Genomic DNA, 67,603 nt, shown 5'->3' with positions numbered 1-67,603 from the left:
GGTTCCAGGGTTGGCAAGAACAGGCTGTATGAATCATTGCTCGCTGCCACAAACCACTGGAGACAAGAAAACTTTCATAAGGTACATGGGGGGGGGGGAGGGGGGAGTCAAGAGAGACAAGGGGAGATGCCTGGTCGCTGTTTAGAGAGGAAACATGAGGAAGAGATACTGAACTATTTGTGAGGATGGGGGAGGAGAGAAGGTAAATGCTGGACTATTTTATTTGGAGGGGGAAAGAAGGGAAAATGCTGGACCATTTGTGGAGGTGTGCCTTGACAATTTTAGTGCCATGTAAGTGTGCCATAAGAAAAAAAACCTCTGGTCTATTTGGCTATAAATCTTTTTGTCTGGCCAGGTACGTTTTTCATCAGATTGAAAGGTAAGCTCTTTGAATTTTGACAAATATAGTTCCCTCTTAAACCTCTACAGGTTCGATATTCAAAGAGAGTTAAACAGCTCCTGACCATTCACAGAGCTGCCAAGGGGTCCCGATTTTTGAGAGGGAGATTTTAGTACATGCCCCAGCCACACCCACTCTGCCTTGGCTCCACCCACTCTGCCTTGGCTCTGCCCACTCTACCTCATGTCATCTTGAATTTCTTTTGATGTAGGCATAGGAAAAAAAAAATTTTATGCTCCCAGGTTTCAACCCAATTCATGTTTAATGTGGGATATAAATTATATAAATAAGTAAATAAATAAATAAATAGAAACTCTGAATGTTGAGCACCTGATTCTCATAACATGATGTCTGTTTTAGAGGCCGTTTACCTTGAGAAAAAAAAATCTCTGCACAAATATAACAGTGCTAGGATGTCGCTATAACCAGTCCCTTCAAATCATACACTGATTTCACTTTCTAACAAATGACTACTCTACCTATGAAAAGTTATTCCCTTATTATACTTCCTCTGTGTACATCTGTATTTTGCACAAGCCAGCAATGTTTGAAAATAAAAGTGAAATAAATGTTTTAAAAAATGATACCAACAATATAAAAATGACAACATGGATGTAGCAATTCAGAAGTTACCGTTTGCTTAGTTTGTGTTGAAGGAGAAACAGAGACTAACCATTGGCTTCAACTTTTCATCCCGTCTCCCTCCATGATGCAACCTCTTCAACAACCGTGACAAAAACAAAAGCAAACGCGGGGCTGCAGCAAACTTCAGGCATGCACTGTCGGCTCTGCTGGTCCTCGGCCCCCTGCTGACGTCAACTTCAAGTTCCGGGGGTGTCCAAGGACCGGCAGAACTGACAGCGTATGCCTGAGGGCAGTTCTGCCGTTCCGTGTTTGTTTGTTTTTTTTTTGTTTTTCTGCCGCTGCTGCATTGACAGACAGAGCAGCAGCAGTGGCAGCAGCAGCGGTAAGGAAAACCAATTCCATCTCAGCGGTACACTTTCCCGCTTTGGCGGGAGATGCACCAAAGCGCTGAATGCGGGAGACTTGGCAGGTCTGCATTTAAATCACTTGTCCAGGGCTGACTGGGCATATTCAATGGCATTAAATCAGATGGTGCTACTGAAAATAACTGGTTAGCACCTAAGCCAAAACCAGCTACTTTGTGAGCATTAAGGTGTTGGAGTTGGTACTTAGTTGGTAAGTGCCAATTTTCAGTATTTAACCAGCGAATATAACTACATAAATAGGACCGTATCAAGCACAGTCCTATCTTTATGCAGTTCATCGTAGCTGGTTAAGTGCTGAATATCACACTTAACCAACTATGTTTTAGCCAGTCACATATGCCCGGATATTGCCAACACCCGGCCATGGCCCAGCATTGAATATGGCCACCGGCTGCATATCAACCCTAGGATTTTTTTTCCTCATAATTTTCTTATTTCAAGTACTATTCTAAAGGAAGTGCAATGCTGTTAAAGGTTCAGGCTTCTGATTGTTTACAGCAAAAGTGAAAAATGCACTCCTTGTTGGAAAATATGAGAAATATGTTTCAAAGATGCTAATGAAGGGTAATGATCTCTTGATATGGAAAAATAAACAAGGCTCATAAAATAGTGTTTAGTTGCCAAGAAAAATAGTTTGAAGTGTGTGAAGTGAAAGAGAAGAGCACATGCTTCGAGCACAAAAACTTCCAGTGGGACTTGCTGCAGTAAGAACACAAGTGATGCAGATCAGTGTAAAGCTCAAATTAAGTTTAATTTAGTATTTTAATTTTTAAAGCTGATTTTAAAAGAATGGCTGACCTAGTTTGTAAAAAAAAAATCCATTAATCTTGTGGGAACCGTGCTGGCGAGTGATGAGAAAGGGGGGGTAGTTATCAACGTGGGCTACCATTAAGGAGCATAGGGCTCCTTTTACTAAGCGGCAGTAAGCCCAACGCGGGCTTACCGCTCACTATAAAGGAAGTACCGCTGGGCTACTGCAGCAGCCCAGCGGTCCTTCCCACCCCTAGCGTGCTGTAATTTCCAGGGCTACAAAAATGTATTTATTTTTGTAGCGCACGGAGTGTACCCGGTGCTAATCAGGCAGTGCTGCTCACTGCCCAGTTACTGCCGGGTTAACATGGAAGCCCTTACTGCCACTTCAATGGGTGGCAGTAAGGACTCCCCCTCCCCCCTGAAATGGATGCGCGGCAAGCGCTTTACTTGCCACATGGCCATTTCCTGCAGGAAGTCAAGACTTCCCTTTTACCAGCTATGGTAAAAGGGGGCCTTGGCATATGTATAAAACACTCACCGATGCCAGCACCGGCTCCCTGTTGCCGCAGCTTGGTAAAAGGGGCCCATAGTTATTAATGTGGGCTACCATTAAAACATGTTATTTTACCACTAACTGGTGCTATTTAGCACAGGTTCCAGTTTATACAATGAGACCTAGCTGCTAAAAACTAGGGTTAACAGTAAATTAACTCATGTTAATAACTTCCTCCCTAAATTAATATCAGAATTCAGAAAATATAGAGAACAAGAACAGAGGATCAGACAGAAGAAAAAGCATAGTAAATGCCTCTATTTAATACTATACTGCCTCTGTATCACTCCATGGTGCGACTGCACCTTGAGTATTGCGTTTAGTTCTGATTGCCGTATCTGAAAAAAGATATAGCAGAATTAGAAAAGGTTCAAACAAAAGCAACCAAAATGATAAAGGGGATGGAACTCCTCCCATATGAGGAAAGGCTAAAGAGATTAGGGCTCTTCAGCTTGGAAAAGAGAGGATGAGGGGAGATATGATTGATATCTACAAAATCCTGGGAATAGACTTATATCCCTCACTAGCTGACACCATTCAATTCAATGCAGATACAATTATCACCCATCTTAAATTAGTATTACATTCTTGGCAGCCTCTTTCATTATCCTGCTGGGGTCGTTTAGAAACCATCAAATTGATGAAATCTCCTAAGGTTAATTACATTCTCTCCATGATCCCCATTTTGTTCCCGCCATCTTTTTATATTCTGCTAGATAAGCTGTTAAACAGTTTTTTTTATGGAGAAACAAACCACCCAGAATAGCTATTAAAAAAACTTAAGAGTACGAAGGATTCTGGTGGTGTATTATTTCCTGACTTTCACAATTATCACAAATCCTTTATATCTCAACAAGGTTGCAACTGGATCTTTCAAAAATCTGATTATAAACCAATTTGGTTAACTTTAGAGGAAGCCTTAGTGCATCCATTTACTCCTTTACTGTTACTTTCCTCTACATCTTTCCCTTCACACAAGTTAAATCCCATTATCTCTGCCACCATCAAGACACTTCTTCTGATTGATAAGTTGCTCGTTACACCTCTTTCAACATCTTCTTACATGTCACTATGGTATAACCCTCATGTTCTAATAAATAAACTGCCAAGCATACAAAAAGAGAAGTCCAAATCTCCCATGAAGACAAAACAAAACACAAAAAAAGGCGGAAGACAACCCAAAACAGACCAAAAACAAGGGAGTTAGAGCGCCAGAAAAGTTTAATAGGTCCTATTAAACTTTTCTGGCGCTCTAACTCCCTTGTTTTTGGTCTGTTTTGGGTTGTCTTCCACCTTTTTTTGTGTTTTGTTCTAATAAATAAACTCCCTTTTTATTGGAAAGAATGGATTGATAAAGGAATATGGACTTTTTCAGATATACTTCAGGAAAATAAATCCTTTTGTTCTTTCTCCTTCTGCTTATTTCAAATGGTTACAACTGACTCGTTGTATTGCTTGTTTCTCCAATATTTGCTCAATTGACTTTTCAATTACCCTCTTTATATGATACTGCTCAATCTCTCCTGGTGGGAGGTCATACTGCATCAAAGATTTACAAAATGTTAACAAAATCATCTTATAACTTTAATGTATCACTTCAAAATATATGGCAAGCGGATGTTGGACAAGTACTTGTCGACGAACAATGGTCCTCTCTCTGGACAAAAACGTTAAGGCCGCTGTCTTCTGCATCAATTATCCAATCTATGTACTTTCTCTATCATCGAGTCACTTGGACACCTCGCAAATTAGCCAGAGCCTCTCTCATTCCTTCAGATAAATGCTGGCATTGCTCTCAAAAAACAGGAACTCTAATTCATATGCTATATGAGTGTGAACATGTGCTCAAGTTCTGGCAATCAATTTGGCCTATAATACAGAAAGTCCTTTCACTGGACTGTGAACTAACATCTTCGATAATATCGTTTAAATCATGTTCACAGCAATTAAATCTCTCCTCTTCTCAAGCAAAGTTATTGGACATCTTACTGACGGTAGCACAGAAGCATACTCTACTTAATCGGAAATCAGCTCACCTACTTAACCTCCATTTTTGGTGGAACTCAGTCTTACAGTATCAAAAACCAGAATTTTCTATAGCTGAAAAGCAGTATACAATTCTCTCTAAAAAGAAAATTTGGGAACCGTTGGAACACTATTTACAGACTCTTTAAAGAACTTTATTGTTCACTACTTTATGGCTGATTATTGATACTCTTCTTCTGATTCATTGTCTCTCTAACGCTGCACACTAACCATGCTTTTTCTTTTCTTTCTTGTTTTTTACGTTGTTATACGTTGAATATTTGACTGTGGAACTATTCTGTTAATGTTTCAAAACTCAATAAAATATTTTGGAAAAAAAAAAAGAGATCTACAAAATCCTGAGTGGTGTAGAACAAGTAGAACTAAATCAATTTTTTACTTGTTCCAAAAGTACAAAGACTAAGGGACACTCAAGGAAGTTACATGGAAATACTTTTAAAACAAATAGGAGGAAATATTTTTCATTCAACCAATAGTTAAGCTCTGGAACTCTTTGCCGGAGGATGTGGTAACAGCAGTTAGCATATCTCAGTTTTAAAAAGATTTGGACAAGTTCCTGGAGGAAAAGTCCATAGTCTGTTATTGAGACAGACATGGGGGAGCAACTGCTTGCCCTGGGATTTGTAGCATGGAGAGTTGCCACGATTTGGGTTTCTGCCAGGTACTTGTGACCTGGCTTGGCCACTGTTAGAAACAGGATACTGGGATAGATGGACCATTGTTCTGACCCATATGGCTACTCTTATATTCTTATGTAAGGAAGTAAGGCTGAAAAACTAGATGATTGTTATCTGCTATCATATTCTATGTTTCTATAAAGAAGCAAATAGATTAGTCTATATTTAAATCCCATAGTCGTATAGTCAGTGATTCTTTTCACATTGGGATCTCACCTCTGTGATTCACCGTAATCGTCACTGGCTCTTTACTATTGCTACTCATAATACTGTTTTTAACTTGAATTTTTAATCTTAAATAAATTTCAAATTTTTTATTTAATATAAGTAAAATCAACTTATCTCTAAGGACTGGTGACCACCAACATTTAGGCGCCTAGTTATAGAACATTTTATTTTATTTTATTTATTTATTGCATTTGTATCCCACATTCCCCCACCTATTTGCAGGCTCAATGTGGCTTACATAGATTTGTTAACATTGTCATTTCAGGATATCAGATACAGTTCGTAATGTGTAGCGATTAAGGAAGGGAAGAAAGAAGAAGGACGAGAGTGATTAGGGTAGTTATAAACATGGCCCAGTGTGCCTAAATCTACGTGCTGAGATTTATACCAGATATCAGCGCTGAAATATCAACTAAGCATATTCTATAATTGGCGCCTAAATCTAGTTGCCGATTATAGAATACGCTTAGTCGGCACTGATTTCAGCGCCAATTTTTTAGGCACCATATATAGAATCTCCTCCTGTGTGTAAATGTTGACCATACGCCAGGGTTCTTTTTGAGGGGGTACTTGGGGGTACTGAGTACCAGCACCTTTTCTATTATCTGCTAAAATTGACCCATGGTCCCCAAATTTTAATGAAAGAGCTCAGGCTCTACACACAAATTCTGCCTTGTCATAGATTCTGTGACTGGTTGCAGGGGGCCTGGCTATTGTGGGGTGGGTCCCTCAGTGATCACTCCATCCCTGAAGGACGGCCTGGCATTTGAGTACCAGCACCTTTTTCACTAGAAAAAACGTACTGGCCATACCTATGACCCCCCCCCCCCCCCCCAAAGCTCTTCTCCTGCAAACACCCCTCTAACAACTACGTGGTATGCAATTTAAGCATGTCTATATTCTCAGACAATTCTGTGCCATTCGCTCATTTCTGGATCGCTCAAGTTACAGTACTACTTGCTTTAGTACTTGACTACTGTAACATTGTCTATGCCAGACTATCTCAGTCACTTTTACTAAGACTTCAATCAGTACAGAATTTAGCAATTAGAATCCTATCCACCTTATAATCGAAAGAGAAAAACGCCTAGATTTTGACCCAAATCGGGAGATAGACGTTTATCTCACAAAAATGAATAAATCGGTATAATCGAAAGCCGATTTTGGACGTTTTCAACTGCACTCCGTCGCGGATGCGGACAAAGTTGATGGGGGCATGTCAGAGGTGTGGCGAAGGTGGAACTGGGGCATGGTTATTGGCCGAGGAGAGATGTACGCGTTAGGGCGATAATCGAAAAAATAAAGGCGTTTGTAGCGAACATTTAGGACACTTTTGTTGGACCCTTTTTTCACACGAACAGGTCCCAAAAAAGTGCTCTAAATGACCAGATGACCATCGGAGGGAATCGGGGATGACCTCTCCTGACTCCCCCAGTGGTCACTAACCCCCTCCCACCACAAAAAAATGATGTTTCACAACTTTTTATTTTCACCATCAAATGTCATACCCACCTCCCTGGCAGCAGTATGCAGGTCCCTGGAGCAGTTGTTAGGGGGTGCAGTGGACTTCAGGCAGGTGGACCCAGGCCCATCCCCCCTACCTGTTACAATTGTGCTGCTTAATGCTTATTAGTCGTCCAACCCCCCCCAAACCCACTGTACCCACATGTAGGTGCCCCCCTTCACCCCTTAGGGCTATAATAATGGTGTAGACTTGTGGGCAGTGGGTTTTGAGGGGGATTTGGGGAGCTCAACCCACAAGGGAAGGGTGCTATGCACCTGGGAGCTCTTTTACCTTTTTTTTTTGTTTTTGTAAAAGTGCCCCCTAGGGTGCCCGGTTGGTGTCCTGGCATGTGAGGGGGACCAGTGCACTACGAATCCTGGCCCCTCCCACGAACAAATGCCTTGGATTTATTCGTTTTTGAGCTGGGCACTTTCATTTTCCATTATCGCTGAAAAACAAAAACACCCAGCTCACAAATTGTCGAATAAAACATGGACGTCTATTTTTTGCGAAAATACAGTTCGGTCCGCCCCTTCACGGACCCATTCTTGGAGATAAACGCCCATGGAGGTAGACATTTTCGTTCAATTATGCCCCTCCACGTCAAGCCAGCCACTTTAATCACAGTTCCCCACTCCTGAAACAACAATATCATTGGTTGCCAGTCACTTATAAGATAAGGTTCAAAGTGCTTACTTTAGCTCATCAGACTCTGTACTCGAAACACTTCCTTATGTCTTTCCTCGCATATTTTCCTTATACTCCTTCTCGTGTTCTTTGCTTTTTAGATGATCACCACCTCTGTCTTCCTCCCCTGTCCTCTGCTCATTTGCAATCTACCCAGTCATCTGCATTTTTTCACCTTGCACCTTCTCTTTGGAATTCATTACCGAAACACCTCCATTTAGAAATGTCTTACCCAAAATTTTAACTTGGTTTATCAATAGAAATCAAACAAAATAAAACATGGAAAAGAAAATAAGATGATACCTTTTTTATTGGACATAACTTAATACATTTCTTGATTAGCTTTTGAAGGTTGCCCTTCTTCCTCAGATCGGAAATAAGCAAATGTGCTAGCTGACAGTGTATATAAGTGATAACCTTAAGAGTGGACTAACACGGCTACCACACTCCTCTACTTAAAACTTGGTTTAGAAACTCGCCTATTTTCAAACACTTTTGAATCTTAATTCCACTATCCATCTTACCTCGGTTATTATTTCTCTGAACTAGCAGTATCTTCACCCCCTTCTTTTCCTCTTATTTATATATTTATTATCTTTTACTGTCCTTATCTTTTCTAATTTAATTTGTAGTTCCTTTCTTGCTTTTCAATTCGCTTTTATTGTAAACTGCCCTGCCATAACCTACAAAAGATGGTACATTAAATTTAATAATTTATAAACCTTAATTAGAGAATGGTGCATAGACTCTCCACTGCCTTTATGCATGTAAGTATATTCTATAAATGTAAGCATGGAAAAGGTACTAAATTTAGAATGAGGAGTATAGCATGTAAATGCAAGAGAGGCATTCATATGGGTGTGTCTCCCACTTAAGCACATAACTTATAGAATACAAAAGGTTCTGCATGTTCCTGCTGCATTTACACGCCAGGTATATAGCTGGTGTACCCGGGGGCACATAAATCTAAGGCTTGCTGATACTGGGTTACATTTGCATTCTATAATGGAATCTGGGTGCCCAGTGTAACCAGGTCTCCCTTCCAGGTGGGAGCCGGGGTTGACCCTGCTTAGCTTTCACTGGCTTCCGTCTGCTTTCCTAGCCAGCCACCGCACTTTCACTTGCTCTCCCTCTCCACCTTGCCAGCTGCTGAGAAAATCAGTCCCACTCCAGCAGAAAGAGCAATCCACGTTCTTTATTGTTACAGATGTCAGCCTTGTCTAAACACCTCCAATTATCAGCAAACTTTAATCCATTTTCAATTACAGGCTTTTGTTTTAAATTCTCCCTCCCCAAACCTCCAGCCACACTATCTTCACCGCAGATAGTTTTGGAGATTTAGCTGGAACCACCTCCTCTCTCACCTCTTACAGTTTAAGTTCCCCCAAAATGCACATGCCTTTCTGTCTTAAAGCCCTTCCCCCCCTTCCACAGCACTACCTCTTGGGAACAGCCAATATGGTAGCAAGTTGTGCTTTCCAGTTGCTCCCCCACTGCTTTGCTCCCAGCTTCCCCCAACTCCACAACCGGGGCAATGCTGAGGCCACAAAAGCTCTCACCCTGTCTGCACGGGTTAGAGCCAAACCACCCACCTCCATACATTCCCCCTTACCTTCTCCTTCTACCTCTGCTTTATTCCACTCCATCTCCTCCTCCTCCCCAAGCTCCACCAGCTGTTCCCCATCTCCAGGATCAGACCTCATCTCCCAATCAGTCATTCCACCCTCCCCCTCCTGAGAGTTCAGCTGACCCTGCACTGGCTTCTGGGGAGTGTAGTTTTTCTCCTGCATTACAGCTTTCCCTGGCAGTTTGATCCCTAGAGGGCGCCCTGCTCTCCTAGCTGGGCTGAATGACCGGGGATGATGCCGGCTGAAAGAACCACTATCCCCTCTCCCTCGTACCAGCCCTCCAGAGTGCTCACACACCCCCCGGCTCAAACGATTGCCAGTCTTCTCCTGTCCTGTACTAGCAATTCGAGAAAGAACATCCGCGTTTGTCAGAAATTTGCCTGATCTATGCTCCACCTTGAATTGATAGGGCTGTAAAGCCAGATACCACCTTGTGAGACGACCATTACTATTTTTCATCTGGCCTAACCACCTCAAAGGCGCATGATCAGTAACCAGAGTAAATTTACGCCCATCTAAATAGTAATGGCACATCTGCACTGCCCATTTTATCGCTAAACATTCTCTCTCTATGGTCGAGTACCGGACCTCATGGGGGAGCAGTTTCCGGCTCAGATACATCAGGGGATGTTCCTGTCCCTCGTGTACCTGAGACAACACAGCCCCCAAACCTACCCCCGAGGCATCAGCTTGCAGTACAAAGGGCTTATCAAAATCCACGGCTCTCAGCAGGGGTTCCTGACACAGGGCCAATCTCAATTCATTGAACCCCCGAAGCCCTCCCTCCTCCCATCGTAGACTGTTGGGAGACCCCTTCTGAAGTTTATTAGTGAGGGGTGTAGCAATGGAGGCAAAGTGGGGTATGAACCTCCTATAGTACCCCACTAGGCCCAAAAAGCTCCTTAACTGTTTCTTATTTTGGGGGCAGGGAAAGTCCCGGATACTCGCTACCTTATCCCAGAGCGGAGTTATCTGACCATTCCCCACCCGGTATCCCAGATATTTAACCTTCTCCTGCCCAAAGCAACACTTTTGAGGGTTCAAAGTCAAACCTGCTTGACGGAAAGCCTCTAATACCGCCCTCACTCTTATCATATGAGAGGGCCAATCCTCACTCTGAATGATAACATCGTCCAGGTAAGCCGCCGCATATTGCTGATGTGGTCTTAAAACCTGATCTAACAACCGCTGGCAGGAAGCTGCTGCGGAATTAAGACCAAACGGCATGCGTTTAAATTGATAGAGCCCCATGGGTGTAGAAAAGGCTGTCTTAGGCTTGGCCTCCTGAGTCAGAGGGATCTGCCAATACCCTTTGGTCAAGTCCAGGGTGGACAGATATCGGGCAGTACCCAACCGATCCAATAGTTCATCGATACGTGGCATCGGATAGGCATCAGAATCTGACAGCGCATTAACTTGTCTAAAGTCGATGCAAAACCGCCACGTACCATCGGACTTGGGCACTAACACCACTGGACTCGACCATGGACTGACAGATTCCTCAATGACCCCAAAATCCAGCATCTCCTGTACCTGTCGGACCACCTCTTGTTTCTTTGGGGGTGAGAGACGGTAAGGTCTCTGTCTGACCACCCGGCCCGGCTCCGAGATGATATCATGCATGATAAGGTGGGTTTCCCCTGGGCAAGGAGTCAGGACATCCCGAAACTCCTCCACAAGTGCCTGAACCTCTTTCTGCTGACTCCCTGGCAATGTAGTCGCAATCTGCGGTTCTCCTGCCTTAAATATCTCCGTGATCTGTGGTCCTAATTCTTCCTCAGCTTCTATCCTAGACTGACCAAATAGTCCCCTTCTCTCCTGCCAAGGTTTAAGCACATTAATATGATAGGTCTGCCCCCGGCCTTGCTCATTCCTTACTAAGTAGGTGACTGGACCTAACTTCTTTTCTATGACAGCAGGTCCCCTCCAGCGTCCCGTGAACTTATGAGGTGAGTCTGAAACCATGATCAAGACTTTGTCCCCCACCTCCAATGCCCTCTCCTCCCCTTTCCGGTCATAATAGGCTTTCTGATAATCCTGACTCCTCTCCCAGTGTTGCTGAGCCCCGCGGCTCAATTTATGCAACCGTTCCTTCAGCTTCACTAGATAGTTCACTATATCCCGATCCTCCTCTTCCGGAGGAACCCACTGCTCCCTTAACACATCCAACACTCCCCAGGGTGATCTCCCATACATCAATTCAAATGGTGATACGCCCAGAGAGGCCTGAACATTCTCCCTACACACATACAAACAAATGGTAACAATAGATCCCATTCCTCATGGGAGGAACCTAACCCTTTCCTCAACAACATTTTCAAGGTTTTATTGAATCTCTCCACCAGGCCATTAGTCTGAGGATGGTAAGCTGCGGTCCGAATATGCTGTATCCCGAAAGCCTCCCACACCTGGGCCAGGGTTCGTGACATGAAATTGGTCCCCCGGTCGGTAATCATTTCCCTAGGAAACCCCACCTCACAAAAGATCCGAATTAGCTGGGCCGCAATAACTTTCGCTGAGGTGGTACGAAGCGGCACGGCCCAGGGATACCTTGTGGCCATATCCATGATCACTAGAATATAGGAATACCCCCTTCGGGACTTATCAATGGGCCCGATCATATCCATTGCCATACGGGTAATAGGAGTCCCTATACGGGGAAGGGGTCGTAGGGGCACTCTGTTCGGTGTTTGCTCTGATACCCTCTGACACTGACTACAGGAGCTGCAAAATTGTTCCACCTCTTTATACACCCCGGGCCAGTAAAATCTGTTTAATACCTGCCGGAGAGTATTCTGAGCCCCCTTGTGACCCCCTAGGATATGATCATGAGATACCCGTAACACCAGGTCCCTAAACCCCCTCGGTACTACTAACTGTTTCTGAGGTTCCTTCCCCCCTGCTAAACAGGACAGCCGATATAGCAACCCCTTGTCACTAACAAACCGAGGGAAGCTGGTTTCTCCCTCTTGATCTACCCGCTCCCACGCATACTGCAATGTCTGGTCATCTTTTTGCTCTTTGGAAAAATCAGGGAATCTCTCTAACACCTGTTCCGTATCCCCTGGGAACCTCCCCTGATGAAGGAGCTCTTGACAATGCTGCCGCCTTTGCTCCTGACCTCGTTTCTTTTGCTGAGAGCCTTTCCTGGTCTTCCCCGGCCGCCCCATAACCTCTCCCTGGAATGGAAATACTTGTGCCAGGGACAGTTCCTGCTCCTTCTCCTGCCTCTCCTGGGCCCGGGTAGATACCAAGGCTTGCTTACCACCAAGGCAGTATGTGAATGGAGCCCAATCCCGTCCTAAAATGAGATCCTGAGGTAGCCTAGGAAGTACAGCCACCCACACCCACTGAAGGCCCTCCTGGTCCTGTATGTCTACTAGCCGGACCGGATACCTTGAGGAGGCCCCGTGTATGCACTGAATAGCCACGGACCGGTCTCTCTTCCTACCCTGCTGACCCCCTTTCCGGGCAATCTGCCCCCACAACTTCTGGGAGCACATTGTCTGGTCCGCTCCTGAGTCTAAAAGTCCTTCCACCGGGACCCCTCCTATCTTAACCCAATGCGTAAACTGGGGTTCCTTAGAGGGGGTTACCTGAGATATGAGCCCCAACTTGGCCCTACAATCCCTCCTCACATGTCCCGACTTCCCACATCGGTAGCACATTCTATCATCCTCCTTAGGACCGTCCTCCCTCCACCCAGATCCTTTGAACATTTTACCCTGACCACCCCGCCAGACCCCCTCTCCCCCCCTGAGTATTGTGACTCCAGGAAGTATTCAAAGCCTTTGATAGCTTCTTCCAGAGTCTCACATCCCTTCCTGATCAAATTAACCCTGATACTGTCCGGTAGAGCCTCTAAAAACTGCTCCAGCACCAGATCCTGCATCAACTGAGTCACTGCCCTCTTATCAGGCTCTAGCCATTTGGTAGCCAAGTCCATCAGCTTCTGAGCCAAGGCCTTCGGAGTCTCCCCCTCCCTCCACCTCCAACTCCGAAAGTGCCTGCGATAAGTTTGTCTGCTTACCCCATACCGGTCCAAAATAGCCGTTTTCAGCTTCTGATAATCCACCACGTCCCCTGGCAACAGGCTCCGAAAAGCTGCCAGGGCTTCCCCCGACAGGGCAGGAGCCAGTCTAATGGTCCATTGCTCTTGAGGCCAGGCAGCCGCCAGTGCTACCCTCTCAAAAGTCCCCAGATAATCCTCAATGTCGTCCTGCTCTGTTAATTTGCCCAAAGGCAACCAATTAACTCGTCCAGGCTCCATGCTTCCAGGCACAGCTCCAGTAGCTGTAGACTCCAATGAAGTACTCTCCTTCCTCGGTAGGGGTACTGCCCGTAACAATTCCTGCACCACCTCCAGCACCGGTTGTATCTGTGCTCGAGAAGCAGCCAAGGAATCCTCTAGAAGTCTCTGAGCCATTTCCTGCTGCTTTTGGAACTGGTGGGCCATAAAAGACAGCAGCTCCTTCGACTCCATGTCGGCTTAGCCACTGGTACCTGTGAGAAAGGGAAAGACAAAGAACACTCTCCAAGTGCGGTATTACCACCACTCTGGCCCTCTATATCCCCCTCCTCCTGGTTACCCGAGTCCCGTTTATGCTTACCAGAACTCGGAGTAATGCACGCTTCTTTATCCGGCGGGTTGTTCAGATGATCCCACCACTGCCACCACTTTGTAACCAGGTCCCCCTTCCAGGTGGGAGCCGGGGTTGACCCTGCTTAGCTTTCACTGGCTTCCGTCTGCTTTCCTAGCCAGCCACCGCACTTTCACTTGCTCTCCCTCTCCACCTTGCCAGCTGCTGAGAAAATCAGTCCCACTCCAGCAGAAAGAGCAATCCAAGTTCTTTATTGTTACAGATGTCAGCCTTGTCTAAACACCTCCAATTATCAGCAAACTTTAATCCATTTTCAATTACAGGCTTTTGTTTTAAATTCTCCCTCCCCAAACCTCCAGCCACACTATCTTCACCGCAGATAGTTTTGGAGATTTAGCTGGAACCACCTCCTCTCTCACCTCTTACAGTTTAAGTTCCCCCAAAATGCACATGCCTTTCTGTCTTAAAGCCCTTCCCCCCCTTCCACAGCACTACCTCTTGGGAACAGCCAATATGGTAGCAAGTTGTGCTTTCCAGTTGCTCCCCCACTGCTTTGCTCCCAGCTTCCCCCAACTCCACAACCGGGGCAATGCTGAGGCCACAAAAGCTCTCACCCTGTCTGCACGGGTTAGAGCCAAACCACCCACCTCCATACATCCCCCCTTACCTTCTCCTTCTACCTCTGCTTTATTCCACTCCATCTCCTCCTCCTCCCCAAGCTCCACCAGCTGTTCCCCATCTCCAGGATCAGACCTCATCTCCCAATCAGTCATTCCACCCTCCCCCTCCTGAGAGTTCAGCTGACCCTGCACTGGCTTCTGGGGAGTGTAGTTTTTCTCCTGCATTACAGCTTTCCCTGGCAGTTTGATCCCTAGAGGGCGCCCTGCTCTCCTAGCTGGGCTGAATGACCGGGGATGATGCCGGCTGAAAGAACCACTATCCCCTCTCCCTCGTACCAGCCCTCCAGAGTGCTCACACCAGATATATATAGATGGTCCAACAGTTGTGGACCTAGGTTACTAGGTGTGCACGTTCTCTAACTTGCTTGACAGGTATTCATTTTCTCTAGGTAATCTAGCATTTGTGCTTTGTTCTCATATTTTTATTGTTTTTACCTGCTGCTAAATGAATAAACAAGCTATTTTTTTTATAATACTTGGGCCCTGTGTCAGTTACTTGTCAATATAACTGGGGCTGTGGACTTGGATCTATAAGTCAGGGAATGTAAGATTGGTCTTCATAAATCCCTGAGTGCTAATTCTACTACAGTTCACGTTCCTAACTGCATCATCCTCCAAGAGGTGGTGTGATCAGTGTTTTTCCCCCACTCATCTAAATGCTGGTTTATGCACATCCGAAACACAAATGTTGCTTCTACAATAAACACCTAAGAGGGGAAGTTATCAATGTGCAGTGAAAAGTAAGCTTTTATCACACTTTGATTTACCATGGAGTCACCAACCTGCAGCCTCTCTATACTGCAGGTTGCTGACTCCCATAGAACAACTAACACTGTCTGTGATCCACCTTGAATGCAGCATTAGTCCATCAGCCTGGGAGCACTGGGCCACCAAACCACAGCTCGATGCTCCCAGGCTGCATCTTAAAGAGCTATGGTGCTGTTCCCCTCTATCCCAAAAGCAGCACCTATATCCTCCCTTGATCATAACCCCCAGCCCTGATCACAAATCCCTGATCCAAATACTCCCTCGATCAGAACCCCAAACCTCGATCACAAATGCCTGATCTAAATCTCTCTCCCCGATGAGATGCCCACCCTCCAAAGGAACCTCCAACTCCAGGGATTACTGGCCTGTACCTGGTGGTCTAGTGGGTCCTTTTACCTCCTTTTTTTTTGCTGTGGCTAGTGGGTCCTTGGGCAGGAGTGAACCCCCTATCACCCCTGCTCTCACAGGTGCCATCTCTCAAAATGGTGCCTTTAGCTGTATAAGGTAAGATAACACCTAGTGGTAATATTACAAGACTGCTACCTGGGGCACCATTTTGAGATATGGCACCAGCAAAGGCAGAAGAGACTGGGGTTTGCTCCTGCTCAAGAACCCACTGGACCACCAGGTATGGGCCGATAGGCTCCAAGTGCTGGGGGTCCTCTGGGGGAATGGGATTTGGATTGGGGGGTTCTGACTGGGGGGTGCAGGTGTTGTTTGGGGAGTGGCAGGCAGGGCCCGGTAAGCAAAGTAAGCAACGCAGGGGGGCACCGACCTCTAGAGGGCGCCACTCACTTGCAAAATCTTTTACCTGAAGTTGTGATTCTCCTCTCTCCCCTGCCCTTCCCGCATCAGGAAGTGAAGGTAGCCCAGCAGTGCTGAGACAGACACGCTGCTCTGCTAAAGCTGCTTCAAAGAGTACAACCAGCAGCTATTTATGGCTTTGGTGTGTGAACAACTTTCATTCAGGGTGAGCTGGAACAACATTCAAATTAAAGAGAACAGGTTTGGAGGCAGGTGTGCAAGTGAGACTGGGGAGAAATAAAAAATAAATAGTGTAATTGTTATCTGTAAGTGATTCAAAGTTTTTGTTTTTTGAGCATGTACATTGAGAGGAGGGCATGACTGCAATGATGTGTACATAATTATCATAGCTACAGCTAAAATCCATTGAATTGGCTGAGGTTCAAAGAGGAAGTTTAGCTGACGTATAGTGTAGAATAGCTGGTAAGTAAAAATCTGATTGCTTTTTTGTGTGTTTGTTTTTATATAAAACATTCTGCTTGGATAGGGAGAGTTTGTGATATTTGAAAATACATTTTGCTTTAATGAAATTGCTAAACGTTAGAGTCAGAGACTTATCAATGAGGGATACATACAGTGGAAAGGAAGCCCTGGAAACAGAGTTAAGAGGACAGATACCAGCAACAGAATCAGATACTGGGCCAGCATGATCAGAAAAAGAAAGTCACCAGCCAACAAAGGTAGAAAAAAATCGTTTTATTTTCATTTTAGTGTTTGGAATATGTCCACTTTGAGCATTTACATCTGCTATCTTATTTTGCAATGTATAGCTGAGCCAGGGAGGTCAGACTGTGTAAATGAGATGAAGAGACCCCCCCCCCCCCCCCCCCCCCCCCCCCCCACACACACACACACACACTGTAACAAAGACAGGAACATGCATAATCAAAGCTTAGGTCTCTGCAGTTACAAGGGCTGGCCATTCCTAATTATGCTAATAGTTTTTAATAGGCTAAGTCCCACTGAAAAGCCTCTTTATAAAGGCAGTACTTTCTCTGGAGAGCAGTGTTAAGAAACAGCAGGAATTGTGTTTATTTTTTTAAACTGCTTTCCTGTGTAAGCTAATTTACAGTTTTCTAGTATATGCTTGACATTGAAGGGTGTGGTAAACCCTTTTGTCAGGTCTGTCTGGGCCTGTAGTTTTCAGTCTAAAGGAAAGACAGGTAGCAATGGAGAAACATCTAATGAAGAAGCGAGATGGGGGGGGCACCAACTGATAGTCTGCAGGGGGGCACCACAGACCCTTGGCACGGCCCTGGTGGCAGGACAGCATCATGGCCCCTTTCAGATATGGTCTGGGAGCAATATGCCTCATATTGAGGTCGGATGCTCCCTTGTTAGTAAAATACAGTGGTGGAAATAAGTATTTGATCCCTTGCTGATTTTGTAAGTTTGCCCACTGACAAAGACATGAGCAGCCCATAATTGAAGGGTAGGTTATTGGTAACAGTGAGAGATAGCACATCACAAATTAAATCCGGAAAATCACATTGTGGAAAGTATATGAATTTATTTGCATTCTGCAGAGGGAAATAAGTATTTAATCCCTCTGGCAAACAAGACCTAATACTTGGTGGCAAAACCCTTGTTGGCAAGCACAGCGGTCAGACGTCTTCTGTAGTTGATGATGAGGTTTGCACACATGTCAGGAGGAATTTTGGTCCACTCCTCTTTGCAGATCATCTCTAAATCATTAAGAGTTCTGGGCTGTCGCTTGGCAACTCGCAGCTTCAGCTCCCTCCATAAGTTTTCAATGGGATTAAGGTCTGGTGACTGGCTAGGCCACTCCATGACCCTAATGTGCTTCTTCCTGAGCCACTCCTTTGTTGCCTTGGCTGTATGTTTTGGGTCATTGTCGTGCTGGAAGACCCAGCCACGACCCATTTTTAAGGCCCTGGCGGAGGGAAGGAGGTTGTCACTCAGAATTGTACGGTACATGGCCCCATCCATTCTCCCATTGATGCGGTGAAGTAGTCCTGTGCCCTTAGCAGAGAAACACCCCCAAAACATAACATTTCCACCTCCATGCTTGACAGTGGGGACGGTGTTCTTTGGGTCATAGGCAGCATTTCTCTTCCTCCAAACACGGCGAGTTGAGTTCATGCCAAAGAGCTCAATTTTTGTCTCATCTGACCACAGCACCTTCTCCCAATCACTCTCGGCATCATCCAGGTGTTCACTGGCAAACTTCAAACGGGCCGTCACATGTGCCTTCCGGAGCAGGGGGACCTTGCGGGCACTGCAGGATTGCAATCCGTTATGTCGTAATGTGTTACCAATGGTTTTCGTGGTGACAGTGGTCCCAGCTGCCTTGAGATCATTGACAAGTTCCCCCCTTGTAGTTGTAGGCTGATTTCTAACCTTCCTCATGATCAAGGATACCCCACGAGGTGAGATTTTGCGTGGAGCCCCAGATCTTTGTCGATTGACAGTCATTTTGTACTTCTTCCATTTTCTTACTATGGCACCAACAGTTGTCTCCTTCTCGCCCAGCGTCTTACTGATGGTTTTGTAGCCCATTCCAGCCTTGTGCAGGTGTATGATCTTGTCCCTGACATCCTTAAACAGCTCCTTGCTCTTGGCCATTTTGTAGAGGTTAGAGTCTGACTGATTCACTGAGTCTGTGGACAGGTGTCTTTCATACAGGTGACCATTGCCGACAGCTGTCTGTCATGCAGGTAACGAGTTGATTTGGAGCATCTACCTGGTCTGTAGGGGCCAGATCTCTTACTGGTTGGTGGGGGGATCAAATACTTATTTCCCTCTGCAGAATGCAAATAAATTCATATACTTTCCACAATGTGATTTTCCGGATTTAATTTGTGATGTGCTATCTCTCACTGTTACCAATAACCTACCCTTCAATTATGGGCTGCTCATGTCTTTGTCAGTGGGCAAACTTACAAAATCAGCAAGGAATCAAATACTTATTTCCACCACTGTAACTCCATCTTTTGCATTTGAATGTTTTGTATCTCATTACTATATAACCCATGGTGACTTCGTTATTATTGCATTAATGCCATTTAACATGCCTTAAGGGACAAGTAGCATGACTTAGAGCCCTATTGCAGCTTGATAACTTTCCTCCTAAATATTCATGGGAATATGTAATAAGGATATGTGCAACAACTAAAGAAAAAGATAGTTAAAATGAAGGAGAAAAACAGGGAGAAAGGGGAGGGGCATCCAGTATTAACAAGATGGGCGTCCATCTTTCGTTTCGATAATACGGTTGGGGATGCTCAAATCTCAATATTTAGGTCGACCTAAGAGATGGTCGACCTTAGAGATGGACAACCTCGGTTTTCACCGATAATGGAAACCAAGGACACCCATCTCAAAAACGACCAAATGCAAGCCCTTTGGTCATGCGAGGAGCCAGCATTTGTAGTGTACTGGTCCCCCTGACATGCCAGGACACCAACTGGGCACCCTAGGGGGCACTGCAGTGGACTTCACAAATTGCTCCCAGGTGCATAGCTCCCTTACCTTGGGTGCTGAGCCCCCCAACCCCCTGCAAAACACACTCCCCACAACTGTACACCAATACCATAGCCCTAAGGGGTGAAGGGGGCACCTACATGTGGGTACAGTGGGTTTCTGGTGGGTTTTGGAGGGCTCACATTTACCACCACAAGTGTAACAGGTAGGGGGGATAGGCCTGGGTCCACCTGCCTGAAGTGCACTATACCCACTAAAACTGCTCCAGGGACCTGCATACTGCTGTGATGGAGCTGGGTATGACATTTGAGGCTGGCATAGAGACTAGAAAAAATGTTTTTTAATTTTTTTTTAGGGTGGGAGGGGGTTGGTGACCACTGGGGGAGTAAGGGGAGGTCAGCCCTCATTCCCTCTGGTGGTCATCTGGTCAGTTGGGGCACCTTTTCAAGGCTTGGTCGTGAAAAAAATTGGACCAAGTAAAGTAGGCCAAATGCTCATCAGGGACGCCCTTCTTTTTTCCATTATCTGCCAAGGACGCCCATCTCTTAACCACGCCCCCGTCCCGCCTTCGGTACATTGCCGATACGCCCCTGTGAAATTTGGTCATCCCCGCGACGGAAAGCAGTTGAGGATGCCCAAAATTGGCTTTCGATTATGCCGATTTGGGCGACCCTGAGAGAAGGACGCCCATCTCCCGATTTGTGTCAGAAGATGGGCATCCTTCTCTTTCGATTATGCCACTGATAGTAACATAGTAAATGATGGCGGATAAAGACCTGAACGATCCATTCAGTCTGCCCAACAGTCACACTCATTATCAATTCATGATTAAATCAACAATGAATGTGATATTATATGCTTTATCAAGAGTCTTTCTTTGGCGTTTCTGGGACATAGACTGTAGAAGTCCGCCCAGCTCTGTCCTTATGTTCCACCTACTGGAGTTGCCATCAAAGCTCACTCCAGCCTATCCAAATCTGTCTTGTCATTTCTGGGACACAGTTCATGAAAGTCGGCCCAGCACTGTCTTCGGTTCCAGCTACTGAAGTTGCCATTGAAGCCCATTCCAACCTATCCTAAACTGGATTGCAATATACAGACACAGACCTACAAAGTCTGCCTGGCACCAGCCTTAATTCTTCACAGCCGGAGTAGCTGTCCAAGCATCACTCACACATCCACCCCCGTAGCCATTTAAGGGTTGTTGTTTTGTTTTTGTTTGTTTTCTATTATCTATTTTCTAAATAGGGTTCCTCTGTATTCATCCCATGCCTTTTTGAATTCTGTCACTGTTTTAGTCTCTACCACCTCCCTCGGGAGGGCATTCCAGGCATCAACCTCCCTTTCCGAGAAAAAGAACTTCCTGACATTACTCCTAAGTCTACCACCCCGCAACCTCAGCTCATGTCCTCTGGTTTTACTATTTCCCCTTCTCTGGAAGAGATTTGTTTCTATATTAATACCTTTCATGTATTTAAACATTTGTATCATATCTCCCATGTCTCTTCTTTCCTCTAGGCTATACATATTCTCTTCTCATAAGTCTTATGGCACAAGCCCCATATCATTTTTGTTGCCTTCCTCTGGACTGCTTCTAGTCTTTTTATATTCTTAGCAAGATACAGCCTCCAAAACTGAACACAATACTCCAGGTGTGGCCTCACCAATGGCTTGCACAGGGGCTTTTACGGGGGTTACTCCGCTCTCAGTGCAACCTAGCATCCTTCTGGCTACAGCCACCACTTTGTCACACTGCTTTTTCGCTTTAACATCCTCGGACACCATCACCTCAAGGTCCCTCTCCCTGTCTGTGCATACCAGCCTCTCACCTCCTAGGACATACAGCTCTCTTGGGTTTCTACTCCCTAAGTGCATCACTTTGCACTTTTGTTGCATTAAATTTTAAATTGCCAAATATTGAACGAGAAACCCCTCTGGGGTAGCTTCCTCTTGAATTGTAGGTCCCGTTATTTTAAATAAATCATAGGCTATACAGGAGCAAATATCATAAATGTGTTTCACTACTTATTCAGAGATTTTGGAAGTTTATGAAAGATGATTCTTTTTCCTATAAAAAGCATTTGACTCCCATCCTTGGGGCCTGCACATGAGGTCTCTCTCATTTTCCCACACCATCACCTCTGCTTTAGTCCAGCAGTTTCTCTTATTTTTGGAAATCCATAATGCTAACAGTTCCAACAGTTAGTGTCCTGACATCTGGAGTGGCCTTACCTGACATGAAGATGAACTTCCTCTATAATATTCAGTAATGTCATATTGTTCCCTGATCAGTTGTTGAGTATTTTCAAAGGTCAAGGTCATCATTTACATTCTTTTTTTTTTTCAGCCCTGTACTAATGTCATCCTAAAAAAATGTTTGTTGAACTTTTAGAAACAAACTAGTCTTTTTCTCAGATTGTTAAATTGAAAGATAACTATATATTGTTATAGTGTGTTTATAGACTGTTTAGCCTGACGTCAGTGCCTCACAAAATTTTAGAAACTATTATAAAGAACAAATATGGTTTAATGGGAGAGAATCAACATGGATTCAGCCAAGAGAAATTTTGCCTCACCAATTTGCTACATTTTTTGCAGTGTGACTAAGTATGTGGATAAAGGCGAGGTGGTTGATGTAGTATATCTAGAGTTTCAGAAAGCTTTTGACAAAGTTCCTCATGAGAGACGCCTGAGAAAATTAAAAAGGCATGGGATAAGAGGCAATATTCTATTGTGGCTTGGGAGCTGGCTAAAAAATAAAAAACAGGAAGTAGGGTTCAAAGGCCAGTTCTTTCAGTGGAGAAAAGTGAATAGTGGAGTTCCACAAGGATCTACTGAGACCATGCCAACTGCAATCCCAAGAAACTTTCAAATCGCTGTGCCCTGACTGCTCCAGGGGGTCCTGAGTGTTGATCACGCTCCCAAGAGTTGACCTACCTCTAGACCCTGAGTTCCGATTGTGCTCTCAGAGGCCTTCAGACTCTGTTATCTCTGGCCGCTAGACCCTGATGGCCAATTGGGGCCTTCAGACTCTGTTGTCGCTGGACCCCAAGTACTGATTGCACTCCAAGGGCCTTCTTGCTACCAGACCCCAAGTACCAACTGTTTTCCTAGAGGCCTTTTCTGCCTGTTCTTTACCTCCTACTGCCCTTTTCTGGAATATTGTCCATTCTACAGGATCACTTCTCTATTAAATCCCCAGACCTTTACAGATTAAGCCTGTTCACAAATCTAACCTCTTCACAATCCAGCTCAGAGCCTGTGTCCTGCAGTTCAGTAGGCCAGACAAGGGGAACTTCTCTTCTTTTTTAATCAAAAGATCACAAGACAGAAACATTTGGCAAAATCATTATTTTGTTTCAAATGTACTCACACTGGTAGCTCAGGGTCCTATACACTTCTTCCCCTTTACATTATGATGAGGAGTTTGCTGTGAGCCCTCCCTCCCTTGAGTACACTCCTGTTACTTCTGTATCAGGTAAACACTCCATTACACATAATCTTATCCCCTTACTTTAGTAGATATTCATCCCCAAAGAGTGCTAATGATAATTATTGGTGTTCTTTTCCTGAAAGTGATCCCAGTAATCTGCATATTTAGTTCCATGATGTTCACCTTTACTCCAATTCTTCACTAACTTTTCAGTGCTGCTGCTGTTAGAGCGGACCACGACAGTTTTAATATTGTCTTTCCCTCCCATTAAAGTCTTACTACTGGACATTCTATATAAATGCATTTCATCAAAGACCAGTGTCATAGCCAACAGTTGAATAAAGGTACTTTGAAAATATAAAATTAAAAATATTTACATAAAAATTTTATGATTATAGAGCAGTGGTTCTCAAGCCAGTCCTCTAGACACATCTAGCCAGTCAGGTTTTCAGGATATCCATAATGAATACGCATGAGACAGATTTCAATACAATGGAGGCAGCGCTTGCAAATCTCTCTCATGCATATTCATTATGGAAATCCTGAAAACTCAACTGGCTAGGTGTGCCTTGAGGACTGAGTTGAGAACCACTGATATGGAAGATGCCCACAGATTGATCTCTCACCCACCTATTGTCCACTAAAAGGAAACTATAACTTAGGGTGTCCATGGGCGGATTGACAGTGACCTGGGCCTCCAGACAGTAAATGTCATTGGGGCCCCCGGCCGCTGCCCGCCGCTGCCTCCTCCCATACACTACATCCCCCCTACCGCCACAGCTGCTGCTGCCCTCCTCCCGCACGCTACAGTCCCCTGAGCCTCAGTGAGCACTTCCCAGTCCTACTTTACAGGGTCATGGTGGTATGGTGGCTTTTTCGGGGTCAGGAAAGAACCCCACTCTTTCCTGCTCACTACTGTTATTCTGCCCGGCACCGCTGCAGGGAGTCTTGGAAGCCATTTTTAAAACACAGCAGTGCCAGACAGAATAGCAGCAGTGAGCAGGAAAGAGTTGTTCTTTCCTACCTCCACAGAGGCCACCAGACCACCAAGGCCCTTTAAGGTGGAACTGGGGAGGGCCCACTGAGGCTTGAGTGGCTGTAGTGTATGATGGTGGGAGGGGAGAGAGCCTCTGGCCCCTCAGGCATTGCCCGGTTGCCCGAATGGTCAGTCCGCCCCAGAGGGTGTCTCTGTATTTATCTTTCATAGGACACCACAATAAACAAATGCTGAAAGTGCTTTATAAACCCTGTGCAATATACTTGTGTCATTTAAAACAAAATATAAAGTATGCAACAAAACTAAATATGAGAAGAATCATATGAAATCCAAATATTTAAGGCAGAGCAATAAATGGTTTAATGCTGACTTGTTGAAATTAAAATGACGCTGTAGAAAACTAGAGCAGAAGTGGCAAAAGGACAACTCAACCCAGAATAAATCAAATTGGCAAAAAGCAATTAATGAGTACAAGAAAATGCTTAAAGCATCTAGGAGAAATTACTATTCCAAATCAATAGGAGTAGATTCCATAGGGTTCCTCTGTATTCATCCCATGCCTTTTTGAATTCTGTCACTGTTTTAGTCTCTACCACCTCCCTCGGGAGGGCATTCCAGGCATCAACCACCCTTTCCGAGAAAAAGAACTTCCTGACATTACTCCTAAGTCTACCACCCCGCAACCTCAGCTCATGTCCTCTGGTTGTACTATTTTCCCTTCTCTGGAAGAGATTTGTTTCTATATTAATACCTTTCATGTATTTAAACATTTGTATCATATCTCCCATGTCTCTTCTTTCCTCTAGGCTATACATATTCAGGCCTTCCAATCTCTTCTCATAAGTCTTATGGCACAGGCCCCATATCATTTTTGTTGCCTTCCTCTGGACCGCTTCTAGTCTTTTTATATTCTTAGCAAGATACAGCCTTCAAAACTGAACACAATACTCCAGGTGTGGCCTCACCAATGGGTTGTACAGGGGCATCAACGCTTCTTTTCTTCTGCTGGTTACTCCTCTCTCGGTGCAACCTAGCATCCTTCTGGCTACAGCCACCGCTTTGTGACACTGCTTTTTCGCTTTAACATCCTCGGACACAATCACCCCAAGGTCCCTCTCCCTGTCTGTACATATCAGCCTCTCACCTCCTAGGACATACAGCTCTCTTGGGTACTAAACAACTGCTTTATATTGCTAACACTTTATTGGGATCTCCTTCTAGCTATTCAGCTATTTCTGATAAAGCCCTATTGCGAACCAATTAGCAGATTATTTTCACAGCAAGAGTAGAAATCAAATCAAGATCTGATTTTGATTTGATTGTCTGCTTGGCATTTGTCCAACTAATATTAATATTATTTGCTCAGCACCACCAGAATTTCTACACCATCTTTTTAGTTGGATTCAATTTCAGTTGTCCTCTAGAACTTTCCTGACTGCCATAGGAGAAAGAATAATCACTCCCATACTGAAAAACCAGAAGAAATCCAGTAAGACTATTTCATATTATAGGCTGATAGCCTCTATTCCACTATTTGTGAAATTAATGGAGGGACTGGTTACCTTGCAATTGGGGAGTTACTTGGATGTACACAACATCTTCCATATATCACAACTGGAGTTTAGGTCGGCATATAGCACAGAAGCAGCTCTTGGTTCATTACTTGACCATGCTATGTGTTTACTCAGTGAGGGTAAAAGGGTCTTAGTGCTCCAATTTGATCTTTCTGCCTCATTTGATCTCATGGATCAACCATCTTAATTCAAATCCTGGAGACTTTAGGGATAGCCAACAGGGCTTTGAGTTGGTTCTCCACTTTTCTAGCTTCAAGATGGACTGTAGAACTTTATCTGATGTGGTCTAATCCGTGCAGGGTCCCCCATGGGTCCCCATTATCCCGCATATTATTTAATATCTTTATTCACTCATTGGGAGTCCTGCTAGGGAATCAGGGCTATTTATCCTATATTTATGTGGATGACATAATAGTTCTTACCCCTATAGGACCCAAGTTAAAGGATGACTCTTCAAAATGTCAAGTTGTATAACATTGATAGAATCTTGGATGATTAAGCATAAACTAAAGTTGAACACTGAGAAAAATAATTTTCTATTAATAGACACCAAACCTGAAACTATTCCAAGTATGCTTAGGATTGCACAAACAAGTTACAAATTGTGTCTGGTGATTAAAATGAGTAGATAGTACTCTATCCCTACAACCTCAGATCAATCATCTTATTCAGAAACTTTTTTTTTACTTATGAGAAAGCTATGGCTCATTCATAAATATTTTGAACCTGAGAAATTTAAATGATTAGTCCAAGCATTGTTATTAACACAGTTGGACTATTGTAACATCTGCTACTTGAAATGTTCTTGGCAGCAACTAAAAAAAGTTCCAAACTATTCATAACACTGCTGTTGCCTTATTTTCTCATTGGGAAAGTATAACAGGGTATCTCAGTACTTTATCAACCTTCACTGACTGCCTTTGGAAGTAAAATTCTTATTCAAGCTGGCTCAAAATACTATGGGGGTCATTTTCAAACGAGAAAGACATCCAAAATGTGGCATAAAACTGCATTTGGACATTTTTCTCACAAAAACATCCACATATTTTCAAAATCAATTTTTAGACATTTTTCTATGAAGTCCATCAGAAGTGCATTCATATCACAAGGGGTATGTCAGGGGTGTGTTAAGGGTGATAACTGGGTGTCCCTAACACTTGGAAATTTTTCTGCCATAATGCAACAAAACAAAAACATCCAGGGCTATAAGTTGGATGTTTTGGTCTAGACCTGTTTTATTAACAAATAAGTTACACAGAGTGGGGTGTCCTACATGACTTTTACATAGCCAGTGTGAGGCTGTGTTGGGATTTTCAGTTAAAATTACAGCTTGAGTGAATTATTGGTTATTAACAAATAAGCCACAAAAAAGTGCCCTAAATAACCAGATGACCACTGGAGGGAATCACGGATGACCTCTCCTTACTCCCCCAGTGGTCTCTGACCCCTTCCCACCCCCCCAAAAACACCCCCCCCCCCAAAAAAAAAACAACATATACTTACCAGCCTCTATGCCAGCCTCAGATGTTATATTCAGGTCCATTAGAGCAGCATGCAGGCCCTTGAAGTAGTCTAGTGGTGAGTGCAGTGCACTGCAGTCAGGTGGTCCCAGGCCCTGTCCCCCTACCTGTTACACTTGTGGTGGAAACTGTGAGTCCTCCAAAACTTACCAAAAGCCCACTGCACCCATATATAGGTGCCCCTTCACCCATAAGGGCTATTGTAGTGGGGGTTGTGGGTTTTGGGGGGCTCAGCACACAAGATAAGGGAGCAACGGTGAAATGTGTTCTAGGGTGCATTTATTTAAAGCCCACTGCAGTGCCCCCTAGGGTGCCCCATAGCTCTCCTAGGATGTCTGTGTGGCCAGTCTACTAAGAGTGCTGGCTTCTCCTACATACCAATGGCTTGATTTTGTGCATTTTTCACTTGCACTTTTTTTCTTTCAAAAATGCCCCAAAAAGACAATGCAAATAGCCATTTTTGGAAAAAAAAAACAAAAAAAAAATAGTCATTGTTCTGTTTTGAAAATGGCTATATTTCCCACTTTTTAGTAAAACATCCAAAGTCATATTGAAAATGCCCCTCTATATAGTTTAGCACCAATCTATTTTTACCAACATTTGATCTTTGCTAAGTCAATTAGAAACCGTAGGCTACATAGTTCTAATTTTATACGGTTCCCTTCTCCAAAGGAAAAAAAATGTCTAAAGCTGTTGGAACTTTGTGGGGAGTTTCAATTTGCTAAAATATGGAAAGATATATTGGTTGTATTCCTTACTGGTCAGATTTTAGGAAAAAGACCAAAACCTGGTTATTTAGGAGAATTGTGCTATGTTAGGCTATGTAACTTTTTGATCATTGTTTTTAGCTATGTACAACTATCCTGAAGGTTTGCTCCAGCTTCTTTTTATGTTTGCCGCTTTGAACTGTGAGGCTTTAGTGGCATATAACATCATATATTATGTTATGTTATGTTATGTTGATAAATCCAGGACATGACACATAACGCTACTGCAATACTCAATAGTTATCTATACACAATGGCTGCCACTATGATCTATTGCTGCCAAACTCCCCCCCCCCCCCCCCCCCCAGTCTTAAAAGCACTTGACTTTTTTCATTTTAAGAAACTATTTGAAGGACTCAGATGATGACAGTCAGTAGTTCTCATGAAGATTCAGCAAAGCTGTCACTTGCAAGCTCCTGTTTCATATCCAACGCACTGTGTTACTACAAAATGGCATACATTACTGCTAAAGCTTCACATTGATGCCACGAGAGGTTGAGGCAACCATTTTGAATAGGCAAGAGAGGGCATCAGCCTTGCCTGTTCCCCCACTCCCCCTCCACCCCAGACTACCAGGAAGCTGCCAGGTAGGCCCAGGGGCAGGGGTTTTGGGGGGGCAGGGGTTTTGGGGGCTCAGGCCTGGCCTTGATTATCTTCAGGGGATGGAAGGGGGGGGATCAGAAGGTGGGATCATGCTGTTCCAGGGGATGAGAGGGAGGATCAAAAGGGGGATTTATTCTGTTCCAAGAAGTGGGAATTGGGATGGGGGGATCAGCAGGAACCCCTCTGGTGCCAACCGGCGGTTAACTGGGCACTGGTGAATATTCAGACCAGTGCCTGGTTACCCCCGCAGCTAAAATTAGGAACCTATTTTTGCTGACTTACCTTTAGCCACTTAACCAGTTAGGAGTCTAAATATGGCCGCTAATCGGTTAGGTTCTGGTTCATTCCAGGCTCCATCCAAGCTTTGCCCACAGACCACTAACTAGATAGTACATGGGCAATCTGTGGTGATATTTAGCAGCATTGTCCAGTTAAGTGCCACTGAGTCTTTTCCTAATTAATCAATTTTTGTAAATATTTCTGCTGTGCCTTATTCAGTAGTATATTATAGCGATATACTGAATTATGAAATGTCAATTTTGTTTCCTGTTGAAATATAGAGGGCTATTTTTATAAATATGCAATTTTTAATGGTATGTCATTTTAAAATATTTTTAATAATGTGTATTTTTTAATGATATGATTTTTTAATTATATATACTTTTTAGGATATTGACCAGTCTTTGAAATATATTGTGTTGGTTGTTTAAACTAATTGATTTATTATTACTTTGTTATGTGCACCTGTGGTTTCAAATCAAATAGATATTCTTATTAATGTTTTTAGATATACATGTTTTAGGATGTATATGTTTCTTGTTAGGTGTATAATTTTAATTTACTTGTTATATATACGACACACTCAAGTCTAAAGTGAAGTATCTATATGTAATAAGCTCATTTTGTATGTGCACTATATATGAATGTACGATTTGTATGATGATATATATTGGTTTGTTTTTTGTTATTTTATGTCTAGACCCCTGAGGCAGGCGCCAGTGCCGAAACACAGCCCGTGTCGGGTCTGTCAATTAATAAACAAGAGACTTTAATCATCTTAATCCTGAAGGCCCAGTGTTGCTTTTTTGTTTCTGTATTATTTTGTATGCTGTTTTACCCTCTCTTTTGTGTCTTGGGCCATTATTTGGCGGGGGGGGGGGGGGCTTTATTTCTTTGGAACCCCTGATTTTGTTGGGGCCATTTTTCAAACTCATTGTGTCTTTTCACTGGTTTTAATCCTATCCAAATTTGATTCATTACATTTGCAGTTATTTTTCCTCTGAGAAACAGACAATCTCAAACCCATTGGGTTACAAAGAATCAAAACATATATGAGGAGTCCAATGGCTAAGCTCCCTGGAGCTTTTATGACTTGTCTATGGTAATGTTTAGAATTAATAAATCAACCTCAAAAACAAACACCAATTTTTAAACATTGTAAAACCTGTATTTACACATTACAGGACTAATGGTTTTTATATACAGTACAGTAATTCTCACTTTCAATTCCTGTTATGGTAATTTTATTATGACCATCTCTCCAACAGAAAAAAACCACTTGATAAAGATTATATTACTGTATGATGTGAGACTGGTTTAAGTGTATCTGAAGCAAGAATGATGGATAGACAGAACAACTTTGTAAGTCAAGGCTAAAGAGAAAGCCCAAAAACTGAGATATTATTTGAAAGTTTGCATGAAGAACAGAAAGACAAACTTACAAAATCAGTAACGCACCACTTTAACTTTCTCATTTTGTGTAGATTGTGAGATAATTGTGATTCCTCTTCCCCTTCTATCATGCAAGAAGAAAGCTGCCACTTGTAAAAGTCAGAGGGAAGCATTCTATGCATCCCTTTTTCTTCCTTCATTTACAGTCAACACCAGAATAATTCTTCTCATACCTTTACCATGGGCAGATCACCCCCTGCTGCCTTTTTTTTTTTTAACCTGCTAATGTACTTATGTCTCTTCATTAAAAGTTCTTTTGATTCTTCATTGCTTTAACAGAAGTAATCACCGAGAGACTGGGCATCCAAATGGAAGATATTTAATGTGAGCAAGTGCAAAGTGAGGCATGTAAGAAAGAGGAACCTGAACTACAGCTACACGATACAAGGTTCCACATTAGGAGCCACTGCCCAGGAACAAGATCTAGGTGTCCTTGTTGATGACATGTTGAAACCCTTTGCTCAGTATGCAGCAATGGCTAACAAAGCAAATAGAATGTTAGGAATTATTAGGGAAAGAATGGAAAAACAAACATGAGTCTTATAATGCCTTTGTATCACTCCATGGTGTGACTGCGCCTCAAATATTGTGTGAAATTCTGGTAATCGCATCTCAAAAAGATGAAGCAGAATTAGAAACACTTATGTAGCTGGAGGCATTTAGTTACAGGTACATGAACATAGTGCTTGTCTCATTTTGTTTGCTGGACCAGACAAGGCGACATTTGCTGTTTTAAATCTGCTGGTTGTTCTGCCCCTGATGCAGCCAATTTCTTTGGCGAAACAGAGCCATGTAGGGCTCAGATGATTGAAAACCTGGGAGCTTTTTGCTGAATAAAGACTGTGGGTTTGTTACAAGATCTACCTCTTTGTTTTATCTTCCATATTGGTTTTAGCGGATCGCCTGCCTTGTTGTTTTCTAACTTAAGTGACAAGGACAGTCAAAACTTTTAGTTCCTGAATGCAATGTGATCAAATCAGTGCTGAGGCTGCTTTATAATACAGGTAGCTGAGAAGAACAGACTCAGCTGTCTGTATTATAAAGAAGAAAACATTAAGCATACAGGACATAGGTGTAGGTCAGGATATACTGCAGAGACTGAAAATGTGACCCATAACACCAAAGACCAGCGCACAGTTTTGACAGACATGCAGCCTGACAACCCTTTCAGAAAGTGATGAAACACGATGTATGTTATGCTAACTGTGGATCCCTGTTTTACACATTGGAGCTTCACTACACTAAAGGTCCATGTTATAAACTTTAGCCAGCGCTGCTGGGTCTGGGCTCCTACAACTCATTAGATATTACTATAAAGGAATGTCCAGAACAAGCCAAGAGAATCAGCCTGAAAGAGCAACTGGTTATATGGACTGCTACGACATCAGATATTTGGAGAAAGCATGGACTCTGGTATCCAGAAGTTTGCATCATTTGTCCAAACTTTTTCCAGGTGTGATGAACAATCCATCATGGTACTCTTGCCAGTACTGAACACTGTATTAGGTGAGACAGCATAGTGCTAGGTAGAACCAGGGCTGCCAAGAGACATAGCCAGGCCAGAGGCAAAACCAGACCGCCACAAGTCACCCTACCCCCTTACCTTTCAGCCTTTGCCTCCAAGGGGGGGGGGCTCTGGGACCAGCACGCCACTTCCTTCGTGCCTGCTCCCACGGTCTGCCCTCTCCTGCCAGGAGTCAGGACCTGAATGACTGCATTAACTCAAAATTGCACTAATGCAATCATCTGGGTCCTGGATGGCACGCAAGAGAAGGGTAGGACTGTGGCAGCCCTGGGTAGAGCAAGAGAAAAACAAAACCCAGGCTCGTTAAGCAAAAATAGCCCAGCTACTCAATAGCTCCATCTCTGTAGAAAAATTGTGCTTTGGGCTTGTGGTTCAAGGACTACAGTAATGCAAATAGCAGAGGTTAACAAGTAAGAAGGTACAAGAAACATATTGGCCTTCCCACTCCTGGAGACCCAAACCCTCTCCAACAGAAACTTACCCAAACAAATGAATCAGCTTTTAAAAAGTTGGAGCTGGCTGAAGATATCAGGGTGGTTAGCAAGTATTTGACATAAAGCATGCAATTACAAACAGAGCTGACTACAACTGAGCCAATTTAGGCACAATATCCTGCATAAAGTTACACTAATTTATAAATTAGGACACGTGAAAACTAAAACACGATTGGATGCAGCATGTGCACCTTACTTTGTGTTGTAATAAGAGAGTGCATGCCTATGTTACAAGCAATCATGTACTTGCTGCCAAGTAGTCAAAATAGATACCAGGTAAGGATTTGCATACAAACTGCCCAGAACACAGCAGCTAGACTGATCTTCAGGAAGTCGAAACACTACCCCACTGCTGGAAACATTACAATGGCTACCTCTCAAAGCAAGACAATTCTTCAAAGCTAGCACCCTTATTTTCAAGATACTATTTGGAATGGGACATGAATATATGCTAAATATGATTAATCTTTCCCCAAGAAATGCAAGCCCAGAAACCAGAAGCTACTTACTTCTTCATCTACCCAACTGAAAAACAAACTACAAGACCATCTACACAGCAGGATTCAGTTCCAAGTGGTAGAACTCGCTAACAAAAGCTACAAGAAGCATCACAAACTATCTTCAGTTCAGAAAAGAACTAAAACCCTACCTTTAAAACTTCTATAAATAACTATGAAAGATAACGATGCCCTCTCCTCGTCACCACTGTAATCTCACCAAAATGTAAATTGTAAGCCACTTTGAACCTAAACTTGTTTTTGGATAACAGTGGAATACAAGAATGCATGCATGCATGCATGCATAAATAAAATATAGTTTCTTACTGCACCTTTAAAAATGAACTGGACACAACATAGATCAATACATGTAGAGTTGATTTGACACATTAAAATGTTTTAACACAAGTCTTTTATTAAAACATGTGTAAAATAAATAACTTTAAAACAATATGAAAATTGGGGCTAAAGGTCAATAACAAGGAAATGATGCAAAATATTCCACTACATTACTTTCTGGTGAAGATGATTAAACATTTTAAAGACAGTTATGGGCTCACCTCTACCAACGTATGGCATAACACAAAAATGTATACCAAGCTGAGAGGCCCTTGTACTAAAGCTTAGCACATGCTAGGTGCTAATAAGCCCATTATGGACTAGATTCTATATATCATACCTAAAAATCAGTGCCAAAATGAAATTCACCTAAGCATATTCTATGAAGTAAGCCTTAATTTAGGCGTATTTTTTAGAATAAGCCTAAATATCTGTGTGGTATATAAAATACAGCGAGCATTAGTCCACACAACTAAATTTAGTCAGAAGCAGCAGTAGCATAGCTATGGATCCAGGGCCCCTGAACCCCCGCCAGCTGAAGCATTTCTCTAGCATTGCTCCTTACACATTGCCTGCAGTGCTTCTCTTTCATCGCATGAGTATTCGGTTTTAGTGAAACGGAGCATGCACGACACTTCGCACATGCTCTATTTCATTAAAATCGAGCATGACCGACATGAGGGGAAGCAGGGCAGGCAATGTAAGGAGAGCATCGCTGGAGAAATGCTTGAGCGGGCAGAGGTTGAGGACCCAAGGTATGTGACTTTGCAGCGGGGGTGGGGGGAGAGCAACAGGGAGGCGGGCCAAACTATGCCTCCTCACTTTGGGCTCCACCCGACAGTCAGTTAAACCAAGTAAAACTAGGGAGTAAATCCTGACGCCTAAATTAGGCACGGTTTGTGTGTTTTCTATAACAAACTGTATAGATTTTAGTAATGCCCATGACCCGCCCATTCCATACCCACTAGACAGGGAAAGGCTGGGGAGGAGCATAGGTCAGTGGCGTAGCTACATGGAGCCTGAAGGGGCCTGGGCCCCCGTAGATTTCCTCCTGGACCCCCTCTCCCGACGACCCTCTCCCCCCGCCGTCGCCTACCTTCGGTTTTGCTGGTGGGGGACCTTAATCACTGCTAGCCGACGTCCTCTTCATCCTGCAGACAGTGAAAAAAGTCTTCATTCTTCTGTTGCATGCTGACGTCCTGCACGACGTCAGCATGCAACAGAAGAACGAAGACTTTTTTCACTGTCTGCAGGATGAAGAGGACGTTGGCTGGCGTGGATTGGGGTCCCCCGCCAGCAAAACCGAAGGTAGGCGATGGTGGGAGGTTGTCAAAAGTGGCAGCGGGTCAGCAGCGCTGGGGGGGGGGCTAAAATGTGCACCCTCACCTCAGGCGCTGGACCCCCCTCCCACCAAAGTCTGGCTACGCCCCTGGCATAGGTGTGTCAGGGATATTCCAAAAATTTACACTCATAGTTATAGAATACTGGGTCAGTGCACCTAACCTGGGCACCAGCATTTCCATAAGGTTTCAGCAGGCATAATTCTAGCACCCTAATTTAGGCACAAGATCTGCATTTACGCGTTATTCTATAAAGGGCCTTTACAGAATAGCACTTCGCACTGATTTTTTTTCCCCGTGTCTAATTTTGAGCACCATTTATAGGATCTGGTCCTCAGTGTTTAACTGAGGGGGGGTACATGTGGGCGGAGTATAAGAGAAGCATGGGTGTGTCTCCAACTTACAGTCTAACTTATAGAATACTAAAGGTTTGATATTCTGTAACAGCATCTTGGTTCACAGATGCCAATTTATCATTGGCACTCAGCTGTCTAACTTGAGGCACCAAGTTATAGAATAGAATGATAAAATGTTTTAAAAAAAATGACTGGAAGTGATAAAAACGCATATGGAATATATCGCCATGAGTAGTATTATTTCATGTATACACGATGGGCCTTAGTTTAAGTATTGTAAAACGAACAGGTTGTAATGAAAAATAAAGGAGGCTGGTGGTATGATTATAAAAACGGCATGTTATATCAGGGACATGCACAGAACATGTGTGCTTTTTCATTCTGCAACAATGTGCAAAGCACCCATATAGTAATACAGTACATGAGAACCAGACTTTTTACAGCACAACAGGAAGTATGGTAAACAACACATTTTGACACCCGAATATGATGCATGAGCTCATTTCACCAGTGAAAGGATTTGATTTAAAACAGCAATTCTACAAAGTTGGACCTGCTTTTATTCATTTCCAAAGTCCATTTTTGTTCTATTTTTATGTTTTAGTGTTGCAAAAGACCATGTCTTCACAAAAGCCAGTGTTAAAATGTAGGGTACAGTCAGTATGTTAAATGTGCTGCACAGTGCATTTCCTCCATCCTTGTTCATAAGCACTGGTGAAGAATCCTATGCCGAGGCAGACTGACCAAGGGGTTGTGTCTGGAAGCAGCGAGTGGGGATACCTATGCTAATCAGTTTTGTCGGCATTGATGCATGCTAAATGATTAGCATGTGAGCCCTTACCACCTACAACATAGGTAGCAATAAGGCCCACGCACCAATGGTCAAACACTAATGGCAACATTATTGCATGGCCTTTAATACCAAAAATAGAAAATCAGTCATTGTACAGTGGTGGTAAAAATAGCCTTAGCCTGTGGAAAAGGTCCACATAAGGGCGCACTAAGGCCACAATTTAGTGCTGCTTTGTGAAAAGGCTCCTTCGTAAATCAGTCCCTTACTTCTCTGAACCACACACACAAAAATAGCAAAATGGACTTTATCTATTAAAACATATGGATCAGCATCCCCCAGACGTGCGATTGAGAAGAATTAAGGTTCACTTTGAAGCACAGCTGTTTTTGTCCTGTGGATTACATATATACCACATTGATAACTTCTTTGCTTTACGACGATGAATGTTTAGCTTATAATACATTTAAATAACACCACTGCTGTCCTTGAATTCAATTATTCAAGCACACTGAGGAATCAAATGACTGTAGTCTAGACTGTGACCCTTGTGTTTTTTCCTGGTCCCACTGTTAATGCTCTGACTGACTAAATCAAGATACAGCTTGGACTTCAAGAATCGGCGGTAGGAATCCTTTTCCATCAGGGAGAAGATTTTGCGTTGAGCCTCATCAAAACATAATGGTGTCGGCTCAAGGAGATTCTTTCTAGTTTCTTCCCGGGTGCTAGAATCAAGATTAACCTGTTGAAAGAAGAAGAATCTTTAGATATGTAATGTTAAACTCATTGCTTCAACGACTTTAGCACAAAATTGTTTTAAAATATGCTTTTTTTTTTCCAATTTAACTTATTGGTCTTCACAACTGTTTCCATTATGGGAAAGCTATGGGAAAGCTCAGTGGATAAGTGGGTTAATTGCTCTATACTTCTAACAAGGAGGCCTGGGTTCCATTCTGGAATTGGTCCATCAAGCTCTTAATCCTTAGACTGATAGAGCAAAGAGCATCCCTGTAGTAGTAATTGAAATTCATATCGATCTTTTATTTGGATAGAACAATTAAATCTACAAGGAATCCAGAAAAAAAAAAAAAAAAAAAAAAAAAAAAACCACCACCAGTTTTCCAAATAACCCAGAAATGTCCTACTGCCTCACATTTGAGACATTTCCGAGTACTTTAGTTTTCAACAGGATAGAGCTCCAGCATATCAAGCTGAGAACACAGATAAGCTCATTTAATAAAACCCCAGAATTCATTGAGCTAACAGCTCAGTGGCATCAAAAACTTTGTGAATGTGTTAAGGTTGAAGAAGGATACTTTGAACAGAAATTATGAACTAACAAAAGCCATTTAAACTAATGCATTTTCAAAGGTTATACTAAGGGCCCTGTTTATACTAAGGGCCCTGTTTACAAAGGCACACTAAAACTTAGCACATGCTGTGTAGATGTCTATAATAGCCCTATGGGCGTCTACACAGCGCATGTTAATTTTTAGCGTGTGCTAAAAACATTAGCACGCCTTTGTAAATGGGGCCCTAAATGTTTAAATAATTGTAAAGTATTTTGAAACTATGTAAGGGGTCCTGTTTTTCCTGGACACCATGTAAAATCCAAATAATACCTACATATTTTCAAATGAGGACAATCTCATTCTGCTTCAACTTTATATAAGTTTCCTCACATTACCCCAAGTCCTGCCATGTTTCTGAGAGTTAACCTGGGTGGGGCTATCAGAAAGATGCAACCTGTAGCATTTTTCCACCTCAAATACATCACATACTTCCTTGGCTGCCTGGGTAGAGATGAAATCATCATATATTTTCTTGGCCTTAGAGCCCATTTTGGTGGGAGTCTTGATTTTCTTATAGTCTTCACAGGCAATCCAGAATTCAATATTCTCCTCACTGTACTCAGATTTCAGGAAAGCCTTGAAAGCAGAGAGGCCACCTAGAATTGAAAATAAGTAGTTGTATTATTAGATGTATATGTCTCCTTGGGCCATGAAACAGACATGAGACTTTCACCCGGGGAAATGAGTAGTAATATGCTAGTTTCTGAGCTTAGATCAGTAAAGTTCAGAATTAAAGGTTCAACACATTAGGCTGCCATTACATTTGCATTCAGACAGAGAAGAAAAGTGACAGGTAGGACACCGAAGAGAACAGTACGAGTACGATGGCTTTATTTTTTTTAATTGTGTAGTGCTTGAAGTCGGTGATTTCTGAAGAGAAAATGCCATGGTCTGAATTAAGTTGCCCTAGCTTTCTAAGGATTAGAAAATATATTCAACATTAAGAAACATGTTTTATGTAATATGGGGCCCTTTTACAAAGCTGTGGCAAGAAGTGGCTTTAGCATGTCCTTACATGGATCTTTCCCATGCTCTAAGGACACTTTTTGTTGCAGACAGATGGACGATTTTCTATTTTCAGCATTAATTGCCATTGAGTTTCTGCCAGGTACTTGTGGCCTAGATTGGCCACTGTTGGAAACAGGATACTGGGCTAGATGGACCATTGGTCTGACCCAGTATGGCTATTCTTATGAGAAGTGTCAGAGGTGTGACATGGTGGGTGATCCTATGCAAGTTTGGGAATCAGACTTGAGGGATTAGTCATGGACATCTCTTTCATCCTCTTTGGATATGGATGAGAGTGCGGAGGAAGCACAGAGGATGCAGGAGTCCTCTTCGCATGGACTAGATCAGCTGGCTGGTGTTTCTCAACAGGGACATACGTTGTGTGCGATCACACCCCTCGATTGCTTTATTTCGCAGAAATGGAGGCAGAAAATATTATGAGGCAGGTTTATTAATCTTTTTGCATTAATTGATTGGGATCAGGAACGAGGAGGGGAAGGCTGAAGGGAAGAAAAAAGTGATTGTTAATTGATTGGTCTTTCACATTTTTGCAAGTGTATTAGGAGAGAAAAAACAGGTTTGCTGCGTTATTCTAATCTTATCCTGTGGGCCTATTGTACTTATGGGGGCTGGTCATGGCTTAATTACAACAAGCAGTTTTGTAAATGTATAGTCCAAGATAAATCAGATGCCTGGGGTATGTGTGATATTGATTTGTGGTTAACTGAGATGACCCCTAGCCATCTGTAGCCCTTTCATGGGGGATCCCCTGCCGCAGTTACACCGCAGTTGGGAGAGCTTTCAGGTTCATAGTTGGGATTCGGGGGCAGTCACATCGGTGGTCCAGCTGTCAGTGGAGTGGCGGGGGGGGGGGGGGGGGGGGAAGTGTTCAGAAATATAGCCTCCCTTTGAATGGGCCTCAGTATAAACACTTGCTTCCAGTATAATGCTGGAAGATGTGTGCACACCAACAGTAGTGCACATGCACTGCTGTAGTCAGTGTTCAGGAGCCCATTCGGCCTTCCATTGTCCAGGGTTTGGCCCAGTGGGGAGGGGATAGTAGTTCGGGGAGAAGGGAAGGCTGCTTCATAAAGCTGCTTCGCCAATTAATTTAACTTCCCTAAGGAGGTGGCTTACCAATTACTCTAATATAGGTGTTTAATTTGCTTTGCATAGGATTTTTAGAGGGATTCCCTATTCCTTTTCAAGGGCCCCCTTTATGGCATAGATCAGTTAATGCAAATTCTGTATCAGCTCATCCAGAGGGTGTGTGAGAAAATAGGCAAGGAATTTTGGCTCGGGCGCACTGCGGGACCATTTTAGGATCCTCCTTTGGATGAATGTGTTGTCTCACTGCTGGATGTAATTCCAAAGAAGGACCCTGGCAGATTCCACTTAATACACTGTTCTGTACAGTACGCATCCTTTGATGAAGCGGTTTTGTTGCTTCATTAGTCGGATCCTAGGGCAATGATAGGAAAAAGCAGATATTGACGCGGTTTTTTTGCCTAAGTTACCTGTGCACCTCCCTTCATTCTACTTATTGGGAGTTCAGTTTAAGGATTTTTATTATTTTAATAAATGCATGCCGATGGGGTGTGCAATGTGTGTTTATTTTGAAGCTTTTACTACTTTTGTTCATTGGGCAGTTCAGGAAGTTAGTGGAATAGACACAATTTTGCATTATTTGAATGATTTTCTTTTGGATGGCCTGCGAATTCTCTTCAGTGCTTTCTTTTGATGGATGCCTTTGGTTGTGTTGCAGTGGAGTTAGGGATCCCCTCGGCAGCTGAAAAATCAGAGGGGCCCAACTACTACATTAGTTTTCTGGGTACAGATCTGGATTCAGTGCATAGGGAATGCAGGTTGCCAATACAGAAAGTGAGAGAAAGTGAGTGCTGTGAAGGAGGTGATTTTAGCTGCTTGTGAAAAGTGGAAGCTTAGTCTGAAAGAGATACAGTCCCTGGTTGGACATTTAAATTTTGTGGCTAGGGTTATTCCTATGAATCGCATTTTCTCCAGGCATCTCCCTTTATCGTCTGTGGGGTTACAGAAGTCACATTTCAAAGTCCGAATTACTAGGTCAGTTTGAGATGATTTGCAGCTACTTTGATGTACGGTTCTGTAGTCTTTCAGTGGTGTTTGTGTGTGGCAACAACAGCACATTTCTCTTCTATTATATTCAGGGTTTTTATATCCCACTAAAATCAGAGTCAAGTGGGTTACATAAGTATAAAACAAATTGGAAAGTAAGAAAAAAAAAAGTCATTTAAATATCAAAGAGATACATTTTCAACTCCTTGCAGAACTGTAAATAACTCAAGATCATGCGATCTTGTACAGGAATAGAATTCCACAACTTACTAGCCTGAAAAGAAAAAGAATTGTCTTGGTTCTTTTATAACAAGTTTTCCTAACAGATGGAAACCCCAACAATAAAAGTAGAATAGAAATGAGAGCTCCTTCACAATAGTGAACGGCATCTGGATTCAACAATTGGGTAGATGTGGAATGGCCTGAGATCAGCTGCTGCCAACCCTCTTCGAACAGAAGAGTTTCTCATCACCTGTTTTGATTGTTATTCATTTGAGAGGGAGACATTAGCACAATCCAAGATCTACTGGAAGGTTGTTTAAGAGGTAGTTTGGACACAGCTTCTCATGTTGGGGGAGCAACGACAAACTCCAGGCTGTCATCATTTGTGGCACAACATGGGGGTATGAACCCCAATGATTGGGTTGGATATGGGTACTTTCTAAGATAATTATGGATAGAAAGGGGTCACTTATAGGCAGCACAAACTAAGGCATAGCTCGAATGTTACCATGGGAAATGCTATGAAAATACCTGTGAGCTAGTTTCGATACCGAATAGCTCCATGGGCTTGAGAAATTGAATTGAAAGTTATATGCTCTATTGCAAGTTAATTTTGAGATACAAGATTTATTTTTAACTAATGGAACGAAGAAAGCTGCGGACAAAAATGTGTTCCAATTACATGGTGTTAGATGTTAATTTTTAATTATAGTATGAAAGTTTGTTTCAAAGTTATACCAAGAGGCTAGTGTGAATGCCAGTGTTATTACTGCAGCTTGGTAAAAGGAACCCTATGAATTGCAACCAGAATTTAAATCTGGGATCTTGCTCTGCTGTTAAGGTGCCCTTCTGCTTTTCCACCTACAACTTTATCTGTTTTGTCTTCTTCTACTAAACTAGCTATGTTTGGGGGGGGGGGGGGGGGGGAAGATTTTCTTGTAAGCTATAAGCTCCTGTCCTTTATCACTATTGCTCTCCATTTTCAAGCTGCTGAGGGTTCTGCTTGAATATAGTTTAGTCCGGGTTCTTTCATGTTGCTGAACAAAGCTAAAATGAAATAAACAGAGTCTCAGTGCACAGGGATTGTCCAGCACACAGATGGTAAGAAGAGTGAATTATATTATGGTTTTGAGTAGGAGAGGTGAATTGAATAGTTGTGAAATATTACAGGCTTTGATCAGGAGAGTGAATCTAGATAGCTGATTTCAGAAGCCAGGATACCTTAGACAAAAAGGAAGATTATCTCTGACAATCCACTTTCTATTTTCCTCTTTGATGCATTTCAAATAGATTCATGTTATTAGTTTATTGTCTGTACATACCAGCTTGCAAATCCCTTTTTTTTTATACTTGTACAGAGTACTTGAAAAACAGAAGCATTAAGCTCTTAGACTAAAGGCGGACAGCAACTTAAAGTTCATTTAGTGTCTCGAAAACATCATTCTTATTTTCCAGTGGCATTTGCAGCTGGGAAGAAAAAGAAGCAGGAATCAAGTGTGCATAAAAAGGTCTCCGGAAGGGTCATTGGACCAGATGCTAAAAAGCATCCATCACATCATTTCTTTCTGCGTGGTAGACAATACAAACAAATGCCCTCTCTCCAGCTGATTCAAGACCGACTGCTAACACGTACTACTCACTCAAAGCATGGGAACCAAACTGCTGGCCTGACTTTTAGCCAAAAGGCAATCCCGGGTGGTCAAAGCATATGCCCTAATCTTTGCTCTAATCCACTTGGACCACCGGAGTTTCCAGAGACTCAAACTTAAGGTGACTCATTCTCAGCCCATGCTTGACTTCATTTCACCCATGAGAGCAATCAAGTAATATTAACCTCAATGTAGTTCATCTCATTTTGTCATATATCATGGGAAACACTTTTTCCATCTGCAGAACAGAGTATCTAGGGGTCTTATCTAAAATTCAATGCTAGATCTAGATTGTCATACATATATTACACTATGGGCCCTGTTTACTAAGCCATGCTATAGGCGCACTAGCATTTTTAGCGCATAGTAACACTAGAGATATGTGCTAATTTTAGTGCGAGCTAAAAAACATTAGCGCACCTTAGTAAACAGGGCCCCATGTTCTTTGGAGTAAATATTAAACCTGCATACTCACTGCTGGGTCACATCTGGGCATCAACTCTTAATATCGCGTCTTAGGCCACCGTCTGATTTATCCAGGTACTGGTATCCACACAACTATCCAGCCTCAGTTAGGACAGCTATTTGTGTGGTCCTACATAGTCAAATAATCATCCAGGCGTTGGCATTGAATATGCCCAGCTAATTTCTGAGTCTGCCCCAACTGCGCACTAAGCGGAGAGTACTGCGGCAGTCTGCACTGATATTCAGCAGCACTCTGGGTAAGTGCAGCTGAATAGGAGATGGTATATTAGTAATGGAATCACACATACTCTAAAATTTGCTCAAGCCATCCCACCTCACTGTGTTACATCAGAGAGCAATCCAGCTGCTTTTTACATTTTCTCCTTTTAAAATGTAAACACAGGTTGGATTGGGTTTTTTTGTTTGTTTTTTTTTAATCAGCACTTTTAGAATTAGGATCCCTGATGCAGGAATGTGCCCCAAAACATGGCCATGTTGGGGTGTACTTATGATTTTAATGGTTGTCAATTGTTTAATGTTAGCTTCATTACCCACTCTTTAAAAGAATCAAAGTAGTGTACAAATTATTTTAAAATAACTTACCCTCTGTTTACAAAGCTGCACTAGCGGCTGCCACAAGGTGTTGCCACAGTGTGTCAGCAGTACCACTCTGCCAGCATGGCTTTGTAAACAGAACACAAGAGTAGCCATATTGAGTCAGAGCAATGAGACATCTAGCCCAGTATCCTGTTTTCCAAGCAGTGGCCAAGCCAGGTCACAAGTACCTAGCATAAACCTAAATCATGGCAACACTCCATACTATAAATCCCAGGGCAAACAGTTGCTTCCCCATGTCTGTCTCAATAGCAGACTATGGACTTTTGCTCCAGGAATCTGTCCAAACCTTTTTTAAACCCAGATACACTGTTACTACATCCTCCGGTAAACAGCGCCAGAGCTTAACTGTTCGTTGAATGAAAAAATATTTCCTCCTATTTGTTTTAAAAGTATTTCTACGTTAACTTCCTTGAGTGTCCCCTAGTCTTTGTACTTAGCAAGTAAAAAAAAAATTGATTTACGTCTACTCATTCTACATAACTCAGGATTTTTAGACCTAAATCATCTCTCCCCTCAGACGTCTCTTTTCCAAGCTGAAAAGCCCTAACCTGTTTAGCCTCTCTTAAGCGAGGAGTTCCATCCCCTTTATCATTTTAGTCAATCTTCTTTGAACCTTTTCTAATTCCGCTGTCTCTCTTTTGAGATACGGCAACCAGAACTGAATGCAATACTCAAGGTGTGGTCACACCATAGAGCGATACAAAGGCATTATAGTATTTTCGGTCATTCACCATCCCTTTCCTAATAATTTCTAGCATCCTGTTTTTTTTTTTTTTGGCCACCACCACCACACACCGAGAAGATTTCAGCATATTATCTAGAATGACACCTATATCTTTGAGTGCTAACCCCCCCCCCCCCCCCCCCCCATGGTGGACCCTAGCATCAGGTAACTATGATTCGGATTATTCTTTCCAATGTGCATCACCTTGCATTTGTCCACTCGGTTACAATTGTGGTGAAAAGTGTAACAATATTGTAGGGTGAGCCCTCCAAAACCCACCAAAAACCTACCGTACCCAAATATAGGTGGCACCTGCAGCCATATTGGCTATTGTAGTGGTGTATAGTTGAGTAGAGTAGGTTTTTGGAGGGCTCACCATACAATATAAGGGGGTAATGGTGAGATGTGTACCTGAGAGCTTTTACGTGATACCCACTGCTCTGCTGGGATATCTGTGTGGTCAGTCTATTAAGAAGGTTGGCTCCTCCTACATCCCAATGGCTTCATTTTGGGTATTTTTCACTTGGATTTTTTTTTTTTTTAATGGACCAAAAAAGATAAATGCACAGAGCACTAATACCTCTAGTAAGTATCCATTTTTTTTTTTTGGGAGGGGGGGGGGGGGGGAGATGTTTTGCAGTTTCGAAAATTGCTGTATTTGTCATTTGGATGCTGGACATTTTGAGCAAAACAGCCAAGACAGACTTGGGACATCATATTGAAAATGCCCCTCCACGTTGCCAGAAACAAAATGAGGTGTTAATGAATTCTGTTAAAGCAAATAATTTGTAATAAAAGACCATCCTTTTAAGTGGAAAAAAAAAAAAGTTACAGACTGCTTCTGGACTCATGACATGAAAAATCATCCATTCTCAACATTTTGGATCTGCTACGTTTGTCACTTTTCCCCCAGATAGTCACAATTATTCCCTTAATCTCACATGTAAAGTCTTGGCTAAAATGAGCATCTTTTAAAAATCTATGCATGCTTCTGAGTTGGTGTAAAACCCGATGGGAAAAATGTTTCCCCATATACTGTATCCCTTTGTAAAATAGGGAATACGCATGCAGATTTCTGTCCATCTAAGACATACCCAAACCACACCATCTTAAAATCTCTGCATAGTATGGATCGCCTCTGTAAATAGCAGCTTTCTGACATCACCATAAACATATATGCAATCTACACATTTAAATGCCACTATCTACACAAGGAAATGCTTCTGAAATAACCACAAAATCTTTCTAAAAAATGTAATAGAAACACAAACCATTTCACATGATTACATTATATTTACCTGCGCCTGTCTTTATCACTTCTAAATGAAACCTTTCAACTTTACTAAAGAACCATGTTCACCTTCATTACTATTTTATTCATGAAGGTCTGGGTAAAAAATATTTCCGTTTTCTAAAACGACAGCTATTCTCCAATTGTTCGTAACTCCAGTGGCAGTCTATTCCAGTCTGAAGAATCTACTATTGACAATGCTGCACTTCTGGGGGGTTTTTCTTTCTACTATGCAGAACTGTCTCATCAATGGAATGTGCAAGATGGCAGCTCCTGATGTGCGTTCCAGCAAATACGATTGCACTCCTCCAAGTTGGAGTTACCACCCAGTTATCGTGTGGCCCTTGCGGTAATTTCAATTTTGGCACGCCTCTGAAAAATATTTTTTATTTTCTGGCACGTGTAGCAGACGTGCGCCAAGTGGCATCTGACATGAGCAGGGTCGTTACCGTCCAAATTCTTTACCATTAAGTCTATGGTTGGTGGGAAGGTCTCAGACCCAAAATAGACATGTGGCAATTTTGATATAGCACCACATCCATTTTTTTTTGGGGGGGGGGGGGGGGGGGGGGGGGGGGGGGGGAAGGAGAAGGGCTTTTTTTTTTTTTTTTTTTTTTTTACAGGTGCGCTGAAAATGATTCTGTACACATCCAAAACCCGCACCTACACTACCGCAAGCCATTTTCAGTGCACCTTTGTAAAAGGACCCCTAAAAATGATCAGGATATCAAAATATCAAGCAATAAAATGAAAATCTCAATTTAGTCCAAAAGACTGCACAATGTGACAAGCAAAGAAAAAGTAAAGTAATCAAAAAAAAATGTAATTAAAAAACAGGAAGTTAGATCAAAAGATCATATTGGGTCCACATTTGCTGTATGTATTCTATTTTTTTTTTATGTTTTTATTTATACATGTCAAGAACACAGCCTTCTTGATCAGGAAATTAAACAAACCATATTCAAACATAGGAAAAAGAAGAAAATAAATTGGAGTCACACATAGGCAATCTGTTAGAAAGACCTCAAGGTAAGGGTAGCAAACCTTCAAACTGCATCCAAGAATCTTCTAAATCTGATGGTGAGCATAATAATAATCTATCCTTTAACCCACCTCCTCTCCCAAAACCACATAACAGGAATAGAAAATTTATGATTAAGGAGATTCTTGTTTTATGTACTATATTTCATTGTTTAATGCGATACTGTTTAATGCGATTCTGCCTAGAAATGTAGATAGGTTGGATATAAATGGTGGTTTTAAAGAAAATATTTGAGAGCAGGTGAGTTTTCTTGTGGCAAAAGAGTTCTTATAATCTCAGTGTTACCCAGTGCCAGAAAGGTGTTAACAGTTTAGAAAAAAAGTCAGTACCAACTAGGTGCAGAAAACGAGTTTCCACCCAATTGGTACATAAGTACTGCCATATTGGGACGACCAAAGGTCCATCAAGCCCAGCATCCTGTTTCCAAAAGTGGCCAATCCAGGTCACAAATACCTGGCAAGATCCCCAAAAAGCACTAAACATTTTATACTGCTTATCCCAGAGATTTTCCCCAAGTCCATTGTAATAATGGTCTATGGACTTTTCCTTTAGGAAGCCGTCCAAACCTTTTTTAAACTCTGCTAAGCTAACCACCTTTACCACATTCTCTGGCAACAAATTCCAGAGTTTAATTATACGTTGAGTGAAGAAAAATTTTCTCCGATTCATTTTACTTTGTAGCTTCATTGCATGCCCCTAGTCCTAGTATTTTTGGAAAGCAAACAGACACTTCATATCTACCCGTTCAACTCCACTCCTTTTATAGACCTCTATCATATCTCCTCTCAGCTGCCTTTCTCCAAGCTGAAGAGCCCTAGCCACTTTAGCCTTTCCTCATAGGGAAGTTGTCCTATCCCCTTTATCATTTTCGTCACCCTTCTCTGCACCTTTTCTAATTCCACTATATCTTTTTTGAGATGCAGTGACCAGAACTGAACACAGTAGTCGAGGTGCGTTCGCACCATTGAGCGATACAAAGGCATAACGTCCTCATTTTTGTTTTCCATTCTTTTCCTAATAGCTGACATTCTATTTGCTTTCTTAGCCACAGCAGCACACTGAGCAGAAGGTAATCAACTTTTGGAGGAGAAAGGAGAAAACATTGTCCTGCTAGTAAGTAGTATAGTCACTGGACATTAGGTATAAAAAGGTGTCTTAGAATGTAGATAATCTCAGAACTATTCCAGTAGGTGACTCTTCATTAGGGAAGCAATGAAGTCCTGAGAGTGTGAAAGAAACAGATTAAGAGCTGTAGTTATCAATGTGGGCTACTATTAAGGCGCATTATTTTAAATCACTAACATGCTATTTTAGCAATGAGACCTATGGGTCCTTTTACTAAGCTGAGGTAAGCAATAACGTGCTCAAAAAAAGGGCTTACCCTGGGGCACACTCAAGCATCTCACAGTCATTTTGTATGTGCATGCACTACCCATATTTTTGTAGTGCTGGGGGTAGGTCTGCTGCGGACAGAGTGTGGGTATATTCTGGGCTTATCAGTTAGCACAGTGTCACTGCCACTCACAAACCAATTAGCGTGTGGTTAACGTCAGCCATTACCACCTACACAATGGGTGGCAATAGAGGCACACAAGCTAATGGTCACGTGATAATGGGAAAAACTAATGCGTAGCCATTAATAATGAAAATGGAAAAATAAGCCCCGTGGTAAAAATCCACGTAAGGAAGCACTAAGGGCACCTTTTACTGCAGTTTTGCAAAAGGGCCCCCTAGTTACTAAGAACTGGAGCTAACAGTAAAAGAGCACACAAACATTCGCCCTAAGCTGGTTATCAAATTATCATACGAGTTTAGTAAATTTATTGCAGGAAGGATATCCTAAGTGAAAAGTAAATTTGTCAATGCCAGTTGGAGAAAGGCTAGAAGTGTAGTTTCCCTTCTTACACACACTCTTTTGAGAGGAAGGGCCTACATGTACACTATAATTATTGTTGGATTAAAGTGGTCCAAAATATAATGCTAGTACTCAAGAATTTAAACAGTACAATGGTGTATACATGCTCTTTAGTTGATCAAGGATCTGAAATTTTGCCTTCTATAGGTAGCAATTATTTGCTTTAAATGATCAGCATATATGTGGAAGCCCATCATGAGTTATTCAACAGGACTGTTTTGTTGAACATGTGACTGTTTTCCCATGCATGGAAGAAGCATGCAACTCGTGAATGCAATCATCTTGTTCTGCAGTATGGTAGCTGGGCATACTGAGGAAAGCAGAGACAGGGTGCAAACAGCATGCGTAACCTAGTTCACATGATACTCACTCTCATGGTAAATCAGGTTTTCCAAAGATTCCGCCCATTTCTTCACTTCTTCCTCACTAACTCTTCAAGTGATAATTCAAAAAAAAGAGAAAGACAAAAATCATTCAGTGTAGATAAAACCCTGGGCCGCTGAGAGGCAAAATTCCCCAGGCCCGACCTCCAAGGGGGCCTGGTGCTGGCAAGCTTCTTCTTGCTATCTGCTTCCAGGTCTGTCCTCCCCAGGACCTGGATGATAGCTTGATATCACGTTAATGCAGTCATCCAGGTCCTGACTCCTGGCATGGACAGGAGCAGGAGGACAGACCATGAAAGCAGGAAGCAGCCTACTGGTGCCGGGCCGTGGTCCCCTCTTGGAGGCAAACACAGAAGGGTAAAGGGTAGGCGGCAGCGGCGGTGCAAGTTTGTGGGGCAGTGCGGCTTGCGTCAGTCCGGTTCTGCCCCGGGCCCAACTATTTCTCTAGGTGGCTCTGCTAATACCTACACTTATTTTAAAAAATAACTTTATGTGGAACTATCAATGCTGTTTACTTCTTAGTAAAATAGATACAAACCAGCTGATATTCAGCCAACAGAAGGTAGGCTGGCTGGCTAAGTGCCACAATCGGCATTAAGCCTGGATATTCAATGCTGGAACGTTTCCGGTGACCAGCATTGAATATCCGGTGTTTTTTTTGGCTGGCTTAAACAAACAGCCAAGATCGCTGACCGGTTAAATTTATAGTGACCAGAGAGAGGACCACTATCTAGGCGGTCCAATTTGGCCAATAAACTTAGTCAGCAAAGCTCTGAATATTTGCAGCTAGCTGGTTATATTGCACAATAGCCACTATGCACTAACCCCTGGTTCCTATATAGTGCCCCTAGAGATCCACACTGAAGTCCAAGTGTATTCTATAAAAATGTGCATAACTTAATTGGATTAACAAGCTAATAAGTGTCGATTTTTTAGGCACTATATAGAATCTCCCCCTAAGCGCTAATATTCAGTGGAGATAACTGCTATCTTGAGCTGAATTAGTTTTTAGCCAGCTACATGCTATTTAACCAGCCAGGACCCATTCCTGGACACTTAATTAGCACTGAATATCGGCCTTAAGGTGTAAAGATTTCTAATTTATTACTTCACTTGATTCACCTGATCTCCTCTCTTCCAGCTTGTCTAAAGGACATCGCTGCCTGGCTTCATAATTATCACCTTGTGTTGAATCCCAGCAAAACCACAGCCTGTTGGCTCGCTGGTCAATCTTCACTGCCAACTGCTCTTACCCTTTTTGACCTACCAATATCCCGTCAATTCTTTTCAATATTTAGGAGTAATTCTTGACTCTAAACCTCTCCCTCTCTCAACAGATTTCCTCAGTAGTAAGATCTGTTTTTATTGGGGGAGGGAGGGGGTTGCGCTGCTACAATATCCACCCACAGTTATTTGCATGAAACCTCATTGAGTACCCTGTTCCACACATTGAAATGCCTGTGAAAATGGCATGAGAGGCAAAGTATGAATTAAAAAGACTTCAGATGCAACAAAATATGGCTGCCCATGTACTCTATTATGCAAAACTTAGGGACCATATTACCCCTCTTCACCTTCATTGTCTACCAAAAGAATTTAGAATTAAATTTAAAAATCCTCATACTCTCCTTCAAAGCTTTCCATATGGGAGTCCCTAACTACTTAGCAACTCTTACAATTCCCTATGTGCCCACCCACCTTCTTCATTCAGAGTCCATCTCACGCACGATGGGAGCCCACTAGACATAGTCCAGCTGATACTCAAAGCAATTAAGCTGGCAGGAGCCAGTCTTGCCCGCTTAAATTATTTACCACTGCCTTTTATTTTTATGTGATGCGTGACTATGTGTTCTTTATTGTTTTAACTGGAGTTCCTTTCCTCTTTGCCCCCAGGAGTGAAAGTCTTATCTTAAATGGCCTTTGTTAGGTCATTCTCCGTACCATTCCTTGGCCTTACCCTCTTGATAGCCCTATTTTGTCTGATTGATGATACTGGGGGGAGGGAGATAATGGATTTAGGGACTACTTTGTTGAAGTGCCACTCTGCTTCCCCGAGGGGTTATAAGAATACAGATCCCTTGGGGGTATGGATGGAAGAGATACACAGTATAGGTTCATGTGTAGGGCAGGAAGGGGGAAAAAAGATGGACTGGGTTTTCATAATGTTTTGCTTTTGATACCATACTGCCTTTGTTAAACTCCCACTTCACACTGACAAAAACATTTGTCATAAGGGGGGGGAGGGGTCAGACAGGGGGAGAGGGGAAAAACGGAAAATAATTTGATGACAGACTTTATTCTATTGACTTTTGTATAAGATCTGATAAGTTGGACTTTTGTATATCAAGATTTATAGTTTGTATCTGTTTTGTACAAGGTCATCAATAAAACTGTTTGAACACAACTGGAGTTCTTTTCTGTTGTATTTAGAACTGAATTGTCTGTAAACCACTTTGACCTTTTGATAGTAAAGGCAGTATATTTGTTACATTTGTATCCCACATTTTCCCACCTATTTGCAAGCTCAATGTGGCTTACGTGGTACCATAAAGGCATTCACCAAGTCCGGTAGAGAAACAAATACAAGGTGATATTGTGGTCGAATAAAGGTACGTCTGTTTCAGGTATAATGGGTATTGAGGAGAGGAAAGGTTATATAGTGTCCATTATGAGCTTTGGTATTGCTGTGCTGCAGAGTGTGGGCATTTATGTTGGGTAGGTGGGATATGCCTTTTTGAACAGGTTGGTTTTTAGTGATTTCCTGAAGTTTAGATGGTCGTAGGTTGTTTTCACAGCTTTTGGCAGTGCGTGCCATAGTTGTGTGCTTATATAGGATAAGCTGGATGCATCGGTTGCTTTGTATTTAAGTTCTTTGCAATTTGGATAGTGGAGGTTTAGGTATGTTCAAGATGATCTGGTTATGTTTCTGATTGCTAGGTCTATAAGGTCTGTCATGTATCCTGGGACTTGGCCGTAGATAATTGTATCAAATGCTACAATAAAAACAATACATGGAATGTTCAACAGCACTTAACTGGACTGTGCCACTGAATAGCCTCACAGACCGCCCAAACGTGGGCAGGCCAGGGGTGGCGCTGGGAGCAGTACTGTCGAGGAGCCAGGGGCTCTGAGCAATATGCAGTGCTGGCACCCACTTAGCTGAGCAGGGGAATTTAGGACCCAGGGCAGAGTAAATTGGCTTAAATTAGCCGGCAACAGTCCGTAGTCACTGGCTGAATATCAGCTGGGCTGTAATTTGCTTTTTTTGGCACCTGCACTATGGAACTCCTTACCATTATCTCTTGTGTGCCAAAACTCCCTAAACAAATTTTTAGATCAAAGCTCGAGACCCATTTTTTTTTTCATATTGGCCTAGCTAGAATAGGCAGCTAGTCCCTGTTCCTTTTCTGCTGGTCTCTATTAATAGTATCAACTCTAAAAAATATTACCCTAGAATGTAATTTTTAGTGTCTCTCTCTTTGTGATGATGTACTTTCCTGTTACTTTATGGAGTTCCTTTTCTTGTATAATTTTGATTTTGTTATGTGAACTGTTGTGGCTTGCACTGCAAATAAGGCAGTATATCAAAAACCTGATAACCCATAAATGATAAACAATAAGCTTTCTATAGCAATTTGAGAAACCTTAAGATCAAGAAGGGTGCACAGAAGACACAGCAAAGCAGACAAATATCTCAAGAGGACGCTCTGTGTTAAAATCCTTTTATTAACATACAAGACGACACGGGCTGTGTTTCAGCTATACTAAGCCTGCATCAGAAATCCATATCCATTCACTGGTTTTCAGTTCTATAGGGTTTTGTGGCTCTTTACTATATAGGCAACAAGCAGTACATTAAAATCTTCTGGCACTCGTCATAGCCTACTTATCAGTTCTATAGCGCTACTAGACGTAAGCAGCGCTGTACACTTGAACATGAAGAGAAAGTCCCTGCTCGACAGATTATAATCTAATTAGGACAGACAAACAGGACAAATAAGGGATAAGGGAATTACTAAGGTGGGAATGATAAAACATGGGTACTGAACAAGTGAGTAAGGGTTAGGAATTAAAAGCAGCATCAAAAAGGTGGGCTTTTTAGCCTAGATTTGAAGATGGCCAGAGATGGAGCTTGACGTACTGGCTCAGGAAGTCTATTCCAGGCATATGGTGCAGAAAGATAAAAGGAGCAGTGTAGAACGGTGCAGATAAGAGATTTACCCAGTGAATAGAGTTCCCAGGGAGGAGTGTAAGGAGAGACGAGTGGAGAGGTACTGAGAAACTGCAGCATGAATGCACATGCAAGTCAGTAAGAGGAGTTTGAACTCTATGCGGAAACGGATAGGGAACCAATGCAGTGAAATGAGGAGAGGGCTAATATGAGCATAGCGACACCGGCGGAATACAAGACCTGCAGTAGAATTTTGAACAGATTGAAGGGGAGAGAGATGGCTTAGTGGGAGACCTGTGAAGCAAATTGCAATAGTCTAAGCAAGAGGTGATAAGACTGTAGATAAGGATTCTGGTAGTGCACTCAGAAAGGAGGACAAATTTTGGTGATATTATAGAGAAAGAAATGACAGGTTTTAGCAGTGTTGAATATGTGCAGAGAAGGAGACAGAGGAGTCGAAGATGACCCCCAAGGTTACAAGCTGATGAGACAGGGAGGATGAGAGTGTTATCCACAGAGACAGAGAATGAGGGAAGACGAGATATTGGTTTAGGGGGAATACAAGAAGCTCAGTCTTGGTCATGTTTAGTTTCAGATGGTGGTGAGACATCCAGGCAGCAATGTCAGACAGGCAAGCTGATACTGGCCTGGATTCCTGCTGAAATTTCTGGTGTGGCGAGGTAGATCTGGGAGTCATCAGCATAAAGGTGATACTGAAAACCATGGGATGAGATCAGAGTACTAAGGGAAGAAGTATAGATGGAGAAAAGAGGTTCCAGGACAGATCCCTGAGGCACACCAACTGATAGTGGGGATAGAAGTGTAGGAAGATCCACCAGAGTATGCACTAAAGTATGATGGGAAAGATAAGAAAACCAGCAAAGAACAGAGCTCTGAAATCCAAGTGAGGACAGCATATCAAGGAGTAGGTGATCAACAGTGTCAAAAGCAGCAGATAGATCGAGAAGGATGAGGCTAGAATAGAGAACTTTGGATCTGGCCAGAAACAGGTCATTGGAGACTTTAGCAAGCGCTGTTTCAGTTGAATGAAGAGGGCTTTCCAATGTAACACAAAGGTTGGCAGCACACACCTTCATGTGACTTTGCTAGAATCCTTTTCTTGTAGGCTATGATGAGTGCCAGAAGATTTTAGTGTGCTGCATGTGTTGCCTATATATTAAAGTGTCACAAAAAACTCTGTGGAACTGAAAGTCAATGAATGAATATGGACTCCTTATGCAGACTGGTAGCTGATACACGGCCCGTGTCAAATCTTGGCTGTTAATAAAGGATTCCAACACAGAGAGTCATCTTGAGATATTTGTCTCCTTCACTGTGTCCTTCTTGAGCTGCAGAGATTGTTTCTTCTGTGTTCATGTCTGATCAAGAAGGGTGAATATTTCAAAAAAATCTCATAAGAGGTCATTCTAATTTTCAGACCCAAGGTTTGAACCACAGCATCTGAAGGAATGTTGCTACTGGATGTTAGAGATGCACATGGCAAACATTTTTGGTTTGTATTCACTTCAAATCATCTTTTTGGTTTTATTGTCAGACTAAAATTATTTGCCTCATGCAGGTTCATTAAAGTAAAAAAGGCAGTGGTTCTGAACCCAGTCCTCGGGGCACACCCAGCCAGTCAGGTTTTCAGGATATCCACAATGAGATAGATGTGCATACCAATGAGGCTATGTAAATTTCTCATACATATAGATTGTGGATATCTTGAAAACCTGACTAGCTGAGTGTGCCCCCCAAGGACTGGGTTGAGAACCACTACCATAAGACAAGCAGTTTTGCATTCAAATGCGCTAGCAGCCATTAGAGGCAACAGAACTACAACATATCAAGAGTGGCATCGTTTGTCAATTATTTCAAGCTTGCTAGACTGCCTTTATTGCAACACAAGCCAAGGCAGTTTACAAAATTAATATAAGGAAAGGAAAAGAATTAATATAAGGAAAGCAACAGACACAAGGTACATGTTGAAACTCCGAGACACAGTATACCAAAAATCCTCACTAATATTGGAATGACAAAAAGCTCAATGCTTTGCAAATGCTGGGTATATCATACTAGTGGAGGAAAAAGCCTCAACAGACTCATAAGTCCTTAAATGTATGGAGTACGTGCTGTCATCATGGGCTTAAAAAACCTCCACAAGTTGTTGAAATCTGTGATTTTTAAAGCTTTTAAAAAGCTTTTCCCCAGCCTGCACTGTTTTAACCCCCCCCCCCCCCCAGTTTATCTTCTAATCTCTGGTGAACCAGAGGGTTATAGGGGAAAGGAGAACAGCTCCTTGCTCCTGCCCCTAGCAGCCGGGCCTCAAAAAATTGTTGCTGCAATGTTTCACGGCAGCTTCATCGTACTACACGATTACTGTGAGCTGCCCGCTTAAATCTGGCCCATCATGCCTATAACAAGCACATTCCCTCCAAAAGGACCAAAATATTTATCACCAAACCCCATAGTTACCAATTCTGTTCTACCTACAACTAGATCAAAGCCCCAAACCATAGGAAGAACCAAGTTTAGGTTCATTCAAAGGTAGATTCTACTGTTTTATACAGAAATGCTTAACAGTTAAATGAATAAGGGATAAAAGCTGAACTTACCGTGGCGGTGAAGCTGTTTTATCTTTTTTGTCACAGGATAAGCTCTGGTCACATGGTTCAGGTTTCTGTAGCAAGAACCCAAGACGGTGTTTCATATCTTTTGCACTACAGAACAGCAGAACAAAAAAGAGGGGGGGGAAAAAAGCAATTACCTCGACCACCCGAGACTTTGAGAGAGTTTAATTTAGACAAAGTTGGTCTTCTGTATATTCTGTTGTGCAGTAAACATAGGACTAGATTCAGTAAATGGTGCCCAAATTTGGGCACTAAAAAAAATGCATGTTGAGTGCTGTTCTATAAATGGCTCCATGAGTTGGGCGCCATTTACAGAATAGTGTGTAGCACCAGGATCTGCACCCTACTTTTGGCTACGAGGATTTATACCAACTTAACCCTGGAATAATCCTTGTGTCTAGATTAGGTGACGATCCCCCAAATTCTATAATACTGTGCCAGTGGTGTAGCTATACAGGTGGGCACTGGCCCACCCATTCATGGCTTGGACCTACCCAGCAACAGAACCCCACATAACATCCCTCCTCCTCCGCAGCACCCCGGCATCTGCCCGCCTGTCGCTGAACCCGCCTCGCCCTTGCTAATGTCATTTCCTGCTTCCTGTCTGGCGAGATCCAGCCAATGGAAGCCTGTGAGACTGGGACAGGCAGCAATAGTGAATCACTGCAGGTGCCAGGGATGCCTGTAAGGTACACCGAGGGACGGGGGTTCCCAATGGGCAGACAGATACCAAGACACTGTGGGGCCGGTGCAGGCAGCAATAATGGATCACTACAGGTGTCGAGGACACCTGTAAGGTACACCAAGGAAGGACAGGGTTCAGCAATGGGCAAGCAGATGTCAAGATGCCACGGAGGAGAGATATTGATGAGGTAGTTGAAAGAAAAAAAAAAAAAGGGCGGGGTGGCATGGTTTGGAAGGGCCCGTCTAAGTCAACTCTAGGCCCATTCAAAATACTGGGTCTGGCTACGCCACTGTACTGCGCACATCTTTACAGAACATCCCTGATTCGCTCATGGTCCTCACATAGCCACACCCTCTTTTTAGTTGTCTGCTAAAATATTTACACATGCATCTTTATAAAATAGCGCCTAGCAAGATGCATGCGCAAATCCAAATTGTTGCCAACTGACACCAGTAATTCATTGTTGGCACCCAATTATTGGTGCTACTCAGCTTGTTACTCAATTAACTTGGACACATACAATAGGCTCATGTCCAAATTTATGCAGGCAATTTTGAGCACCATTTAAAGAACTGGGGGGGGGGGGGATAATTTTAAACAGAAGTCAGATATTTTCAAATTATAACTATATTCCATATTCCTATAGCTTGAAATGTCTAATTTAAATGATTCAAGTTACATTTGCTGTTCGAGTTCAGCCACTAATTTAGACATGTGTGTGGGTTCATTTGGGGGGGGGGGGGGGGGGGGGGAAGGATGAATTACTTTTTCCTCTTAATAGTGGTCATTCTTTTTTTTGTTCTTAGCCTCCAAACCACTTTGATGTACTATTAAAAGCAATATAGAAGCTTTTTTTTTTTAACCTATGTGGGCACATGAGTGTAACTGGCTCCTTATACAATACTGCCCGATGTAGAAGCAAGCACTGACACGATGGTGCATATTTTGGCGACAGGCATGTACCAGGTGGAGTTTAGGCAGTGTGCATTTACGTATGCAAATTATAAAATATGCTAATCTACTCGTGTACTTAAAAAATTAAACATGGCTATTTATATCTGCTTCAGGTGCACGTCAATGACTGCAATATAAGCACAATTTGAGGGGCATAATCGAAAGGGACGCCCAAGTTTTGCTGAGGATGTCCTCGCAAAACATTCCGATAGGAGGGACAGGGAAACCCGAATTATTGAAACAAGATAGACATCCATCTTTCGTTTCAATAATATGGTCGGGGACGTCCAAATCATGAAATTTAGGTCACCCTTAGAGATGGTCGTCCCTAGACTTGGTCGTTTGATTTTCAACGATAATGGAAACCAAGGACGCTCATCTCAGAAACGACCAAATGCAAGCCCTTTGGTCGTGGGAGGAGCCAGCATTTGTAGTGCACTGGTCCCCCCTGACATGCCAGACACCAACCCTAGGAGCACTGCAGTGGACTTCACAAATTGCTCCCAGGTACATTGCTCCCTTACCTTGTGTGCTGAGCCCCCCCAAAACCCACTACCCACAATTGTACACCACTACCATAGCCCTTACGGGTGAAAGGGGGCACCTATATGTGGGTACAGTGGGTTTCTGAGGGCTCACATTTACCACCACAAGTGTAACAGGTGGGGGGGGGGGCCTGGGTTCGCCTGCCTGACGTGCACTTCACCCACTAAAACTGCTCCACAGACCCGCATACTGCTGTGAAGGACCCGAGTATGACATTTGAGGCTGGCACAAAATATTTTTAAAGATTTTTTTTGAGAGGGGTAGGGGGTTGTTGACCACGGGGGGGATTAAGGGGAGGTGATCCCCGATTCTTTCCGGTGGTCATCTGGTCAGTTCGGGCACCATTTTGTGCCTTGGTCGTAAGAAAAACAGGACCAGGTAAAGTCATCCAAGTGCTCGTCAGGGTCGCCCTTTCCCCCCCCCCCCCCCCATTATGGGTCGAGGACATCCATGTGTTAGGCACGCCCAAGTCCCGCCTTTGCTACGCCTCCGATACACCCCCATGAACTTTGGCCGTCCCTGCGACAGAAAGCAGTTGGACATCCAAAATCGGCTTTCAATTATACCGATTTGGATGACCCTGGGAGAAGGACGCCCATCTTCCGATTTGTGTCTAAAGATGGGCATCCTCTTTCGAAAATGAGCCTGTCACTTACACTTATATTTTTATAAACACACGTAAAAGGTGCCTACTTGTCTTTATAAACAGTGACCTAAAATAGGCCCCTGTAAGTGTGCTTACGCTAGGCATCCCCTTATAAAATTACCCTGAATATCGTCAAGTGGAATCATCCCAAATCAGCCCCCCCCCCCCCCCCTTTTCACACAGATCATTTTGGCTGTACAATGACTTATTCCAAGAAACACACACAAGCAGCTGATCTGCAAAATTCAGAACAGCAGCAATAGAGAAGATCGGCGCAAAATGTCTGTATTCAAAACATTCGCCACAAGCCATATATTTATTTTATTTTAGTTACATTTGTACCCCGCACTTTCCCACTCATGGCAGGCTCAATGAGGCAGGCAATGGAGGGTTAAGTGACTTGCCCAGAGTCACAAGGAGCTGCCTGTGCTGGGAATCGAACTCAGTTCCCCACAAACTTTAAAAGCCCAACATAAGGCACTTATAAAGTCAGGCCCAGCACTAACTGCAGAAATTAGGGAAGCTAACAAACTAAGGGCTAGGTTTACTAAGCGGTTCTATGGGCGCTTTTGCATTTTTAATGCATGTAAATTTACAGACGCGTTAAAAATGCTAACACACCTTAGTGCATTATCAGAACTAAGAGAACATCCTTTAGAAAATGGAAGGACCCAACTGAAGATAACAGAAAACAGCTTAAGGAATGCCAAGTCTAATGCAAAGTGCTGATAAGGAAGGCAAAGAGACTTTGAAAAGATCACCTTGAAGGCAAAAACACATATGAACTTTTTTAGATATATTAGAAGACAGTAAAAGAATCAGTTGGACCGCTGGAAGACCAAGGGATAAAAGGGGCATTCAGGGAGGACAAGGCCATAGCAAAAAGTAAAATTAATTCTTTGCTTTGGTCTTTACTAAGGAAGATGTGGGGGAAATACCCATGCCAAAAATGGTATTTAATGGTGATGAGTCAGAAGAACTGAAACTACTCTCTAAACCTGGAAGATGAAATAGGGCAATTGACAAACTAAGAAACTAATGAGTAGCAAACCACCTGGACTGGATGGTATACATCCCAGAGTACTGACAGAACTGGAAAAATGAACTTGAGAAGCTATTAGTAATGCTTAGCTTATCTTTAAAAAGAAGTGTGGTTCCAGAAGACAAGTAACGCCAATTTTTAAAAAGGATTCCAGAGGTGGCCCGGTGGTGACTATTATAAAGAACAAAACTATTAGACATACATAAGCATGGACTAATGAGAAAGTCAACGTGGATTTAGCCAAGGGAAATCTTGCCTCAGTAGTCTTGCTACATTTCTTTGACAAGGTGATAGATGTGAGCCAGCTGATGTGTATTTGGATTTTCAGAAAACATTTGACAAAGTATCTCATGAACGATCTTGATGAAATTAAGGAAGTCATGGGATAAGCAGTACCCCATTGTGGATTAAGAACCGGTTAAGAGACAGAAAACAGAAAGTAGGGTTGAATGTTCAATATTCTGAATGGAGAAGGGTAAATTATGGGGTTCCCCAGGGATCTTTGCTGGGACCACTGCTTTTTAACACGATCTGGAAACAGGAGTGAATGAGTGAAGTGATTAAATTTGCTGATGACAAAGTTGTTAAGTCAAGAGGATTGTGAGACTGGAAGACTAGGCATTCAAATAGCAGGTGATATTTAATGTGAGCAAGTACAAAATGATACATCTATGGAAGAGGAACCCAAACTATAGCTACACGATGCAGGGTTCCACATTAGGAGTCACCAACCAGGAAAAGGATTTAGGTGTCACTGATATATTGAAACCCTCTGCTCAGCATGCAATGGGGGGTTAAGGAAGTACACAGAATATTAGGAATTAAGAAAGGAATGGATAAGAAAACAGAATATTCAGTATTAAGGTGCATTGTATGCAATTTTGGTCACTGTATCTCAAAAAAAAATGATATTGGAATTAGAAAAGGTACAGAGAAGGACGACTTCCCTATAAGGAAAGGTTAAAAAGGCTAGGGCTCTTCATCTTGGAGAAGAGACGGCTGAGGGGAGATATTATAGAGGTTTTAGGGTTTAATAAGTTCCTACAAGAAAAATCCATAAACTATTAAGACGGACTTGGGGAAAATCCACTGCTTATTTTTCTGATAAACCAGCATAAAACATGTTTCTCTTTTGGGATCATGCCAGGCACTTGTAACCTGGATTGGTCACTGTTCAGGATACTGAGCTTGATGGATCTTTGGTCTGACCCAGTACGGCAATGCTTATGTTCTTAGGATTCTGTACAGAGCACCTTCCTGGCTCACTTTATCACTGTGTTACTAAAATTAGTCCCTGTTTTGTTTTTTTTATTCACATCCAAGTGTTTGGCAGTGTTTGGTTACCAGTAGAACATTTCCTCAACAGAGTACAGAATCTCATCTTTCTGCTTTGATTATGCATTTAATTTTTTAAATCTGGAACTTACACATGTCTATTGCATGCAAGACAAAAGCAGAGAAACCTATATAGCTATTTAGATTAAAACTCTATTATTACAACTTAATGCAATTGTTGTAAACTGAAAGTGCACTGTAAGAAGAGAAGAGAACAGCTAGGAGTTGAATGGTTTCATGCAGCAAAAGCTTGCGGGAAATGTGTAATATTAGATGTCACGGAGCTAAGCATTGTATTATTGCACCATAATTAAGATTTCATGTGTCATATGCATAATCTGAAATCTAGGCTCTTTTGAAGAGGATTTTGAGAAACAGATGGGGGAGAGACAGACAAGCTGTTAATCTACAACTAGAGAGAACAAAAATACATCATTCTATTAACAGCCGCATTCCACTTTTAACTGGATGCCAATTTAGTGAGGAAAGCATTTTTGCTTAACACACTGGAAATAAACTTCCTGCTGGTGATTATACTCTATAGTTGTTTTGCATGGCATTACGCATTTTGTTCCACTAGAATTTGAGAACATCAGCAACTCAAGTCACCTTAGTAAGTCAGCCTTTATATTTATTAGTAGCTCAAATAAAGACACAATATAGCATCTCTCACAAATGACACAGTAAGGTGAGCATAAAGACACAGAAAACACAAAGTTTAGAAAAATAAAGAAGTCAGCAACAGAATCTGGCAATGAGGTGGGGTCCTTATTTCCCAGGATCCTCTTTTGATAATACTAAGCCAAACTCGGCCCTTATCCTTTGAATCTCAGGTGTCCTATGTAGTCATTAAGGGCCCCTTTTACCAAGATGCGGCAAAGGGGGGCAGCTGGTAAAAGGGAAGTCTCGCATTCCTACAGGAAATGGCCATGTGGCAATTAAAGCACTTGCTGCACAGCCATTTGGGGGGGGAGCCCTTACCGCCACCCACGTTAACCAAGCGGTAACTGCGCAGCGCACAGCACTGCCCGATTACCAACAGGTACACTCCGGCGCTACAAAAATAAATAAAAATTTTGTAGCAACTGAAATGACTGCGTGCTAAGGGTGGGAAGTACTGTTGGGCTGCTGCAGCAGCCCAGCGGTACTTCCTGTATAGTGAGCGATAAGCCCGCATGGGCTCACCCAGACCTCAATGTTTGGGGAATCCGGAACCCAAAGTGTGGGGGCACAGTTTGGCCTGCCTCCCTTGGCTGGAGGGTTTCCCCAACCCCCACCAGCAGAAGCCTTTCTCCAGTGCTGTTCTCTGTGCATTGCCTGCCCTGCTTCCCCTCACATCACATACATCTCAGTTTCACTAAAACCGAGCAGGAACATGAAGTGAGGGGCAGCAGGGCAGAAAATGCACAGAGAACAGCACTGGAACAAAGCCTCAACTGGCAGTCAAACCAGAGGCCCTAGATCCAATTTGGGGGGGGGGGGGGGGGGACCCAGGCCCTCAAGGCCCCCCTCCATAGCTACGCCACTGGGGCTTACTGCCACTTCGTAAAAGGAGCCCTAAATATTTTAAGGTACTTTGGAAGTTGAAGTGAATCGGGCCCTTTTTTTCAATAGATATTTTAAGGTTACTTTTCCAGTCTTGGCCCAATTTGATTATTATAGTTCTATCTACGCTGGTTGCAAAGTGTATGTGTTTTAAGGAAGCTTCAAACTGACCAGAATTCTGTGACCAGGTTAGTCCTGCATGTGCAACGCTTTGGAAGGGCTACTCCTCTGCTGATTCAATCGCATTGGCTTCCTATTAAGCCCAGGGTTCTTTTTAAGCTCTGTGCTCTCATTATTTTGGGCTTTTTATAACAGCACTAACCCTGATTACATGTTGCCTATGGTGCGCGAAGCTACCTGCATCTTCCATTTTCCTACCTGTAAGAAAGTAATCTGTAAGTCAATTTATTCTGCTACTTTTTCTTACCATGGTACTAAGTGGTGGAATTCCTTGCCAAAATACATTAGATCCCAGCATGATTAGTTTTTTGCAAGTTCTTGAAATCTTTAATTTTTAAAAACATTTCTGTTAATTGATGCCTAGTTTTTTCTCCCCTCTCCCCATTGCATATGTATTTATGTTTCTTTCCTTTGTTGATGTGTGGGATTGTTTTTATTTCGTATTTTCTACTGTCTTCTTGTAGCTCGTTAGCCACATTAAACTCAATTTGTGCAGGAAAATGTGGGATACAAATGTCAAATAAAATAACCTAAAAAAGTACTTTTATACCACAATAACCTTGCCGGTTCCATGTGCTTTACAGATAAACAGAGTACAGGCATACCTGGGAAGTTACAATCAGAATCAACCAAAGAAGATTATAACCAACTAGAAAACATGTCATACATGCAAATGCTCAATACAAGAACTTCTCAAATGACCACATTTTTAATAATTTCCTGAATCAAGAAAGACTATCAAGGGATCTAAGAATTACAGAAAGATCATTCCAAAATTTGACTCCTGCAAAAAAAGAGAACAAAGACTGAAATATCCTTTTATATCTACCAGATTTAAAAGATGGAAGGTGTAAAACCAAAGTATTCCGAAGTTGCATAGTATTTTCTTGACAAGGAAAGGTTAACAGTGACGTCATGTACTCTGAGGCAAGACTACATAGAAGGGCATAATCGAAGGGGACGCCCAAGTTTTGCTGAGGACGTCCTCGCAAAACATCCCGGTGGAGGGGCGGGGAAACCCGTATTATCGAAACAAGATGGACGTCCATCTTTCGTTTCAATAATACGGTCAGGGACGCCCAAATCTTGAAATTTAGGTCATCCTTAGAGATGGTCTTCCATAGACTTGGTCATTTGATTTACACGGCTACCACACTTCTCTACGGCGATAATGGAAACTAAGGATACCCATCTCAGAAACGACCAAATTCAAGCCCTTTGGTTGTGGGAGGAACCAGCATTCGTAGTGCACTGGTCCCCCTGAAATGCCAGGACACCAACCAGGCACCCTAGAGGGCACTGCAGTGGACTTCACAAATTGCTCCCAGGTACATAGCTCCCTTACCTTGTGTGCTGAGCCCCCCAAAACCCACTACTGTACACCATTTATTTATAGAATTTGGCCTTAAGGGCTCATGGGGCCCCCCTTTTACAAAGGCACTGTAGGGCTATCACATGGGTAGTGTATGCCAAATCGGCCCTACCGCTGGGGTAGCGCAGGAGCCCAACTGTAGTTCTGAAGTTGGCATGTGCACTTTCCTGCAGTAGAAAATAATTTTCTGTCTCCTACCATGGGAGGCGTTCCCGTCAATAACTGGCAGCACAACCGCATTGCTGCATGCTGCCAGATTACTGCAGGGTTAGCAAGTGAGCCCTTACTGCCTTCTAAACAGGTGGCAGTAAGGGCTCAGTAAGTAAATAGCCATAGACTAATTTTAATATTAGCACACGATCATTTACTGCCCCCCCCCCCCATTTTAAAAAGGCCTTTTCCTACCGTAGTTAAAAAAAAGTGGTCCAACGCATACCAATTTCATGCGCCAAAACTAGCACAGGTCCCTTGTTACCACAGCTTAGAAAAAAGGTTCCTATGTATTTTTTTGTTACATTTGTACCCCGCACTTTTCCACTCATGGCAGGCTCAATGCGGCTTACATATTATATACAGGTACTTAGTTGTACCTGGGGCAATGGAGAGTTAAGTGACTTGCCCAGAGTCACAAGCAGCTGCCTGTGCCTGAAGTGGGAATCGAACACAGTTCCTCAGTTCCCCAGGACCAGAGTCCACCACCCTAACCACTAGGCCACTCCTAGATAGGGAAAGGGTCCCTATCTGCCTTATTTTCGAAAGTGATGGGCGCCCAGATTTCGACCCAAATCGGGAGATGGGCACCCAAATCGGTATAATCGAAAGCTGATTTTGGGAGTCTTCAACTGCAATCTGTCGCGGAAAAAGACAAAGCTGGCGGGGGGGGGGGGTGTCGGAGGCGGGACTGGGGTGTGGTTATCGGCCGAGGAGAGATGGGCGCCCTCGGCCGATAATCGAAAAAAGGCGTTTTTACCGTGAATTTGGGTCTTTTTTTTTTACGAACAAGTACCCTAAATGACCACCGGAGGGAATCGGGGATGATCACCCCTGACGCCCCCAGTGGTCACTAACCCCCTCCCACCATAAAATAAGGTAAGAACTTTTTTTTTTTTCCAGCCTGTATGCCACCCTCAAATTCCATACCCAGCTCCATCACAGCAGTATGCAGGTCCCTGGAGCAGTTAGTGGCTGCAGTGCACATCTACAAAAAAACAGCTTTTTTTTTAATGGGACGGGAAAAGGGTCTGCGGTAAAAATGAAACCAGTGCGCCCAAAACTAGCCTGAGCCTTTAATGCCACCCATTGATCTAGTGGTAAGGCTCATGCACTAAATGCACGATGACTGGTCGGCACGCACCAAGTGCCGATTACCGCCAGAACCGGTGCGTGTAGGAGGAAACAAATAAATAGTTCAGCCGCGCATTATGGGCACACAACAAATCTGAAATTACTACCAGGAGGGCGCGCTAGCCTAGCGGTAGTCTCATTTGGGCACACGCTGCACGCGCATAGAGGCTACCGCAGCTTAGTAAAAGGGCCCCTAAGTTACATGAGACGTCACTATGTATTAGAAAAAGGTCCCTTTAATTACTAAATCAAACTCATTTTTTAAATATTCCAGAGTTTGAAAATATCTTTCATACTAACTATTTTCATTATCTCTTAATATTCATATAGATTAATCACCCAAACGACTTCATAATTTAATTAAAGGGGAGATTTCTCCCAGGAACACATGAGTGCAGCACATGTCTACCTATGCCCAATCTTTCCTGCATGCCTAATTATATGGAAGTTTAAGACCACACAATTTTATCAAAGCCCTTTTCTGTGGAACAATCTTTATAAAATTACCCTCATATGATTAAATTATTTTAGGTACTGAACTACAATAAAAGCTTCCATATATAGGGAACCGATGCAATAAACCTGTTGATTGCCTCTTTAATAAAGCACCTTGACAAGTTTAAAATAAGCACAACCCTACAACTTTGCAAACGTGTGTGTGCGTGTGGGGGGGTTTCAGCAAGTCTTCTCTTGAAGATGGGTCCCTGGATATTTCCACTATTAGTCTGGTACAGTCCTGGTGTTGTGTGTAATGATGTTTTATGATTTTGTATTTATTCAGTAATTATGTGTTTTTTTGGACACAACCTAGTGTGCTTATATCAAACACTGTAACCAGCACAATTCAAGCAGGACTGCTTAAAGTGTTTGTAGACTGTAAAGTCCTTTGGATAGAATGGCGCACTTCCACAAAATTTCCACATGTTTGGGAACGTTTTCTGACTCTCTCATTTCCTTCACATGCATTTCAATGAGAAAACACACCTCAGCCCTCCCCCCACAAACTAGGAAACAGGGAAGATCTCTTTCCTAACAGTGACGGTGACTAATCACTGCGCAAAGGAAGGTATGTATTTAATTGTAATTAGGAAAAGTGCATACCTTATATCTGCATATAGGAAACTGTTACAGAAATTCCCTCAGTATCTCTGTGGGAGCTTTACTCCATGTTTCACCTATAGACAAGCTGCCCTTACCTATAAGCCAGAACTATATTTGTCGGAAAATCAACATTTAACTGTCTCAAAGAACTGCACTCCGCTACAGTGCAGGTAATATCTGGCGATGTTAGATACAGCGCAGTACTTCAGTGTATAAAATCAGCAGCACAGACAGAAAACACAATCCGTAAGAACTCCACAATTAGGTGGACTAAAATCTCGTACCAGCAGAGCACAATTTAATGGGAGCCAGAATATGCCACATAATACGATGTAACTGAACCAGAAGGTCCTCTTTCTTCCACTAGCATCATGGACTTCAAACTATGCTGTAATAGCGTGACATAATTAGATTAGCACAGGGCGGTGCTCTAAGTAATCTCAGTAGACTCACCTTTTCAGGCATGTGGCTGGTAACGCAGCCACTCCCGCAAGTCCTTTGCACATTCTGACTGCTGAACGGATCCCAGATACAGGGAAGAAATACGTTTAAAAAGGTTTTGCGTTGATGAACTTAGCTCTTGCTCTGCTTTGGTGGTTGGGGATGTTACCCAAAACCTCTTCTTGCTGTCAGCTGTGCAGTACTTTTTCCTCTGCGTCTTCATTCTTGAAGCCTATTTTATAGCCTAAAGCAGCCGGATCAGGATCCTCCAGCCAATCAAATCTCAGCCACGCAAAAAGGGAAGAGACGCTGACACTTGATGAAAATTCACGGCTGAAAACAAATCAAGGTTCTGAGAAATTATCGGCTTCAGAGGGAAACAGAGTCAGTCAGGATTTCGTTAGATGGAATTGTTCTCTGAATACATCATAAACATGAAAAAGTGAAGGCACTATGATCATTGTGTGGGATTTGAGACAGGAATAATGGGAAAACAAGGCATGTTACAACCTGGCACAACATCACAGCTTCAAACGCCTGTAGTATTTTAAGCAACAGTATACACTACTTTAATGATGCCAAGTTACCCAGTTCCAGGCTGGAGACGTTTTGGCTAATCCTGGTTTTGAATTTATATGTCAAAGTAGTGTGAGATTTGAGGTGTCTGATCTGGCCTTTGAAATCAGTGCTGTGAGTCCCATAATGCATCAGGATGGGGTGACCAGAAATCCAGGATTGTCCCAAATTCTCCAGCCTGGAACTGACTAACTTGGCATCTCTGCTACTTCTGCTAAAGGTCTACTGAAAAATAGTATTGCTGTTCTGCAGGAACAAGTTTTGTACAGCACCTTCAGAACTAGCTGGATGTGTTTTTCTGAGCAGCACCAACAATTCACAAAGTTTAGTATATGTGAAATTATTTGTGGTGATCTAACTGGTGACATAGTAGATCAGTGTTCTTCATCATAAAGCCCAAGGGTCCATGGTAGCCCCTACTGACCCTCAGTGTGGCCTCCTGCTGCTTCCCCAGTACACACTCTCCCCAATCTTATCCTGAGACTTGCTGCTGGCATTACATATATAACAGTTGTTCTGTTTT

At 42.8% G+C, this 67,603-nt stretch overlaps 1 protein-coding gene across 1 annotated transcript; it reads right to left on the bottom strand.

The window, feature by feature from the left end:
* Positions 1-35,701: 35,701 nt before the first annotated feature.
* RGS4 (regulator of G protein signaling 4) lies at positions 35,702-66,734 on the bottom strand. Its single transcript, XM_030207510.1, has 5 exons — positions 66,517-66,734; positions 55,299-55,403; positions 48,500-48,561; positions 37,531-37,697; positions 35,702-36,491 (listed from the first exon to the last, which is right to left on the bottom strand). The coding sequence occupies exons 1-5, from the start codon at positions 66,567-66,569 to the stop codon at positions 36,252-36,254; spliced, it is 627 nt and encodes a 208-aa protein (XP_030063370.1). The 5' UTR covers positions 66,570-66,734; the 3' UTR covers positions 35,702-36,251.
* Positions 66,735-67,603: the final 869 nt, after the last annotated feature.

This window comes from Microcaecilia unicolor, chromosome 6, assembly GCF_901765095.1.
Source record: "Microcaecilia unicolor chromosome 6, aMicUni1.1, whole genome shotgun sequence".
Lineage (NCBI taxonomy): Eukaryota > Metazoa > Chordata > Amphibia > Gymnophiona > Siphonopidae > Microcaecilia > Microcaecilia unicolor.
This window is presented reverse-complemented; position numbering and strand designations above follow the sequence as displayed.

What these genes read in the sequence shown, in the direction of transcription:
- RGS4 (XM_030207510.1), bottom strand. Translation starts at nt 66,569, where the DNA reads ATGTGCAAAGGACTTGCGGGAGTGGCTGCGTTACCAGCCACATGCCTG. An exon ending in CCAGCCACATGCCTGAAAAG is followed by an intron (nt 55,404 to 66,516) that starts GTGAGTCTACTG and finishes GCTGTTCTGTAG; the next exon opens with TGCAAAAGATATGAAACACC. An exon ending in CTACCCAGGCAGCCAAGGAA is followed by an intron (nt 36,492 to 37,530) that starts GTATGTGATGTA and finishes TTCTTTCAACAG; the next exon opens with GTTAATCTTGATTCTAGCAC.